Source organism: Carcharodon carcharias, chromosome 13 (genome assembly GCF_017639515.1).
Source record: "Carcharodon carcharias isolate sCarCar2 chromosome 13, sCarCar2.pri, whole genome shotgun sequence".
NCBI lineage: Eukaryota > Metazoa > Chordata > Chondrichthyes > Lamniformes > Lamnidae > Carcharodon > Carcharodon carcharias.
The window spans coordinates 26,919,870-26,991,958 of record NC_054479.1 but is presented as its reverse complement, the minus strand read 5'-3'; positions in this window follow the sequence as shown (position 1 = coordinate 26,991,958).

The following is a 72,089-nucleotide window of genomic DNA, read 5'->3' as shown; positions in this document are numbered from 1 at the left end:
CACCCCCTCCTCAGCACCCCTGCTCATTGATGCTGCGCTCAGCATTTCAGGTTTGGAAGGTCCTGGAAGAAATGAGGGGCAACAATTAAATGATGATTGCTGCTACCTAGAAGATCTGGGCCATGTTCCTGTTGTTCAAAGAAACCCTAGTTGGGAACAAGTGGGCCTATACTGGCTTGGTAACTGAATGTACAGAGAGATCTGTGGTAGGCACTCTTCAGTCAAATCCTGCATTATGAAATGATTCATGAGAATTACTAGCTAATCTGTTCTACTAAATGTTGTTTGTGGGATAAATATTGGTCAGGACACCAAGGAGAACTCCTGTTCGATTCTTCGATTAGTGCCATGGGACCTTTTATATTCACTGTAAAGCACAGGGAGCCTCAGATTAAAGTCACTGAAGCACAGAATTGTTATGGTGCAGGAGGAGGCCATTCAGCCCATTGTGCCTGCACCTGCTCTCCAAATGAACGTTATGACCTAGTGCCATTGCCCTGCCTTTTCCCCGTACACCTGCACATTGTTTCTATTCAAATAATCATCTAATGCCCTCTTGAATGCCTCAATTGAACCTGCCTCCACCACACTTCCAGGCTGTGCATTCCAAACCCAAACCATTCGCAGTGTGAGTAAGTTTTTTTCTCACACCGCATTTTCTTCTTTTGCAAATCAATTTAAATCTGTGCCCTTTCATTCTTGATCCTTTAACAATTGGGGACAGTTTCTCCCTATCTATGATAAAAGCAAAAAACTGCAGATGCTGGAAATCCAAACCTAAAACAAAATACCTGGAAAATCTCAGCTCTGTCCCATCTCGTCATGGTTTTGAATACCTCTATCAAATCTCCTCTTAGCCTTCTTCTCTCCAAGGAGAACAGTCCCAACTTCTTCAATCCATCTTCACAACTGAAATTTCTCATCCCTGGAACCATGTTTGTAAACATCTTCTGCATTCTCTCCAATGTGTTCACATCCTTCCTATAGTGTGGCACCCAGAACTGCACACAATACTCCAGCTGAGGTTTAACCAGTGTCCTATAAAAGTTCAGCATAACCTCCTTGCTCTTGTACTCTGTGCCCCTTTTAATTAAGCCTGGGATACTCTATACTTTATTAAAAACTCTTTCCACCTGTCCTGCCACTTTTAAAGAAATATGTACATATACACCCAAGTCCATCTGCTCCTGCATACCCTTTAAAGTTGTACCTCTTATTTTATATTGTCCCTCCGTGTACTTCCTACCAAAATGAATCATTTCACACTTCCATGTCTCATCTGACAGACTTCACCTCTGACAGTGCCGGAGCATCAGCCTGGTTTTTCTGCTTATCTCTGGAAAGGGGCATGAATCCACAACCTTTATAAAAGGATAACAAAGATAATTTCATACCCTAATCCTATACCCCTTAATCTTCTCTAATGATCTCCCAGGTGGCACCTCATCAAAAGCTTTCCTAAAGACCATCTGCACTACATCTACTACATTTCCCTATGCACATTGTCTGTGAACCCCTCAAAGAAATCTATGAGATTTGTCAACTATGATTGTTCGTTTTACAATGCATGCTAGCTATTTCTATTTTCTCTTTATCTAGAATGTCTGGTGATTTCACCCTTAATTAAAGGCTATAAAATTTTACCTACCACAGATGTTAAACTAAATGGTCTGCAATTACCCAGATTAGCTCCGTCGCCCTTTTTAAATATATTGGCCATTCTCCAGTCCTCCAGCACACCTCCTGATTCAATAGAGCCCTGAAATGCAATTTCTAGAGCACCGACAATTTCATCCCCTAGGATATATCCCATCAGGCCCTGGCTTTTTGTCTTCCTTTCACCTAACTAAATTATGTAAAATGTTCCTTTTTTCCATCATAATATCAATCTTCTTGCTCTCCACCACTTCAGGAATCACTTCATCTCCGATATCCTTTTTAGGAAAGGGCTGTGTAAAGTGGTTATTAAATACCTCTACCATTTTTAAATTATCTACAAATTGAGAATCCTTTCCCCATTGGAATCCTACATAATTTTTAACAGTTCTCCTTTTACTGAATACTTGGAAAAAACTCAAATATTCCTTTTGATGTTTTTGAATTTTCTTTCATACTTCCATCTTTTCTTATCTAGCTTTGAACCTTCTTTCCTAATTTCTCAAATTCTCCTATACTTTTCAAAATCACTGTTCCTATAGTCCTTATGGCACATTTCTTCAATTGTAATTGCTTTTCCAAACTCCTCACGTGTCCATGGCATCCTGAAGTCACTAATAGTTTATTTCTTTTTTAATGGAATATATTGATTCAGGGCACATTTCTTTAGGGATTCTCCTGCTTCACCTACTGTAACTTCAGCAGGATTTCAGTGGAAGCCCTATTACACTCATGAATGCAGCTTCCACCAAAATTCAGGAAATCCACCCCCATTCTGTGCCTTTGAAATATATTTTTAAAAACATTTCATGCTTAGGACACCATGGAAACTGAAGTCATGAGACCAGATAACAGTATTTGCAGTTCTTTTCAACTTGAGTTTGATGTTGTGTTAATTTAGGCAAATGGATTTGGAGCCATAGCTCTCTATGTCAAAATAAATTCCAACTCTTCATTAAAATTTGGACAAAAAGTCAGCATATTTTAAAATTAATTTTTTGGTCACTGATGTGTGACCCTTGTGAGAGTGACAATAAATCGATACCTCAATGTACGAGGTCTTAAAATTAAGTTGGATTTACCGTCTCTTCACAGTGCTGTCTCGTGTTTTGCATTCTTCCCAAATCAATTCTTTACAAAAACTCAACTCTCAAATTGCGCACAACTTTAGAGATTTACAGTCACTGACGTCAAAGCCACGTGTTAAAAGATTTGTGTCAATTATGTAACATCCATTTTATAACTTGCCCCTGTGGATATTTGCTTATTTCCAAAAAAATGTGTTTGCACTTAACTGATTATCATATCATTTGGACCTGTTCCTTCTATCAATGACATTCCATTCATGTTTCATTTATTTACACTTCCAGAATCTACTGTACAGGTATGGGCAGAATCCTTGCAAAAGGAATTAAGCAAAGAGAGAATGATGAACACTAATTGGGGTAGAATTGTTCCATTCTTGTTTATACCACATTCATTTTTTGGGACAGGACAATTGTATCTTTTGGTTTGCTATTAAGTTGCATCTTTGAACTGTCCTGGTTGCTGATTGTAAAGTCACTCGAAGTAACCAAAGGTTACAAACACGAAGCAGAAAAGACCAAGGCAGAAAATAATCAGTGTTAATTTAAATATACATATTATTACTGTTAACACAGAATGGCCTGAAATTCATTCATTTCCTTCAGTCTCATAATTCACTACAGCCATAAACTACCAAGTCTTCAAGAAGAATTATTGTGTATCTTAGTTGCCATTTCATGAAAATTACCTTGCATGATTTTTTTTAACTCTTAAATCAGCAAGCATAGCTGACTAGCTGTCGTGGTGTGTTTCATTTTAAACTTATTTTTGGAATAAGGGGATAACTGGAAATGTAATGACATCTCAACCCTGCTTACAGTGACGTTTTCAATTTTCAACTGAAATGATTGAAAATTAATCAAAATTAACTGAATATAGTTTGGAACCATGAGCTGCTGGGAGCTTATGTTATGTTGGGAAGGTGACTAACCTAAAGGACAGCACTGAGTAAGCACTTTGAAGATTTTTCAGACTCACCTTCCACAGAAGACTAAATAATTGGGTTGTATTCAACACAGAGAAGATGGTGCATGGTCTTTCAATGAAATCAGCTTGATGGATGAATAGTCTTTTCTCATTCCATGTTTCCTTCTGTTCTTCAGAGTGTGGTTTCTATAATCACAGCATTGTTTAATCAATTTAGCATGACCAATTCATCTATGTTTAATATGCTTGACTGGGCTTCTTCAGAAGCAGGAGCAGCTGAAACTAAAGGAAGCAGTTCCACATTAGACCAGCCATTGCTGGTGCGTTTTTAAAAATTTGTATTGATTTCCTGATGTACTGCAGCACCTTACTAAAGAATACCAATGCCAATTTGTGCTTACTAAGTGGCATAGAGTATGACAGTACATGCCTATTAAATAGCAGGGGAAACACCAATGAAACAAGATGGTGCTTTTTACTATTTCACTCTAGTGCCGCTCCACAAATCAACTCATGCTCTGAGAGCAGGATGCAAACCATCATCAGATTGATTGGATCCCCTCAACTATGAACTAACGATACTTATTGATAGTGTCTTCACCCAAATATTATTCTGTTGTAGACTTTCATGGTTGCTTGAATTCTAAATGTCAATAATTTATTCATCTGAAACATACATTGTAAGAAACAGTCCAAATCTAATTAAACCCTGGAGGATTTAAGGGCAGCTCATTGCAGGTGTTGTTTTCTTTGAATCTATGCTAATGACTAGCACTGTGCCTTAAAGACTTCTCTTTCGAGCTCTTTGAAAATGTCCCTCTTCCCATCATCTGTAAATCTGGCCAAGCATGGTTCCCTTCTATCCTGAGAGACACTTAGTCCTATGGGTGACTGACTAACAGATTGTCCTGTTTGTGGTGGAGCATTTCAGAGGTGTAAAGTAACAGAGCAGGATAGCTGAATGAAATTGCCCCACAATTGTCCCAATTAAGCACAGCCTAACTACAGGAAATCCACTGGGAGTTAATCAGTTGCTGGTTAAATCTCATTGCCAATATAACAATGTGGCCTCATGAACCATGCCCCTATTAGATGACATGAGATGTATCTAAATACTGAAAATAATTCAATGACAAGCATAATTGAACAGTGTTAAGAGGACTTCAAACTACATTCTAGCCAATTCAAATCTCACAATGGCAAACTATGAAACAATGTAACTTCATCTGAAACAGATGGAAATGGGTTTGTACTCAAAAGAGTTACATTCTAGCCAAAGCTTGGCCTAAATAGCCAAGTGGTTATGGTACTGGGTTTGTAACCCTAAGATTAAGAGATCAAGAGTTCAAATCTCACAATGGCAAACTATGAAACAATGTAACTTCATCTGAAACAGATGGAAACAGGTTTACTCAAAAGAGTATCAAGAGTTCAAATCTCACAATGGCAAACTATGAAACAATGTAACTTCATCTGAAACAGATGGAAATGGGTTTGTACTCAAAAGAGTTACATTCTAGCCAAAGCTTGGCCTAAATAGCCAAGTGGTTATGGTACTGGGTTTGTAACCCCAAGATCAAGAGTTCAAATCTCACAATGGCAAACTATGGAACAATGTGACTTCATCTGAAACAGATGGAAACAGGTTTGTACTCGAAAGAGTATCAAGAGTTCAAGTCTCACAATGGCAAACTATGAAACAATGTAACTTCATCTGAAACAGATGGAAATGGGTTTGTACTCAAAAGAGTTACATTCTAGCCAAAGCTTGGCCTAAATAGCCAAGTGGTTATGGTACTGGGTTTGTAACCCCAAGATCAAGAGTTCAAATCTCACAATGGCAAACTATGAAACAATGTAACTTCATCTGAAACAGATGGAAACAGGTTTACTCAAAAGAGTATCAAGAGTTCAAATCTCACAATGGCAAACTATGAAACAATGTAACTTCATCTGAAACAGATGGAAACAGGTTTACTCAAAAGAGTATCAAGAGTTCAAATCTCACAATGGGAAACAATGTAACTTCATCTGAAACAGATGGGAACAGGTTTGTACTCAAAAGAGTTACATTCTAGCCAAAGCTTGGCCTAAATAACCAAGTGGTTATGGTATTGGGTTTGTAACCCCAAGATCAAGAGTTCAAATCTCACAATGGCAAACTATGAAACAATGTAACTTCATCTGAAACAGATGGAAACGTGTTTGTACTTGAAAGAGTTACATTCTAGCCAAGAAAATAAGCTATTTCCATACCCCTTGGTCATTATTTAAGGCATATTTTGTGCAAAGCTGCAAGGATGTGTGACAGTTGAACAGAGAAAAAGCAGTGGAGAGAAAATCACTGCACATCTGAGACTACAATTGCCTCTCTATTCAGCTTTTGAATGGGCTGTGTAGGCAGTTTCTAATGTGCAAACTGGGCACCAGCAGGTGTGAATTTTAGAGACCTAGTGCCATTTTGCTGTTGCACACTGTACCACCAGCCGCTTCTAGCATAGCCTATGTGGTGCACACCCTGAAGCTTCCCTTGAAGTGAACCAACAGTGATCTTAATGACTGGGGGGAGCTGCTACCAATCGTTCAGAATGGTGACAACTTCTCTATTAGGCTGCATCATGCTTTGAGTCCCAATACCTTTGAAGTGGTTTTTCAATACCTGTGTGTTTTTGGACAAGATTAAGGGGGGGTTCAGTGCATTAATCATTTCTTCAAAGGGACTTTCACTGGCTGTGTTTGATTGACAGTTTTATGAGAATGTAAATGGAGTGTTGTACTTCAATGGGATTGTTGAATACTTGATGATTCCTTTTTTAAATTTCATAAGCATTTCAAAGACTTGCCAGTATTATTATATTATACAATATGTCATTGTGCCTGTATCCAGAGAATTGTGGGTGAGTGGGCATGAGGATGCATGGGAAATATGTGGTGATACATGGGAGATATGTGGTGGCTTGGAGGGGACATGGGAGATATGAGGGGGTATGGGGTGGCAGGGAAACCTTGGAAGGGTAAATGAGGGAGTGAGGATTGAGGGCTAAAGGGCCTAACAACCATGAACGGAATGGGGCTAATGTCCTAGTAAATGGCAGTGGACCTTCTAACCCTTGGCCTCGCCATCCTACTGCCTTCATTGTTGCCTCTGGCCTGCCGAGGGAGGCAATGGCCCTGACTCCAGTCCCCACCCAACTCCTGTAGACCAAAATAATGGGTAATTAGGCTGACCTTTAGAAGTCAAGAATACACCATTGGAAAATGGCCCAATTCAGGTTTTCCAAATGGAGGACAAGAATCCAACCCAGCTTTTCAGTTTGATAACTTTTTGAATTCTTCCAGACCTGCTTCCAGAACAGCATGTTCTGTTTTTATTTCATTTTTCCAGAATCCACGGTTTGGTTTGAATTAAAAGCATACCTGACTTTGACAAACTGAAATCTGATTGAGCATGTAGATCCCAATGGATCTGTGTGACTACATATGTGTGATTGAATGTTCTTGACTGTTTGTGTGTGACTGAGTGTGCATGACCGACTGTGTGTGTATAACTGGAGGGGTTCAAGAAGGCAGCTCACCTTCTCAAGGGCAATTAGGGATGGGCAATAAATGCTGGCCTAGCCATCGAAGCCCACATCCCATGAATGAATAAAAAAAAAGTGTGTGTCTGTATGTGTGTGTGTGTGTGTGTGTGTGATTGTGTGTGAACAAATGTGGATTTTTTCAGCACTGCAGAATCCAGATCCACTTTTGGGTTGGAAAGACTTCTTGAATCTGAATTTTCAATACTATAACCTGAAAATATGGAAGAACATGTTGTATGTTACTTATACTCACCATTTCAATTGGGAAATCAGAGAACCAAAGAAATGGGCAGAAGTCTGGTGCAAAATATCCCTGAGAAAGTTTCCCACCCCTGCTGGCCCCAGTTTCAGCAGAGAGAAGACCCCCTGCTAGGAAGGGCACTTGTTCAGGAGTACCATGTAGTGCCAGGAGCCTCGCAGGTGGCCAGATCATGATATATTCCCAACCTGCACTGTGCAGTCCACTCAAAGCACTTGCTTGTGATTCAAAGCTGGACATCAGTTCGGCTGCAGCATACATCCTCCACTAGTGTGGCAGGGAGGAGACATCTGGGATGACTTCTCTCTGAATGGGCTGTCCCTGAGTGCCTACTCAGGTTCTGGTTCCCTGAGGATGGCATCCCTTTCCCACCATTGCTCCACTACCCCAACTTCCCGTTCATCCTCTAGGCCAGAATCCTGCAATAAAAACCAACATCAAAATTCTGGCCATAATATTCTTTTCCAGCAATAATACAAGCAAAAATGAACTATTCACCCTTGGTGCATTCCATTATGTTGTGTACTGCACTGAGTAATACTAACACATACTCAACTACAGGCAGCCACTATTGAACAACTTTATGGGCAGGATTTTGCCCTTGGCAGGGGTTGGAGGGGGTGGTTGGGAAGCCGACAGCTTTCTGCACCACGATTTCACGTGGTGGCCTTAGCTGGCCTGCCCTGCGTGGATCGCGAGCGGCAGCGCTGAGTGCATCCTGTGCCGGCGAGGGGAGGAGGGAGAGCCAGGCCTAAAAAAGCGCAAGAAAGGGCGCTTCAATCTCCCTGAGGCACAGAGCTGTGTAAAAATGAATTAATAGAATAAAATTTAATAAAACATGTTCCCACATGAGCTGGGTAATGTCTTTAATTCAAAAATAAAGTTTTTAATCTAATGTTTTTTCACTTTAGGAAACCTCATCCCGCTCGTGCATGAAGTTTCCTAAAAAATGTAAAGGCCGCTTGACCTTTTCGCCTGCCCGCCAACCATAAGGTTGGGTAGGCAGCGTAAATTTGAATTTAATTAGATCGTTAATGGCCCTAATAGGCCTTTTAATTATCAGCCGCACGATGACATTGGGACACACGCCGGACGTCATTCTGTGTCATTTTATGCTCAGGTGGGTCGAGCATAATATTCTACCCTATACAACCCTCTCCAACAGAACAGAGGGCATTTGATAGGGCAGGTCTAAAATACAGTACACTCGCTCCCCACTTAAAAAAAATGTATACATCAAAATGTAAAACAGTACATGTATATTGTTTCCCAGGATACAAAATGACTAAACCAACCTGAATAATACCTGAAAATTTAACAGGTTGGATTACATACCTGTTTTTACTGTAATCACAGCCAAAACATGTTTAACCCATACAACCAGAGTAAAGTAGATGTGAAAAAAACCTTTTCCTTAACACCAGCATGTGAGTGACAAAAATATCATCCTTTGGCAAGAAATAATGAAAAGAACAGTTTCCTTCCTTCATATATTTAATTAATCCACCCTGGTTTCTTTCCCTTTCTGTCTGAGTTTCTTCTGCCATTTCCAAGAGATTGGGCTGAATTTTGCCCTTGACGGGTGGGCAGGCCTGACCGACTCGGCAGTGGGCGGGGAGCCGATCGCCACCGTCGAAATGGGCCCTGCCGCCATTTTAAGTGGGCAGACCAATTAAGGCCTGCCTAGCATGCTGCCTGGCGGGAAGCGCTATGCGCTTCCTGTGTGGGTGGGGGAGGGATTCCCCAAATGCAAGAGTGCGCTCTTTCACGCATGCGCACGATCGAGCGCACATCTCCCTGAGGCTAAGTGCTGCCTCAGGGAGATCGCTGAAAGGTTGTCAAAGCGTAAAAACAGAAAAATAAAAAAATCATTAACATGTCCCCCTCATGTGACAATGTCACACCAGATGGGACATGATAATAAATTTCACAAAAGCTTTATTTAACTTTTTAAAAACCTACATGAAACCTCATCCCACTGGTAGATGAGATTTCATGTTTTTTCATAAGCCCGCTGGGGGTCCTGGCCTGCCCAATAACCTTAATGTTGGACGGACAGGGCCTTTAATTGATTTAACTACCCTGTCAATGGCCTCAATTGGCCATTGACAGGTTGGCAGGTGGACAGCTGATCGCGCTGTCCCTCCACCTTCCTGAATATTTAAATAGGGCGGGATGACATCAAGGGTTCCGCCCAGTGTCATCCCACATCATTTTCGCATCGGCGAGCAGTCCCTGCCCCCAGCTCACCGACAGAAAAATTCAGCCCATTGTCTCTGCTCTCTCAGCATTTTTGACTGTGCCATACCTGAGCTTTGACTTTGACTTCCAACTCCACTTAATGATTGGGACTGTGACAATGAATGATTTGTCCTAATCAAAGACCCTGACTCACTTTGCTCCACTGGTGGATTCTGTGATCCCGGCAAACTTTCAATTTCTTTGTGACTTTCACTTTCTCTCTGACTTTCACTTTGGGCTTTACGAGGAATTTGGACTATAGGAGGTTTATCATGCTCTCCCTTTGTCAGATTTCCTCTTTCAAAAAATAATCTACATGGAGTCTCCCTCCAATCTTCACTAGATATGTGAATGCACCTAGTCTCATGCCTCTCCCTATTACCTCGGTGGTTTTTCGCCATGATCTTTAGACCAGGACTGAACTCTTTAAATTTCATTTGTTGTGTATCATCACTCATATTAACTCTGTCTTGCTTTTCTCTTACTTTATTATTGACAACAGGCTTAAGCAAACTAAACCTTATCCTGGGAGCATGTTTAGACACCAGCTCATAAGGTGCGCAGCCTGTTATGGACTATGGGGATATTCTGTAAGAGAACAGAAAATTGTCTAGCCTGTGGGAAAGAGAAATGTGGAAATTATTGCCTAGTTTGTCACTTAACAATACTTCTGCAAAGACCTCTTCACAATCTGTGCATTTCCTTCTGCAACATCATTCGATGCTGAGTGATATGGTGGTATTAGAGTGTGTTTGACTCCATTCTTATTCAGAAGTATTTCAAACTCATGGAATGTAAACTGTGGGCCATTTTCTGACACTGACACCTCTGACAACCCATAAATTGCAAAGCAACTTCTCAAAACCTCAATAGTTTTGGCATATTGGGTAGAGACTTAACATTTATCCACTTTCTACAGCTATTGACCAAAACAAGGTGCTCTTTCCCTTCCACTTCAAATAGATCTACATGCACTCATTCCCATGGTTTTCTTGTTTTTAACCATGGAATGAAAGGAGCCTTGCTCAGATCATTTCTCATTCTGACACACACTAGACAACGTTACATCAACTCTTCAACATCTGCCTCTGCCTTTGGATATGAAAATTAAGTTCTTACTATTGATTTCATATGGACTATCCCTTTGTGCTCCTGATGAAGTTCATCTAATAATCTCTCTCTCTCTAAACCTTGGCAGAATAATGACCACTTCAACTCCTCAGGAGACAGCCTTGATCTACACTCAGTTAATTTCTATGTTGAAAATATTCCTGCAATTTTTCATCATCACGTTCTCTAGGCCAGCCATTTGTTACAAAATTGAGCACTTTTCCTAGCTTCACATCCTTGCGAGTTTCTTCACTAATTTCTCAGCCGGTACTGACATGCCATTTGTGTATGTAAAGTAATTCACGGGCAACTTAGTGAATAAAAATGAATCAGTCATGGGAAATCTTAGAAGAACATCTGCATTTGGATGATCAGTTGACTTATGATATTTAACATCAGACTGATGGCTAATTTTATCCTTTGGTCCTCCTTGCTCAGAGACCACATTATGTTCTCTTAGCACTTTCTCAACGTTAGACGTGCTCTTAGTGTAAATAATTCAGCCTAGTTTAACCAGAAGACAATTCCTTCCCATCAGAGAGATTTTCTTCCCTTCTGCTATTATCAATGTCAAAAAAAAGGATGCATCATCCTATTCCACCCTAATACAAACATACATACGAACATACAAACATACGTACTACTAACTCCACCTAACACTGCAATACTGTGGAATAATTGGAATAACTAGTTACTTTCACACCAGTTTTGCATAAGGGAATGTAAATTAGGAATTTATTGTACTCTCCTTCTGGGATAACAGACATGGCTGCAGCTGGGTCAGTTATGAAAGTATGATGTGAAACTCTGACTTTCATTTCTACTGTGGGCACCTAAATTTTATCTTCAGCTCCATTACCCTCATCTTCCATGTGCTGTTTTTCTTGCTCTCTGACTGATTACATCTTTGATCTCTCTTCTCAATAACATCAACTTCAGCTTTCATATCTATCATTTGCATATTTGAAGGTTTTCAGACTCCTGAATTAGCTTTAGATCTACCACCACATTGACCTGGTGCATGGCTGTGACCTGGAGCTTTACCACGACCTAGAGCATCACTGTCTCCTCTACTCCTGCATGCCACCTGGATATGGCCAACCTTCCCACAGGTATAGCACTTTGACTGAAAATAGAGGTATTTAAATGGTTGGTGACTACCATGGCAACAGGGGCACTTAACTTTCTGACTCTGAGACTATGAACTTGGCAGCTGTGACCTGGATCCTGCTAAAATCTGGAGGACCTCTCCTTCCAGCTCAGGAAAAGAACTGCCTTGCAATTTTCAATTCTCTCTTCCTGCCATTTCCATGGGTGTGGCCTCATCTCAGGGCTCCCTCCACGTCAGCTAATTGCCTTTACTTATTGTTCTTTAGGCCTCCTGCAAAGATGTCTCTAAGCTTTATTTTTAAGTTTGGGCCATATCCACAGTGACAAAATAATTTATTTAATTTGAGAATGTAATCTGCAGCAGTCTCACTTGACAATTGCTTCGGTTCATGGAATGCAAATCTCAGTGCAAGCTTATTCTTGGTTGTGCCATAATGAGTCCAGAATCTCATTAATTTCAACATGTTCCATTGAGCTGGAGTCTCTTGGACAACATTGGTTAAAAACTATATCAAAAGCATTTAACCCCATTACAGTGAGGAATACATTTACTCATATCCTATTTTATTCACTTTCAGCCAAATGTGTAACCTTCATTTATAATCAGGCAAGTCTCATTGTTAGGGTTTAATTCTCCCATTGCCCCCCAAATATGTCTTCAGTGCCATTTTTTTTTTTTCGATTACGTACCACGCTGACTCACTGTATACCTGACTACCATGTGCTCACGGGACAACCTTTCAAATTGCTCAACAACCCTCAAAACCAGCTTTAGGGGCTCCAGATATGTCACAATGTTCTTCGGTCCTTAATTTCTCAAATGAAATGTGAAAGAAAATCCCATCTAACTCTCTTTTTCTGTTGTGTATTGCACTGAGTAAGACTAACATATGCTCAACTGCAGGCAGCCATTATTGACCAACTTTATTTACACCACCCCAACAGAATAGAGAGAGCAGCTCTACAATATACCACACTTCAGTTTCTGCCTTGCAGGTGCCCTTGATTGCGACAACGCTCTTAGACAGTGCTAACCCAGTGGCTGCAGCATGGCTAGCACAAACCTTTTGACTTTCATTAGAGAAGGCTGCAGATGGCCTTTCAGGATGTCTTTGAGCAACTTTGGAGCTTGAGGACCTGGCTTTGGGCTACACCACCTTGGTGGCAGCATGGATGGTAGCAGTCTGGGCTGGGTCACTGAGAACCAACAGCAATGGCACCATTGCAGTGGCAGTAGTCGGGAACACAAATGCTGTCACCCTGAAAAAGGACAGCACGATTGTGCAGCATGGAGCCACTAACACTCCCCCATAGTCGGGGCTCAACAGCCTGTTGGAAGACAGATTGTTGAACTGCTGTGAGAGCCTTCAAGACTGAGCGCTGAAACCTGCAGCAATGATGACATGGGGAGCAAATGTGGATTTTATGACCACCATCTGAGCTGCCACTGCAGCACTGAGACTTTCAGTGGATTCCAAAGGTGTTGAGACCACTGCTACACTCCAGGCTAAGGCCTCCAGCACTTTGCCCGTAAACATAGGAGACCCCTCTCTTTCCCGATCCTCCATCTGTGCATCTTGAGTGGACTTCCCCTTTAAGATGGGCAGGCTGCCTTTAAGAGGATCACATGCTTGGCCCTTTGATGAACACACAGGCAGCATGGCCCTTGCTTGGACCAATGCTACAATCATTCAATGCAGGAGGCAGCACTAAGTTTGCATGGTGCCTGCTTCAAAAAGAATAGGTTCGGGCAGATCACAAATTGCAGTGCCCTTGCGTGAAAATGGGTTTTCATGAATTTTTAGATCTTCTCTTCGATTCTGGACTGCTGTAACTTTAAATGGATTGTTTTTCATTTAGGCAGGCTGCCTATGAAATTTTCTGTAAATGCTGCATCCTGTCTTGTCCTGTGCGAGTTACAGTTTAATATCTGATCTGAAATGGTTGATGGATTGAACTGAGTGAAGAAGCAGGTTTATTACTTTGTGATGTGATCAGTCCCCCGCCCAATCACCCCCCCCACTCCCCCCGACATTCCACCCCCCCCGACCGCCCCCAACCCCCCCCTCCCCCCAAGCCCCCACCTCACAGGATAGTCTGTAATATAACAATCAGACTCTTTTATTTCAAAACCTAATAACATGCTGAAGCTATGCTGACAGGGCAACATACTGGATTTTTGATGTTTGTTACTCGTTCCCTCAGTACTGATCAGGAATAATCTGGTATGAAGAAAAACAGATATAATATCACTCATACTATTTCCCACTGCTTCTGTAAAGACACCAATCCAGATTTAGGGATGGTAATCAGGCAGGTAGAGAGTCAGGGACCCATGGTATCATACACTCATCTCAGTTTTCCTTCATCATTTCCACTGAATGGTGAAAGTGCCTGACTGTTTTTGGGCAGCTCCTGCAAATGGGGCAATTGGAAGGTGATCGCCATCTGGCTACCACCCTGGTTATGCCTAAAAACAGGGCAATCATTGGACCAAATTTGCATGAATGATTGAGTCACTGCCTTCCCGCTAGTTATCTGCCCTTTCCAGTTTTAGGCTGGACCTCGATCCAGATGACTAGAGCTAACACTGAAAGCAGGCAGAGTCTTCGGTAATAAACGCAAAGCAGGATTAAATGATGAATTTAAGACTCCCATGCTATTTTGTTCACTACCCTCATTAGTACCCAACCTGCACATAAGCCCTGAGACTGGTGTTTTCAGGCCCCATTGGCGTTGGGCATCATGGCGTGTGGTGGGGGACAATATGGTGAGAAGGCCAAAACATTACAGTTCTACACTGTCATGAAACCATGTCGGGAATGTCGTTTTAATATATTTGCATCTAATTATAAGCCCTGCTCGCCGGAATCACCACCCCCCCCACGTCAAATTTACCACCCACATTGGCGTGACTTCAAAGCGGCACACTTCACAACTGCCTTTTAAAGGTGATAACCTGAGCTTCGAAGGAAACTCAGAGGTGAGTGCACACAACCTTGCGCAGCGCTCACGAGAATCGCCCAGAGGACATCAAAGAAGAGGAACCATGCATTTGCCAGGGGCACAGGCAAATTGCTTTTTCTCACCTGGCTTTCAGTGCAGTGCCAGGGTGAGGGCTGTAGTGCGGGTCTGTCCAGGGCAGGGGGTGGAGTGTGCAATGTGGCACAGACTGAAGGAAGTATTTAAGCACGTGCTACAGGGGTGGAGGCCAGGCAGCACGGACTGAAATAAATACTCAAGCACATGCTGGGGGAGTGGGGCAGGGGAATGAGGGAAGCGGCCACTCACTTGGAAAAGTTTGTCAGAAGTGAGCATTCTTTCACAGCCGAGACTGTTCAGCTGCAGTTCCATTGACATGCTTGGAGTTGGACCTCTGAAGCCTTTCTAACCACTCGAGCAACGCAAAAGCATAGAAGTGCCACCAAATAATTCAGAGCTTTTCACCCCTCAGGTGCAGGCTGCAAATTAATGTGCATTTTAGGGGGCAGCAGAGCAATTGGCCGACTGGGCAAGTTGTAGAATCCCTTTGTGAAAGGTTACCATGGTGCAGCTCACAGCCCCTTACAATGTCTTTGTATTAAGGTTTGGATCAATATCCATTATGGTTCAAACTAACAGCTGGCTGGCAGTGTGGTTTAGGAGAATGTCTACACCTGAGCTGAGAACACAGCATGCAGTCCAGTGGCCGAAGCTGCTGCCAATCGGTCGGCTGGAGTGAGGCAGAGGTGGGTTGGTTTTTGGACAGCCAATGAGCACATTACACACTAGTCATCCAAGTGGTGGCCAGCACTCTCCTACATGCATGACGGGGTCTTCAGACTTAACCAAGAGAGGTTCTTAGTACACCCATGCTAACTCACCCAACTCTCTCTTTCATCCTGCAGGAGCAAAACATCAGGATCATGGAGCCTGGTGATTTAGCGTATGCCTCATAGCTTAAAGGGAGCAGAGAAGAAGAAGAAGAGAGTGGCAGAGGTACCTGGCTTGGCAAAAGGAGGAACCCCTCCCTCAAGATGAAGGGGCAGCAGAGCCTGCTGCACACACAGCTGAAGATTCACAGTGAGCCCTGCTTGTCGGCACCTCGCTAGACCCAGAGTCTATAGACAGCGCCCGGCATTCCTGCAGATGACCGAGAACCAGTACGGCCAAAGACTGTACATGTCTAGGGAGCAGGTCGGTAACATATGACACCTGGTGCAGGATTTGGTGCCATGGGGACATGGAGGGCATCCACTGTCAGTGGCTGTGAAAGTGACAGCGGCGCTCAATTTTTACACCAGTGGCTCCTTCCAGGGCTCCAGGATCTTGCAAGCTTCCACTCACAAGTGTATCCAGCTAGTCACGGACATCATCATCGAGAAAGCACAGAACTTTGTGCATTTTGCCTGGGATCAGGGAAGCCAGGAAGCAAGAGCGCTGGCATTTGCACAGATCTCTGGTTTTCCAGAGGTGCAGGGTGCCATTGACAGCAATCATGTGGCAGTTAGATCTCTGTGGCAACAAGCAGTCAAATATGTTGACTGCAAGGGCCTCCACTCGCTGAATGTTCAGCTGGTGTGCGACCACCACAAACACACCCTACAAGTCAGCACATGATTCCCAGGGAGTGTCCACGACTCCTACATCCTTAGCACAACTCAGATCCCTGACCACTTCCAGGATTCAGAGAGGCTGCAGGGTTGGCTCCTCAGAAACAAGGACCACCCACAGAGGAGGTGGCTGATGATGCCCGTGCAGTGGCCACAAGCTGCAGCAGAGTGATGGTATAACAAGGTTCATGCCATGACCCCGACGTTGGTGGAGCAAACAATAGGCATCTTTAAAATGTGGTTCTGGTGCCTTGAAAGGTCTAGGGGTGCACTGCAAAACTGTCCTCAGAGGGTGGTGCGCATCATCATCGCTTGCCTGTGCTCCACAGCCTGGCGCTGCAATGGGGGGAGGCCCTGGCTGAGGAGGACATGGAGGAGCTGCATGTCTCCTCCGATGAGGAGGACGCCGAAGGGGATGATGATGATGAAGTTCTCGAAAGCTAGAATGTCGACGATGAGGCCATCGCACTGGCCAGACGAGGCAGCTGCATTCGAGAGGTCCTCATTGCCACAAAATGCGAGGAGAATGATGATGAGATACAGTGAGGACAGTCCTGACATCCTCACCTTGCATCTGTGAACGTTTGCCTCCTGTGTGGCTGATGGCAGTGCTCAGTGCTCAGGCTCATGTCATGGAGATGCAGCACAGGCCCTAGATCACTAGATTCCAGGAGATGATGGTGACAAGTAGTAAGGACACTCCAAAGATCTTCACATAGTCTCTGAGAATGTCTGACTCTTGTCTGGCTGAGGGCAGCTCACTTGAGCTCTGTGATCAGGGTCATATCATGGAGATGCAGCCATGAAACATAAGATGCACCTAATCCTTTGTCAGCCTTCAGCACCTGCCCCCTTCAGGAGCACAGCATCACTGGTCACAGATGCTGAAGAGATGGGGGCCAGCCCCACCTCAAAGGTGCTGAGTGCACACAGAGAGAATGACAGACCTCTGTGATGCCTGCCCACGACATTCTGGCAGCAATGACAAGCACCATTGAGGTGCAGGCATCACTAATGTGTCCAGGGAGTGTGAAGCTGGACCATCACTTTGCTCTGAAGGTTACACACTGAACAGGAAAGAGGCCCTGGAGACTGAGACACCTACATTTATCATGCGCAGGAAACAAAGTTTCACATTTGAGTGACTAACACTGCTCATCATATCAAGCCATAGACAAGAAGACATTCTTGGGAATTTATTTACAATAGTGAACATTAATTACAAGTGATTAACACCCTTACCCAGACTGTGTAACTGCATCTACTTAACCTCCCAAACCCAGCCACTATGTCTTGGTGCTCCCTTGACATCCACAGCAGAGGTGGAGGCTGTGATGACCTTGGCGAATGCCCTCCGGAGGGTCGAGACCCGGAGGGCCCCCAGCCTGCTTTCAGGATCCTGCTGTGTGACAGTGGAACTGGAGCTCCTCGGCCTGTGGAGCTGGAGCTGCTACTGTCAGAGGAAGAGGGGATTTGGGTGGGCTGGGCACTTCCGGAACCTCCTGGCTGGATGGCCTGGGGTGTGCACCTGCTTATCCTCCACGGGGGCAGAATTTTGCCGTGGGCGAGCAGGGGGCGGGGCCCGCTCGCCGACACGAAAATGACGCAGGATGACATTGAGCGGAACCCCCGATGTCAGCCCGCCCCATTTAAATTTTCAGGAAGGCTGGGGGACAGCCAAATCAGCTCTGGGCCCGCCGACCTGTCAATGGCCACTTGAGGCCATTGACAGCATCATTTAAACAATTAAAGGACCTGTCTGTCCAATTAAAGGACCTGTCTGTCCAACCTTAAGGCTGGCGGGCAGGTCAGGAGCCCCAGAGGCAAATAGAAAAAATATGAAACCTCATCCAGCGGCGGGATGAGGTTTCGCGTAGGGTTTTAAAAAGTTTAATAAAGTTATAGTGTAAATTATGAGCATGTCCCATCCCGTGTGACATTGTCACATGAGGGGGACATGTAAGGGAGTTTTCTCTTCTCAATTTTTAATATTTTTAAAAGCGTCAGCGATCTCCCTGAGCAGCACTTAGCCTCAGGGAGATGTGAGCCCTATCGGGGGCATGCGTGAAAGTCCACTCTCGCTTTTGAGGAATCCCCCCCACTGCCCACACAGGGAGTGCATAGCGCTTCCCGCTGGACGTCACGCTGGGTGGGCCTTCATTGGCCTGCCCATGTAAAATGGCGGCGGGGCCCGCTTCTCCGGCGGGGATTGGTTCCCCGCCTACCGGAGATTGGGTCAGGCCCACCCACCCGACAGGCAGAAAATTCTGCCCCTTATGTGTGCCCGAGGGCTCCTGCCTGATTCATTGTGGAGAAGAAGAAGCTGGAGTGGGATTGAGCTGCCCCACACCCCTCTCATGTTGATACTGTTGGAGGCCAACTATGGCATCTGCAATGGAGTTGAGCCTGTGCAGCAGTGCAGGAGTGACGTCCTGTACCAAGGTCTCCATGGCGGCCGCCAACCTACCAGTGTTGGCCTTGATGCATTGGCATACCAGCGCTATCACCCCAGACTAAAGACGGACGGACTCCTCCTTCGTGCCTTGCAATCTGAGGAGTGCGGTGGACATCCCTTCCTGTTGTTCCCGAGTTTGCCTTTGCAGCTCCGGCAACTGAGGTATGATCAAGTCCAGAGGCTCCTCATCTGACTTGGTCTCAGCAGATTTCTGACCTCCAGCAGTCCTCTGAGTGCCAGAAACCTGGGAAGTCCCTGGTGCCACCTGCTGTGGATCAGAAAGTGCGATGTGCTCACCAGGTTATGATCCCGAGGCTACACCACTCCCATCGAGGTGTTTGTCTCTGCACTGGTGGAGAGTGTGGGTAAGCGCTGTGACAGGTCATCAATGAGGGTGTCATTAGATTCTTCTTCTGAGGTGTCTTCAGGGCCTGAGTCGAGGACTTGGATCGTGGACCCCCTCGACTGCTTCCGAGATGTTTCTGTGAAAGCAAGGAGAGATAATTAGTGCATGGCAGGGGACTGCGGAACAGGGGAACTCATTCACAGCATCATTACTGGATGGATGTTGCACTGCTGGATCCTCACTTGGTTGAGCATCACCATACTCACTGTCAGCACAGGAATGAGCCAGATCATGGCCAGTCAGCTGAATGACTCAGTTTTCAAAATCTGTGAGGACCTTAATGTTAGACATTTCTCCACCAGTTTGCGACCTCTCCCTTTTGTTGTGTGCCAGCTTGTCCTGCATGAATACAGTTGGAGAGAGTGTAAGTAAGATGCCTGCCAGACCGGATGAGAAGGCTGCCTGGCATGTGTGGTGGGTAAGCGGTGGCATGGACAGGATGAGGACATGAAGTGTGTGTGAGAGAGTGAATGGTGATGTCCCTTGAACCGGTAGTGAGTGAGATCGCTGTGGATGTGTGATGGGTTTGTGATGGTGTAAGTTGAGAGTCATGAGAAGAGTAATTTACCCTGGCAGAATGGAAGAGAACATTCATCCTCTTTTGGCATTGGGTGGTTGTCCTTTTTTGCAGGGTGTTAGCACTGACCATCACGGCCACTGCCTCCCATGCTGGATTGGTGACTTTGCTTGCTATTCTTCCATCGCTAAGTTTGGGGTCAGCATGGTTCTTCCCTTTGGCAGCCATGATTTTCCAGTAGCTTCCAATCCCTTATACAGTGCTAGCTCTGTGCAGGGGCACCCTTTCATTATGGCGCCCAGATTACTGACAGCCTGAGGTGACGGCAGAGTGGGTGGATCAGACGCCACCCCATTAGCGAATTGGCATATTTCCCAGGAATGCATTATTCATGAGGCAGGGCACGCCAGGAATGGGATGATACAGCACAAAAACCTGCCATTGCAGCCAGCAGGTAAAATGTCCTTTTTCCTACCCGCTACTGCATTTTTGTGCAAATCTGGGACATAACAGGCATTTGTACCAGGAACATGGCACCCCACCCCCCCGCTATTACAGCCCATGTGCCTGAGGCATATAGCAGGAGTTGGGGAACCAAATCAGCACAGCCTCCTCTCCCCATATCATGAGGCCAAAGGTTTCTTGGGATTGAACAAGAACGCCAAGACAAGCTTCAAGATATGGTATACACTGGAATGAAGATAATGCTTGTACTATGCTTTTACCAAGCTCTCATTGTAGCCAGAACAAGTGTATGGAGGAACACTGAGGCCATGGGCTTTTTTTTGTCCAAAATAGCAGAATACCACAGAGCTGGTAAGAGTGCATAGAATTCTACAGCGAATATTGCGACACAGACAGCTGCAACCAGAAGACAATAGTGTGACAACAGGGAAGGATAGCTGGGACAATTAAGTAGAGAAGTACTAACACAGCATCAGACATTCAAGGGCAATATAGCAGACTGAAGTCATCCCATCTAGGACTGGAGCTTGTAGAGTTGCTTTTACATGTGCTTCAATGTACAATCGATTGAAGTTAAATACCTGGGGATGTGTGAGCAAGAGAAATGACTGTAACCCTACACCATGCCATCTTATTGTTAATGGAGCATTCAGGATTGGTAACTGCTGACTGAGCGTAAATGAATATAATTTAATCTCACTGATCCAGATTTCCTTGTGTTTCTGTACAGTAACTTGTGCTCGCTATCCGGATGGGAGCATTTACTCCTGATCCAGCTCTGGTCCTTTGATCCCTGTATTACTAAGGACATTTCTCTCGTAAAGGAGATAAAATGTGAAAATCAGCTCCTCCTCCATCTTCTGATTTACCACAGTAATTCCTTTTATAGGGATGTTAGCAGCTGTAAATTTACTGGACTGACTATGGATATTGTTGCGTCCAGATTACAGCATTGTATCATGTTTACGGGGCTAATTACGAGGATGTCACATTCAGCATCCCTCACTGAATGCTGATTAGATCACAACTCAGAAAGAAACATTTTCCGTCATCTGCCCATCACAGGTTTAATGCTATTTACAGATTTTTGCTCTTTTTGTTCCTCTTTAGGTTGCCGAGTATTATCTTGCAGAATAATTTGGGCTTCTCTAGTGCCGTTATATAACCTTTGTCCATTATGAGGGAGAAGGATGAGTGTTTGAGGGACCTGAAGGATCCTAATGGCTTCTGCCAAGGACATTCCTCAAGGTTACTTTTACCAAGCTAGTGCTGGCATATCAAACGAGAAGTACTTATTTAGTTTGAATGAACATGGAAAGGACCTACATGATTGAAATTTGCAGGTTTAATCCAGTTCATAATAGGAACCACACATTTGCCCCTAATAGGCAACTTCACTTGGAAAAGCTGCATTAGTATTGGTTCAGAAAGTGGAAAAATATCATACCAGTGCACACTTTTTTTTTAGAAAGCTGAGGTACATTGGAATTGAATAGTGGGAGCTTCACTCCCTAAGTAACTTATGCTGTACCTGATCTAGGAGTGTTCGATGAGAAAATGCTTAAAAGACCTTTAGGTTACATCAACAAATTCAATATCTGTCATTGGAATGCTTGATGGAAAACTGTTGAGTGAGTCAAACCCTGCACCAAAGCCATGCTGTGCCTAACCTGGGATTGCTTAATGCTGACACTGAGTGCCTGAAATGTAAAGTGTTCTGCGCACCAGCATCCTTCCAGCTTGATGCACAAAAAAACACAATTAAAAAATGGCTTGGTAAAAATGACTGACTCTCTGCCATGATAAAATATTCTTAGAATACAAGCCACTATCACAATGTAATGCTTGTCAGCTAGCCAATAATATGGCAGAGTTTGAATAAACCATCTGCCGATGCTCTGCCTCGAAAAGCTGCTGTCTCTTTGAAGTAATTTCATTTCTCTTATTTTGACTTTAACATAATTCCATGGACTTGTACACATATTATCAACTTTTTCTCTGCAGCTTGGCTCCATTTAATACTTTGTTTCAATTGTAATCACAATTAGCCTTTCTTTGAAATTAGTTTGCATTGAAGCTTTTGAAAGGTTTTTTGACAGAGCCGCTGGATCCTTTTCGCAGCCACATTGTTGCTCGTCCTGTAATTTATGATGCAACCCAACGCCCCTGCAATTCATTAGATCGTTGTAAGGATGATATCATCTCCTCCATAAAATCTGAACAAAGACGCAAATGTTATCAATCAGGGTCAATCAGAGAGATGGTTCCACTTTATATTTCCGCATATATTCATGGGAAGCATGAAGTTGGGAAGCAGTTTGACTAAAGCTATTCTAAATCTTAAATCCAGAACAAACACAGATGTATGCAATGCTGAAATATTGTTTTAACCCACCCCCACCGCCCACCCATCCTTGCCCTTCCAAGGCTCAGCACTTGATATTATTCACATTCTCCACCCAAGGCACAATAACTTGGCTCTGGTGCAGCAAGCTCCTGCACCCCACATTGCCCACCATGGGAGGCAGTAGAGTAGTGGTATTACCACTGGGTTGGTATTCTAGAAACCCAGGTTAATGCTCTGGGGATCTGGGTTCAAATCCCACTGCAACAGATGGTTGAATTTGAGTTCAATAAATATCTGGAATTAGAAGTCAGTTTAATGATGACCATGAAACCATCTTGTTGTAAAAACCATCTGGCTTACAAATTTTGTTTAGAGAAGGAAATCTGCTGTCCTTACCTGGTCTGGCCTACATGTGACTCCAGGCCCAGGCCCACAGCAATGTAGTTGACTCTTAAAAATGCCCTCTGAGCAAGGGCAATTAGGAATGGGCAATAAATGCTAGCCAATGATGCCCACATCCCACAAGTGAATTAAAAAAAACACAAGTTCATTAATGTATTTCGAAGGTAAGTCTAGTGCTTGACAAGATTTGAGTTGTAGCAGTGGGTTATCTAGCAACAGTAGCTGCTAAGGGGTTGCTGGGTCTATAAGCCTTTTTTTGGGAGGGCCTCCATAGCCCATTACACAGACTATTAAATGTCATCAAGCAGGACGCCTTTTGGCAAGGTTGGGCTTTCACAAGAAGAGCAAGCAGATTTTGAATTATTTATTGTAGATCTCCCTGAAGTCTTTGAGTCAAACGGACACTGGAGCAGGCTCAGTCTCTCCAGCTCCAATAAGAAGCTTATCCAATATGAATAAATGTTGGTGAGCCATGAATACAGTGAATACACTGAATATCCGTAGACTTTAGCACTCATGTAAAGGGCGCTGAGCACAGTGCATGTTGCATATGTCTCAGCATCTGTTCACACAAGGTATCTGTTTAATGCAAGGCACTCACAACCAAAACATTGCAGTGTTTTAGGCCCTGTAAGGCTGTCCCAATATTTCATTGTTTTTCAAGTCCACTGACTTTGCAAACAACTAAGAGCTATAGCATGATTATATTTCCAATAGTTGATTTTCCCCTAACCATTCTACCATTATTTACACTCCAGGTTTTGTGCCTCTGCAAGTTAGCATATACACTGTTTAGTGTATCTGTATCAATTTTAATGTACATCACGGCTACATTTATATCATTGTCCAAACATAACAGAGTGTCTGTGCATTATATCTAGGCCAAGTTCAGGCTGAAATAAGAACAAAAAAAGCTGGAAAAACTCAGCAGGTCAGGCAGCGTCTATGGAGAGAAACAGAGTTAACAGGCGGATGATTCCGTGCCTGCTGACATTGGACGTGTTCAGCAGTGCGAGTGGACAATAAGGCGAGGAGGCCAAAAATCAGTTTCATGACGTCATGAAACCAGTTTGCAATCATCTGCTCTGCCCTTCAATGATGGGCCTCGTTTCCCACCGTCGAATGTCAGGAACCTCATTGTAATACATCTGCATATCATTATGAGTCCATCCCACCAGAATCATCCTCCCCCACACTGGATCATCCTCCCATGTCAGTGGCAAAACACACCAGTGCAGAGCACGTCTTGACAAGTGTGACATGCAGAAGTCGGGACTTATCGTCAGGACCTTACTCGCATCACAGACATCCAAGGAGTATAAGATCCTGGAGCCTGACACCAACGGCACACTGGAGGAATGTCCATGGCATGCTGTGTGGATTCTCATGGACATGACTCTGCTGCAAAGCAGCCCATATAAGGTGGAAAGTCATCATTGAGGGTCTGCTGTCAAGGTATGATCGTCGAGGGGGTGGAGAGGAAGGTCCATCTGTGTTTGGGAGAGGAAGATGCACCCGGGAGAGCGAGAGGAAGGTCTAGGATCAACTGAGAAAGGAAGAAGTGTCAGGATGGGGTGAGGTTGGGAGGGGGGGTGGAGAAAAGGTGTCGGTGGGGGAGGTTGGGAGGGGGGGACCTAAGGTATTGGTGGGGTGCAGTTGGGAAGGGGGAAGCAAAGATGTCGGGGGGGAAAAGGGGGTATCAGGGGAGAAGACAGGAACTGGGGAGCTAGGTGTAAGCGGGGAGGAAGATGTAAGGGAAGGAGTTCAGAGGGGGGAAGGAGCCCTGAGAGGGAAAGGAGTCTGGAGAGGGGAAAGAATAAGGTGGGGGAGGAGACGATGGAGGGGTGGGTGGAGTCCAGGGGAGGGAAGAATTCCAAGGTTGGTGGGAGTCGGGGGGGTGCGGGGTGGGGTTGTGGAGGAGCAGTTCCAAGAGGAGAAGGAGTTCCAAGAGTCTTGTGGTATGGGGGGTTGGTGGGGGATATCCAGATGAACATGCCAGGGAGGGCTCTGTTAAGCCCATGATTGCCTCCTGAGGAGTGAACTGAGGGTGGACATGGTGAGATGGAATGGTGAGAATGACCGAGGGCAGAGTGAGGCGGTAGGGTGGGAGGGTTAGGGCATGACGGAATCAGTAGAGGGATGGTGAGGATGGTTGGTGGTTCTCGGAGGCAGACACGGCCCCTGGGGTTGGCAAGGAGGTGGTCGGGGAGGTTAATGTGGATGGGGGTGAGATTTTTGGGAAGGAAGGGAACCTGCACATTCACCTGGAACCCTCGAAAGAAAAGATTTGTGGCTGGTGGGTCACGGTGGAGAGTTGGAAGTTGGTAAGGAGGGTCGACCATGATGGGGGAAAGGAAATGGATGACTGGGGGAGGGGAAAGGACAGGGGAGTGCAAGAAAAACTGTAGCACTACCATGCTTGCCAAATCGAAAGCCACATGAGAGTCGTGGTGGGTGGGAACAGCTGCTGCATGGGAGTGTGGTCCGTGGGTGGGCGGAGATGCAGGTCTGCTCAGATAGACAACTGAAAGTGGATATCTGCAGGCAGCATTGAAAATACTCAGGACATTGAAATAAGCGTGACACAGGAAAGATCCGTGTGTGTGGGAAAGTGCTTGCACGAGACTCCGAAAGGCCCTGTCACACACGTACTTCTCCCTCCAGAATCACTTATGGCCTGGGTGCATGCAGCTGAACTGCTATTGGAGCTGTGGGTAGGGGGTAGTGGGGAGGAGGGAATGCAGTGAGAAGTCTCACAAAACCTGTCAATGAAGCTGAAAGACACCATTATACATTATTCAGTAAAAGTGGATGTATTTTCAGATTGTAAAGTGACAAAATGTGTTCACCTGTGCAGCCAACTGTGATCAGAATTTTTAAACTTTTGAACGCTTTAGGCTTCTAGGTGCTTCCTTGACATCCACAGCAGGGGTGGAGACAGCCTGTGCAATGGCTGACCCTCTAACCTCTGATGACTTCAGGAGAGCCGAGACCTTGAGGGCCCCAGCTTGATTTGGCTACCCTCGTGTGGGCCAGCTGCTCCCTCTGCAGTGAGAGAGGACAAGGATGAGGGGGTCACAGCCAAAGGGGACTCAGAGAGAGGGAACAACCTCTGAGATTCCTGAATGGATGACCAAGGGGTGTCCAGCTGCCGCTCCTCCTTCCTTCGGGTACCTGAGGGCCCTGACCTGACTCCTTGAGGGGAAGGAACACTGAGGGGATGTCAAGGTGCCCTGTTGCCCTCTCTCTTTGCCACTGCAGGAACTCACACATGGCTACCACATTGGGGTGCAGGTCTGTGCACATCTCCACGTTCTGTTGGACCAGGGTCACCATGTCATCCGCCATCCTCCCCATGGAGACGTCCATATGTGCGCATGTGGGCACCACTTCATCAGAGAGCAGGCAGACATATTTTCCTGACTCGCATGCCACTCCGTTAAGGGCTTCCAACAGCTCTTCATGATGTTCCCCCACCTTCTGCTCAATCTCCATGATAAGTTGGAAGGCCAATTCCAGAGGCTCATTATCTGACTCAGACCTCACAGATGCCTCTTCCCCAACTCCCCAACAGTTCTCCGAGTGTCAGGGAGCTCGGCTGAACCTGCTGCAGACACATGTCTGTGCGGTGACCACCAGATTGTGAACCCAAGCCTGCTCCAGATCTAAGCCCCACCAAGGTGTGTGTCTCTGCATTGGTGGAGGGTGTGGGTAAGCACTGTGGTGGGTCTTCCAGGCAGCTTATTTCCAGCTCTTCAATGGACCAATCCTCTTGGCTGGGGATGAGGACATGGATGGAGCTGGGGGACTGGCTGGCTGAGGGTGTCAGTTGCTTGGCAGAGCTCCCTGTGAACCAAAATAGAGATAATTAGTGCATGGCTGCAGAGCCAAAAGCAGGAGAGAGAGCACTCACAGTTGCATTGAGAGAGGGATGATGTGGTGCAGGATCCTCATGAGGGTGTTCATTGCCGACCTCACTGTTGACATAGGCACAGTCCACATCCTCACCAGTCAGCACAATGGCACACTCCTCAAGATGAGTGAGGGACCTAATGTGGGCCACTCTATCCCTGGTCTGGGACCTCTCCCTGTTGTTGTGAGCCAGCTTCTCCTGCATGAAAACAGATGAAGAGAGCGTGAGCAGGACACATGGCACTGCGTGGAATGTTTGTGTGGTGAGCAGAGACATGGGCAGGATGAGGACATGAGCTCCAGTGATGTGAGAGTGTGTGTGAGAGTGAGTGGTTTTGTCCCTTGAGGTGTGAGATCCCTGTGGTTGTGTGATGCGTTTGTGAGTGTGTGAGTTTTGGAACGAATGAGACCATTCATCCTGTTTTGGCACTGGGTGTCCTCTTTTGCAGGGCACTAGCACTGACCACCACTGCCACCGCCTCCCATGCTGGATTGGTGAGCTTGCTTGCTGGTCTTCACCCAGAGCAGCAGTAGAGGGCATCATGGCAGGCATCCACTGTGTCCAAAAGGCACTCGAGGGATGAGTCGTTAAACTGGGGGGCTGCAGTATTCTCACCTTTCGGGGCCATGTCTTCTTTGCACTAGTTGTGGGCTAGCAGCACTGAGAGGAATGTAGCGGCTGCGCTTTAAATATGGCGCCCAGTGTGATGAAGCAGCAAGGTATGGCGTGGCAGGCGAATGACAGCCCATCCGCCTCCGAAACAATGTGTTTCCCGGGAATGAATAATTAATGAGGCAGGATTGGGTCGATATGGCGTGAAAACACACCATTGCAGCCGGCGGGTAAAACATCCTTTTTCCCGCCTGCTACCACGCTTAATCCAAATCTGGGATGATTCCGCCCAATGCTTCAGGCCGATGACCTTTCATCTGAACACATTTCAGGAAGTTCAGGTTGGACTGGTTAAAATTCTTGGAAATTTAACCAGAATTGGAGTCTGCTAAAAGTACCCAATTCCTTGGTCAGCTCATTTGCTGAATTATCCGCAGCAACCAATGCAGTTAACCGTCCTACAGGAAGCTAGAAATTCCGGTATTCCTATGCTTGAGTGAGTAAAGGGTGCAGGGGATGAATCCTGTGCCTGAATGTGTGTACCCAGGAAGAATGCCAGTGAAAGGAAGTTGAATATTGGACCAGGAAGCATGGGAGAGTGGGACATTGGGGTGGGGTGGGGGCGTGGTCTGGTAGGGAAGGAGGTCGATCGGGTTGGGATAAAGGGATAGGGAGGGGATAGGATTATAACAGTTGGTACAATGATAGATAGCAATGGCAACTGGAGCGGCTGTGGGGGCAGTGGTGGCCAAATCGAGGTCGGATTCAGGTGGAGGTGAAGGGAGAAATGGCCTTCAGCAGGATGCATGGTTTGAATAGGGAGCCAGGAAATACACTCCTTAGGCTGCATGTAGATTTGCTTTTCCTGAACTCAGCAGGCGTCATCCAGGACAACCCAACATTGCAAAGGGACCCTCAAACAAACATTCAGCTCTTTTAGTGAATATGCAATAGGCCTAACACCTGTTTCAGATATGGACCCTGAATGCCTTTTTCTGTCTATAGCAATATGTCAGGTAGTGCACTGCCTATGCCACGACAGCGGATCACAGCCCCAAATTACTTACAGACATATTGAAATTTTTAAGTTAGACGTGTTGTTTTAAGAAGACCTACAAGGAAAAGTTGGCTGAGAATGTAAATTAACCACTTTCTGGAAAATTCCTATGTGGATTATACTTGACCAACTAGTTCAGAGAGAATATGGAATGTTGCATCCAAAAAAGGTGTCAAGGCCTACTTCAGATGGAGACACTTGAAAGGGAGAGATGCAGAGACAATGGAGACTGATTACCACATCTCAGCAGAAACCATCTCCTGTTGAGTTATCTCTCAGAATGTGGAAATGGCCTGAGTCGAAAGAAAGCAGGTTCTGGGTGAAAGACATGTTTGTTTTTCCCTTCCAGGAATACAGAAGAAAAGTGGTTAAAAATCCGGCTGCAAACTTGATCTGTGTGTTCTAGTTCTGATGTGCTAGTGTGTGCTGTGAAGGTCACCGCTGAAGAACATCAACTAGGCATCCCTGCAGCTTGCAGGTAAAAGTCTATCTCTCTCTCTCTCCCTCTCTCTCTCACTCTCTGGCTGGAGAGAAGTCAGCAAAGCCACAGTCAAAAAGGAAACAGGTCAACTCCTTCAGCTAACCTGCAGAAAAAAAGTGTCTTCAAACCAACTGCTCAACTGTCAGTCAGCTCTACCAGAATTACCCAGTTTAACAGCCACAGCATTTCGCCATCTACTCCTCACAGACATGCCAAAGACTGATTTGTATATCTTTTTAACTTTTATTTTTGGACTCAAATTTTCAATTCTGATCACTGTGTTGCATTTTTATTATTTTTTCTCGGGTTTTTAGTAACTAATAAACTTACTTTTTCTTTGACTCAAGAAAGTCTGGTTAAATTGGCTCCTTCTAAAACATAAATACATTTGGACTGGGAAAAGGTATCTACAAGGGAAGGTGTCCCTTTTAAATTAATTTTGTTGTGACCAACTGAGGGGGTTGCATACAGAAGGGGAGCCAGCTCATTCCTCCTGTCTTGGGAGCATCACAAAATTGGGGTCCCATTTGGGAAGTTAACAATTTGGGGTATCTCATTCGGGATCATAACAAAAACACCTGTCATAACGGAGGCTTAGGTGGCCAGCCTGAGAACAGTCACTGCATGGTGGAATTTCTAGTCCCTAATCTAATGGATGTGGGTGGAGGCAAAGCAAAAAGAAAAATAAAGAGCAGACCATTGAGGAAATATACATATGAGAAATAAAGGTAGGTTTGCCATGAGTTATGCCCAATAAACTGACATAAAGGAGACATAGCCAATTATAAAATGGGATAGAGGTCCGTGATACCAGCTTGCTATTCAGTAAACTTTGGGGCAATTTTTTAAACATGGTGATTTATTCACATCGAGATTCCACCTTTGCTTGTACTTTCACAAAGAAGAAGAGGAGGGATACCAGGAGGTTTAGGCTGCATCAAAGATGTTCTGTATCCACCCACAGATAATCAGGCAGCTCTATTTATAGCCAAAGGTCTACATATCTCAGTTTGCCTAAGGAGCGGTGCCTTTGGAAGTTTCAATTCACAAGAGGGCTGTTAGAATTTTGTCTAATGCTGCAGAAGACTTGTCCATATCTGCATTGCTATCTGGCTGTCAAGGTCACAAGTACCTTAACTTTCATGTTTTGGGATCATTCCAGGCTGCCACTGGGGACATCATCAATCAGCTATGTGTATAGATGGACTAAATAAGTCACTTGCGTGTTGTTTGCCCAAACTAGCAAATTCATTCCCTTCCCCAAGTGCAACCACTGGAACAAAAAGAGGATGCTGCAATTTTAAGATTGCTAGGACTTCTGAAGGTCTGAGAGCAGGGGGCTATGTTTTGGACCCATACTGTGCTATATACTTAGCCACACTATGTGCCGCCTACATGAATTGGAAAGGTTTCCAATTATTAATGTGTTTCTCAAATGATACCATCAGTATTGAATTATCCTTTCCAAGCAGCTGTTTTGATCCTTTCACTTTAAGGCAAACCATCAGCACTCATCAGTATAGGGTAGTGATAGCTTGGCTCTTGAGTGATCAGTGCTACCCCCTCGAGACTTGACTTATGACACCTCTGTGACAAATGAGAAGACCAGCTTAAAATAGGCAGAATGAAGTCCATCTTTTCATGAGTCATCATACAGCATACCATGGCATGTAAAAGCAGTACTTCAGGTGCTTTGACAGATTAAGAGGTGTTCAATTTTGCCTTTCAGGGGTCAATCATCAAGGATGCCGGGGTGCCTTTAGGAGGAGGGCACCCAACACTTGAAGGGATTCAAATAGAGCTTAACACCCATGTTACAGACAGGGGGTGAGAAGCAAAACTGAACTCATTTATTTTCTCACCATCTGTCGTAAGCAGATGGGTTTTACCTTTTTGAAATAGGCTGTGGTGTGTTTCCACAAACCTTCTGTTTGTGAGGTCACTTTTTAATGTGACTCACAGCAAACTCTCTTTACAGTTAAATCGCATGTATAGTTTATTCACATATTCAAACCTGGGGAATGGTTGCAATTTGATACACACACACAAGCTTACAGTATGAAGATAGAAAAGAGGAGTTTTACAACTATGACTAACTTAAAGGAAAAACACTACAGATATAGATATCAGCTCACGTGATTGCCAGAGTCCAATAAGTCAGAGTCCAGTGGGAGTTCCTTCACAGACGAGCTACAGTTCAGGCGGGTTCATCTAGCAGAAGCAGGAGTTTGCAGAATGTCTTTAAAGTTAATGGTGATACAACAAGATGAGGTTGGTATACAGAGATTTAGCCTCCTCGGTAGGTGATGTCAGGAATCCTCCAGAGAAAATAGGCTCCAAGGAGGTAGACCTGATGCAGGCTATTGGTCAGCCGAGAGTCCTACTGTGGTGTTTGCAGGCTAGAGGTTAAACAGTCATAGACTGAGCTGCGAGTCTAGAAATGTAATATTAAAACTTTCCAATGGCCAGAACCTTAGATCATGTGATGTTGCTCATTAATGAGTCAGTTGCAGGCTAACAAGCAGTTTCTATGCTTCTGGTCAAAATCCATTGTTCATTTTAGGAGATTCCTTGTTTTGGATTAGAGGAACATGCAGTCTCAATAACCAGGAACAGCAGCAGATGGACTTGTTAAAAAACAGTAGATGATGGGGACTGTACATAAAAGGACGCACAAGGCCTACAGGCTAAAGCTGGCTTGCCTGAATGTGACTGATGAAGACCTGTACTGATCAATGCAGTCTCCTACAACAGGACCTAATGCCTGTCGGCCCAGTTGGATATGCTTTGCCAGTGGAAGCCATCACCACTGCCATTAACTGAGTTACCTCAGGCTACTTCCAGGTTAGCAGAGAGGACAGTGCCCACATATCCCAATTTCTGACTTCATCAAGCATGTCACTAATGTCAAATTTGCCTGGGTTAATAAATTAATCCTCTTTCCCCTGGACATTAGCACTCAAAATCAAAAAGCTCTGCAATTTTTAGCAGTGACTGGTTTCCCTCATTTCTGGGTCACCACTTTGACTAGTGCCTCCAGGAAGGCCTCAAAGAACATGAAGACTTGTTTCCGATTCATTTCTCCAAGCAGTAAATTGAACAGAATTGAATGCAACTTCTCTTTAAGAGGTAAGGTTCTGCCTTAAATAGGTCTTTACAGACCAACTGGAAATGGCAGGGGGAATGAGCGGCTTCCTGCTCCCAATGAGATTGGGTCAGAAACCCATCAATCTAATCTGGGGCAGCAATTGCGTTTGCCCTTGGCCTGCACCTCGACTGCCCGAAAACCTCTAGGAGCTAAAATCGATCCTACCTAGCAAGAGTCAAACATGATAATCTCGATCTTGACGAATTAAGTTGTGGCTCAACAGATATAGGTAGGTGGACAAAACAGCAACAGTTGGGAAGTCAAGGGTGGTGACAGAGTGTTGGGTATGATTGTTGCAGATACGGGGGACAAAATCAGGCTTCCAGATAGTGTTACCAAGGAACAACAATAAATAGGAGAGCCTGAGTATGCTGCACTTGGGCATACAGGAGGTGACTGCATTTATGGTGGTATACTGGTAGCAATTCAACAGGTAACAAAGCATATCGTGGACCTCTAGGTATACCATAAAGTAGAAGAGGGTAGAGTGATGGTCTATGTCAAAGGCTGCAGAGAGTTGAGGAGGATAAGGAAGGATAGTATGCAGAAGTTGCAGTTATAGTGGATATCATTTTGACTCTGACCAAGGATTAGAGGAGTGAGCATAGAGTTAAGGGGCACCGCTTGATTCCTTCGAGGGGAATGGTAGGGCAAAGGTGTCAGAAGTGGGACTAACAGCATTACAAAAAGTGAGTTGCCACATTTTCTCTCCCTTACTGAATTTATGAAGAGCATTCCAACCTCCCCTTCCCAAACGCAATAATTTTTTTTCCAATATCTTCTTCCTCATGGAGAGACAGTCCTGTGCAGTAAGATAGAACTTGGTGAAGCAGTGTGATGAAGGATTCAAGAAACACACTTAGTGAGGACAAACTGAAGCTGGTCTATGACTCCCTGGCTAGAACCTCAATGTCCTCTTCCCGAAGTTCCAACCTTGATAGAAATTCTGGTTATTTTCTTGCTAGAGCTGCCATTTGGGCTGGGGAGCTCCAGAATCTCTTGCTGTTCTTCCTTTGCGGGGTCTACTTGCAATATGCCAAGTTTGACTTTGCAATAAAAGCAGTTACTGGGGCACTACAACTGCTGTGGAAATTGAGTAAGGCACTCATAAGCAAACTCAGCTGAATTGGCAGTGGTCTTTCAATACAAATATGAGCACAGTGCAACTCAGAGAGCAGCATCTCACAAAGTGGACCACATTGGCTATGAGTGGATTAGCCCTGGGTGAACTGGAACAAAGAGATAAAGCTGCTTCAAACCTAACATACGGCAAAGGCACTTAAAACACATTCAGATATTAATATTCATGAGCTGCTGTGAAATTTCTGCAGTATTTTTAGAAGCAATAAAAAATTAATCAAAGAATATTGTTTTACTGTTATCTCGCAGTGTTTGGTACAAAGTAAACATTATCGAGAAGAGTGGCCTTATTGTGTCAGAGTGCAAAGGAGCTGTTAATTGTCAAAGTATTAACTGAACTCACCCACTATCTTATTACCATCTTTTTTTCATATTTGAGCTGTCTGCCCTTTGGTGTTGCTGGTAACATGTCAGTGCTATTCTAAGAACAGTGTGCCAAGGTAGAGATATGGGGTTAGGAGCAGCATTTTGAGAGAGATATGTTTTGAGACAATAAATACATGTTTTTTTAATTGGCTCCTGGAAAATAAATAGTGTTTCCTTTACCCATTGCAGGTAGATAAACAAATTACAGCTATTCAATAAGATCAATCGGTACAATAAAAAGGGAATTAGCCCAGAAAAAAATGGACAGAAAAGTTGCCGGATAAAATAGTGAATGAGATTTTAAGAAAGACATTAAGAGGCACAAATTGTTGAATTTATTTAATCAAGACCTTGTGAAAGATGTCATCTTTGGTTTTTTTTTTAAGACCTTACTTTGGATATGAAAATTTCAGTTGTTTAGGAAGCACATGGTGACTGATCTGTTTCCGCATAACAACAACAATGCAGCATCTTTAATGTAACAAAACATCCCAAGGCTCTTCACAGGAGTATTATGCAATCAGGTTTGACATTGAGCCACATAAGGATATATTAGGGCAGAAAACCAAAATTAGGTCAAAGAAATAGGTTTTAAGGAGAGTCTTATGTGGGAATTTTAAAATTGTGTCTTTACTTAACCGGGACCCAACGTAAGTCAGCAAGCACAGGGTGATGGGTGAATGAGATTTGGTGTGAGTAAGGACATGGGCAACAGAGTTTTGGATGACCCCAAGTATTCAAAAGACAGAATGTGGGAGGCTGACCAGGAGTGCATTAGAATAGTCAAATGTAGAGGTATCAAAGGCATGAGCTGAGATGGGGCAGAGATAGGCGATGTTATAATGCTGGAAATAGGTGGTCTTAGTGATGTTGCAGATATGTAGTTATCTTGAAGTCAAATTTAACACCAATGTTGCGGTCAGTTTTGTTCAGCCCCAGACAGTTGGCAGGGAGAGGGATGGAGTTGGCGGCTAAGGAATGAAATTGTGATGGGGACCGAAGACAGTGACGTTAGTTTTCCCAATATTTAGTTGAAGGAAATTTCTGCTGATCCAGTACTGGATGGCGAACAAGCAATCTGGCAATTTAGAGAGAAGTGGTGGTGAGGTAGAGCTGGGTGTTGTCAGCATAGGTTTGAAAACTGATGCCGTGTTTTCCAATGCCTTCGCTGAGGGGAAGCATGTAGAGAAGAAATAGGGGGAGCTAAGGATAGATCCTTGGGGACACCAGAGGTAATGATGCGGGAGCAGGAAGAGAAGAGATGATTCTATGGTCATGATTAGACAGATAAAGCATTTCAGGAGGTTAATGGGGAAATTATAACAGAATATCAAAGGGACCTATGACATGCAAATCAATAAATTAACATTGAAATTCCCGTTAAAGTGCCAGATCCACCATGATCTTGATGAATGGCAGAGCAGGCTCGAGGGGCCGAATGGCCTACTCCTGCGCCTGTGACTTATGTTCTTATGTTCTTATCTATGGGTGTCACAAGATAAAGGAACAGTCATTTTAACATCAAATCGCCATAGGACACATTTACAGTAGTTTTCAATGAAGCATGCAAATCATGTTCACATTTTAATATATTTTAGTTAAAGATTAATTGCATAACAATAGAATGCTGCTGGAGGCAACTATAACAAGGGATGATACCTCACACGGAATTAGTTTAGCCTATTCCAATTTTGTTGTAAATCATGAATATTACTCTAAAATGAGGAAGGATCAGATACCGTAAGCATAAATGAATTAAAACTAAATGTAAAACGGATACAAGAAAGACCATCTTCACACAAATGTTGATACAAGTCTGAAACAGTCTGCGACAGGCCGATTTGTGAATTTAGGTATATTCTGACATAGTTGGATGATAGGCTGGGATAGCTTGAACATAAAGGGAATGTCTTCTGTGGAACAATTGTTTTTTCCTTATCATTAACTTTTCTTCTGATCCTGGTGCTGGGAGCACAGAAAGATTGGATAGGTTTCCACTGGTGATCCATGAGCAACTAGTTAGCACATTACAAAGCAAACTCCAATTGCCCCGGTTCAGCAAGTTATGGGTGAACTGTGTTTGAGTTTCAGGCAGCAACACTGTCTGGAAGACAATTCCATGGGGAAAAGAAGCAGAACTTAAAACTTCACTGACAGTTTCTGGAGGCAAAGAGTTCCATTATTGGTATTTTGTGCAGACATTTTGAATGGACACGGACTGTGGGTAAAGTTCAACACCAGTGAGAGTGCAAAAGGGGAGGTAGCAGCTGGCACCCGAAGTACACATTGTTCAATTTTCCATTCCTTTTGTGCATCGTTTCCACATGGGTGGCCAATCCATTTCTGTCCATTTTGGGGCACTGCTGATGCTGAATTTCCCGTCCAGAATGTTGATGGCTTATTGAAACAATTCTTCTCCAGCAGTAGTTCCAATGCAGCTACCAAGTGCTCCATCCTCCACTCTGCCCAATAACTCTGGTGGGTGATGAATAGAGGTTAGAGGGAGAAGTGGGCTTCCTGAATTATCAAAGGAAATATGGTTTATCACTTGGATAATCATTGACAGTATTTCCAGCTTATAAAAGGTAATTATTAATAACATTTCTTTGATAACCCACAGAAGTCAGTAAGGAGATCTCTGGGAGATCACCCAGGGAATCATCAGCAGGATCTCTTGGGTATTGCTTGGGCAATCATTAACAGGATATATGAGATACTGTACAGACATCATTAACAGTATCTCTGGGCTACCACATGCGAAACATTATCAGGAGCATTGAGGCATCCTACAAGCTGCCTAAGATATCACTTGGGGAATTATTCACAGAATTGCCACAATAGGATATTGAAATCATTAACAGGGTCTCTGGGAAATCATAAAGGAATCACTAGAATGTTGTCTGGTCTCTCCTAATAATATAATCTATCCTGTAATATAAAAGCCTTCTTCCAGTCCTCCTTCACTCTTATTATTTGCTTTTCTGGGTTATATAATGCACCTCCCATTGGTATGAAGAAGGCAGTTGTTCCTAAAATGAGTTGATGTTTGCTACTGTTTAAATCTGGCTGATTCTCACCTACTTGAGGTACAAAATCTTCATATCTTCCTTGAACTACATCTCTGTGCAAACATTCTTTCCTACCAAAAGTTGGCTTCCTTTTGTCATGAAACCATAAATAAAACCTTGAAATAAACCACAAGTCTGGCAATATTGAAAAAGGAAGACAGGCAAACATTTTGGGTAAAGATTCCTCATCAGAACTGAATGTTCACCCCTTAAAATGATGAGCAATCATTTCTATCTTCAGCTATGAGACCTAAGGTTTATTTCCAGCATCTTCTGTTTTAATTTCAGATTCCAACGTTGTCCGTTACCTTTGTAGAGTGTTTTCTCTCACAGTAAAGACTCCAGCAAGACTGGAAGAGTAGAGAAAATAAAGAGAGCTTTGGGCTGATCTTGCAGTGAATGATGCCTCTGTGTCGGGGGTGGTGGGGGTGGTGGTGGTGGTGGGGGAGTAACTGATTGTGTTATAAGAGGCTTGTGCAAAAAATCTTAATATCAGACAATTTTACTCAGATGCAACAGAATCGCATGAATAGTTAATGCAGCTCAGCCATGTTGCAATATTTAGTTCATTACTGTCTAAACCTTCAGTAACTATTATTACTGCTTGGCATTGTTCAGCATTGGGGATAGGGCCCACGATTGAAGTCGTAAGTTCTTTCATCTGTGGTTATGATTTGTTATTTTAGACACGACAAAGAAAAATATTTAGTGGTGTTCAGACTTGTCAAGAAAGAAAGAATGTATCAGTCCTGCATGTTACATAACTCGCCAGAAACACACATACACTGCATAATTCATTGCAACTTCAAAGAGGGTGGGCTCAGGAAGCCAGCAGAGGAATAGGCATCCAATGAGCTCTGGACACTGCAGAATCTTGGAGATTTCCACTATCAAGTTTATAAATATTGTATTATACAAACAAATAGAGCAAATCTAAAATGCCAAACACAGTTTGATTATTATATGCACAATATTTGATCCAAAATCATTAACAAATAATTCCAGCATCAACTTGCATTTGTGTACTGCCCTTAACATTGTAAAATTTACAAAGGCGTTTCTAGTCATATTTCAACAAACAAATGCTAAAATTCAGCTATGGTGCACTACTGCCTGATATTTGTCTTCTCCAGCTGATTATGTATACATCGTTGCCTGGTGATTAGCCCCGCAGTGAGCAACTAAAATACTCCAATGTTCTCATAACTAACCTGTCAGGGACACGCCCCACCACCCACCCCACCCTCTGAAGCATTGTGCTGTCAGTAAAAAGGTTACATTTCCATCAGACGCAGACATTCACCACTTAGTTAGAGATTATATGTTCCCTAGCTCAATGATTAGTGCCTCAAGTAAGGAGGTTCCATTGGAATGTAAAAGCAAAATACTGCAGATGCTGGAAATTTGAAATAAAAACAGAAAATGCTGGAAAAACTCAGCAGGTCTGGCAGCATCTGTGGAGAGAGAAACAGATTTCGAGTCCGCATGACTTCTTCAGAGCTAAGGAAAAGTAGAAATATGATGGATTTTAAACAATTTAAGAGTGTGTGGAGCAGATGGAGCAAAGGAGAATGTCAGGGATAGGTGGGAGCTCAGGAGAGTGTTATGGCACAGTGGATGGTAAATGCTGAACTGCTCAAATCCCAGAGAGAAAATTGAAACAGCTGCCACAACTGTTTGCAATTTGTACTTTATTTCAAGATGCGTGCCTTGAATTCTGTAGTAATGAGCCAACAAGACCTAGAGGTTTTTTACAAAACTAAATTAAACATTTATTAATAGAAGAAAAAGATTTTTAAGCACATACATAGGTCTACAAATTATTACTATAATAACTCCTAAATATTCTATTTAATCTAACTCCCAGTTACACCTCCTTTAAGGCAACAGTAAAACCAGATAGATTTCAACAGACCCAGGCAAAGCACACAATACCCTGCACAGGGATATTCACAATCAGTTTTCTTAGCTTCAGTTCCTGTAGACAGCAGCTTGATACATAGAAGCTGAAGGCTCTTCACACTTGTTAGATCTTAGAATACCTTTCCCTTACGCATAACCTTATCTCCATTATACAGGGTTATCCCTTTTTCATGTAAATCCTATTGTTCCAACGTATCTTTGCAACTTTACTTTTTCCATAATGTAAATCTTCCATAGCACTCATATTATCAGTAATCTTTGGGAAAAATAAACACACTGTTTGGCTTAGCCCCTGTTGGCTAGTTGTAACACCTTAGCATCTCTTTGAAATTCATGACTTGATTTATCTACACAGGCAAATGTTCTTCACACCTCACATTCTAAAACTTCAGCCATGTTTACATATTTAGCATTTCAAACCTAGCTTCTCTTTTGATAACTCAAAAGCTCCAAACCAGCTGTCTGAAATTCAGTTAAAAGCCCCCCCCACACAGCCTCACACAGAGAAACTAATCCAAACCCCACTATTAACCTACCTTTACAATGAATCACAGTAATGTTATGAAAATTACTATCTTGTCATGACAAGAGATTGACAAAGATGTCATGGATGCAAGACAAAGGGAATGTTAATGGTAGAGTTAAAGACTAAATATTGGCATAAAGATACGATAGCAATGTGATAATAGCAGAACAAGGGTCAGCGCTCTGTGAAAGCACAACACAGAAACAGCTGACAAATGGCCATGTGGGGGAGGGTTGGAAGAAAAGGATAAAATAGATTAAAAATAAATAAAAGAAGTTGTTGGTCCAGAAGGCTGTAAAGTGCCTAATTGGTAGGTGAGGTGCTGTTCCTTTAGCTTGCATCGGGCTTCACTGGAACAATGCAGCAGGACAAGGACAGACATGTGGGCATGAGAGCAAGGTGGTGTGTTGAAATGGAAAGCGACAGGAAGCTCTGGTCAAGCTTGTGGACTGAGAGAAGGTATTCTGGGTGACCGCTTTGGAATATATGTAGGCCATTGAGCCCTTCAGGCTGTTCCACAATTCCATTAGAACATGGCTGATCTGTACCTCAACACTATTTTACCTGCCTTAGTTCCATATGCCTTGATGCACTTATTTAACCACAATCCCATCGATTATAGTCTTGAAAACTCCAATTATCCCAGCGTCCACAGTCTTTTGTGTGGGAGAATTACAGGTTTTTTACCATATTTTACGTGAAAATGTGCTTCCTGATTTCCCTCATAAACAGACTAACTCTAATTTTAAGATTATACTCCCTATGCTTGACTCCTCCAAGAGAAATTAGTTTCTCATTATCTATCTTATTGAATCATTTTTAACAGTGTAAGCACCATAATCATATTCCTATTCAATCTTGTGCACTCAAGGGAATAGGATCTAGGTGTTTTCAACCCATCATCATGGTAAAACCCTCTAATCTCCAATATCATTCTGATAATTCTAAACTGCATTTCCTCCAAATTAGCCAACTGCTTAGGAGTCAGCTGCTCAAAGAAGCTGGGGTGTGTGTGTGGGGTGGTGTGGATGGAGGAGAGTTACATACTCTCATTCAGTTGAGGTCACACCATCAATGAGAGGTGCCTCTCCCACCGCATTAGTGATCAGACCCCTCTGTGAAGAGATTACAAACCCCATCATCCTTGGAATTAGAAAATCGGTGAGAAGATGTTGTATTCCTCTTTTCTAGGGACCAGCTCTTCACTACTCTTGAAATTAGTCCCTCAGTAACTGGGTAGGATACATCAGATTCTTTAGCTGCTGTTTGTACCAGAGGAACATAGGGAGAGGAGTCCATTCAGCTCCTCAAGCCTGTTCAACCATTCAGTTAGATTATCACTCATCTGTATCAGCATCTCACTGTCTGTTGAATGTTGCAGATGAAAGTGTACCTGGTAGAGTGTACAACACAGTACTAATTTGAGAGACCAAGGTTGCTAATGACAGTGTTGTGTCTCTAATTATTGGGATTGTTCTAGCAAGAAGCAAAAATCAGTGAAAACTGGAGTGCTTCACCCTGAAATGTTGAACCCTAGGTCTGTCAGCATTATGGCTGGGGAGATTTTGTTCAGCATTTGCCAACATTTGGGATGGTATCACATCATAGGAACTATATCCGTCATTTACACTGTCAGATTTTCCTACCATATTTCATTTGATTGTAGGTGACCTTTAGGCAGGCAGGAGAGGAAAATTCAAGTGGTGAACTGTTGTGCCACCTCCCTGCTATTTAATGCCACTTCCACTATTTTCTCATTGAAAATTATGGGCAAAATGTAATTGTGGTGGTAATTGTGGTGATGTGGGTCTCGCCTGCAGACCTAGAAATGGATGGGAATGCCACATGAAGTGAAAGCGGATGGCCGAATGCAAATATACTGTAGTTGGCCAATTAAAGAACCAAAGGCGATGGACTTGTCCAGTCATTTGATGGGGCGGGAGCCAAGGTGACCTTCCTGGTGGCAGCTGATGGCTGCACAGGTTCTGGTGCTGTTCTGTTGTGTGAGGGGTTTAGATAGGGTTTGGGGATTGTCTGTTCTCCCAAAAGGATGCTGCCTGACTCCATATTCTTTTTAGCCAGATCTATTTATTTACAGCAAGTATTTATACATTTGGACCTCCACATGAGGTAGGAGCTTTTGCTCTCTTCGAGGTCTCTCTTACTACTTAGTCATGTGATCTGACATTTTTATTGACATCAGCATCATGTATGCTTCTGATGTTAACCCTCTACTCTACATTTTCCCCAAGTCTATCCCCATCATTATCAAGTTCTCCTGCATCTTCTCTCCAAAGTCTCAGACTTCACTGCGTTAGTCTCTGAGGGGCCTTGACCAACCTCCCTGTTCTTGTTCTGATCTCTTTTTGAGGTTGAGGATATTTCGTACTTTCCCTTCTGTCGGTGTGAGTGTTCTTCGCCTGGGTAACTGCAGAACTTGTTGTACGTTTTTCCTCTTCTTCAGTATCTGAGTAGTAAGCCCAAGTTTCTATAAGCTATCTTTTCAAGGATATTAAGGTGCTGCAGTTTCTCCTTCTGATACCTTGGCCTGTCTCAACCCTGTACAATCCTGGTTGTGGAGTTTTTTTAATGATTGTACCTTCTTTCTGTTGCTCTCGGACCCATACTCTCCCCCCAGGCTTCAACACTGGTAACTCGTGCTGTATGCCTGTGATTAAAATTCAGAGCTGTGTTGTTTCTCTGTTCTTCTTCACACTGTTTTACCTGCTCATGGTCTTTTGTGGTGAGATTCGGTTTAAATTTTTGTGTCAGAGATGGAAGCTGTGTTCTCAGTCTCCTACCCATTAGTAACTCTGATGGCGAGAAACCATTCTGTAGTGGCGAGGATCAATACCTCAGAAGTGCTAAATCATGATCTTCATTTTTCTTTAATAACTCCTTAATGGTTTGGAACCCTCTTTTGGCATCTCCATTTTCTTGAGGATAGCGAGGTGAACTGGCTACATAAACAAATTCGTTTGCCAAATTTTGGAATTTCTCAGATGCATGTTCCAGTCCATTGTCAGACACTACAATGCCCGGAATGCCAGGTGTTGAATTAATTCCCGAGGGATTGAATGATTGCTTTTGCTGTGACACTATGCGAGTGGTTTGCTTCAATTCACATTGGATAATAATCACTAATGATAGGGAATGTTTCCCCCTTAAAGTTAAATAAATCCATTCCCAGGCGGTCCCATGGCCTTGATGAAAAAGAAGAAGGTAATAGTGGTTCTTTTTGTTCCTGGCTATTTATGGCACATGTAACACAGTTAGAAATTATTTTTCCTATATAGCCAATAATACCTGACCACCAGATAGATTGCTGCACCCTAGCACGACACTTGTAATTCCTAAATGTCTTTGGTGTCTTTGAAGAATCTCAAACCGAAGGGCTCTCGGTATGATTAATCTCTCATTGAAGCCTAGTAAATTGTCAATGACAGGAGGTGGTTGAGCTGTTCAAAATACTAGCATAGTATCAGATTACAGGGGATATAGTCTGTCATCCTTCTAGGCAATATTCTCATATTTGAAGACATTCCTCATCCTGTTTCTGGGCTTGCTTTATTTCCTGCAACTTTCCTGCAGTAGCTAGTAAGTTTTTTTATTCATTCATAGGGTGTGGGTGTCGCTGGCTAGGCCAGCATTTATTGCCCTTAAGAAAATGGTAGTGAGCTACCTTCTTGAACTGCTGCAGCCCTTATGGTTTAGGTATACCCACAGTGCTGTTAGGAAGGGACCCGGTGACAGTAAAGAAATAGCAATATATTTCCAAGTCAGGATGGTGAGTGGCTTATAGGGGTACTTCCAGGTGGTGGTGTTCCCATGTGTCAGCTGCCCTTGTCCTTCTAGATTGGAGAGGCCATGGGTTTGGAAGGTGCTATTTAAGGTGTTGTCTAATGCCTGAGTGATGAAGGATGTATATGCTTCAACCTCCTCTATGACGTCTAAATCCTCTTGTTCAGTTCCTTCTGATAGAATGCCACAAATTCTGTCTGTTGTTGTTTGACATTTTCCTTGCCAAGATTTCAGAAGAGATTAAAAATTGTTTAATTCTTTTCAAAAGCATTTTGCTGGTCCACCCTGTTCCACTGTTGACCTGGTCTCAACAGCTGTCTCAAGGGCTGATTGATCTCTGCTAAATTCGGTAGGGACTTGTCTATTTGGTTGACCATCCCAAGGAATCGTTGAAGCTCAGTTATGTTCCCATAACTTTTGTTTTTTGCAAATCTACTGTGATTCCAGTGGCTTGTACGATGTGACCTAGAGACTTAATCGTGAGTTTGGTAAACTCACATTTTTCATTCAACGTCAGGCTCTCAGGACTGCTCTGACCCTGCGACCATAGTCCTCTCTCATGGATCTATGCAAGAGTATATCATCCATATGGCATATTACTCCTTCCATGTCTTCTAAAGTGTTGAACATAGTTCTCTGGAGGATTTCTAAAACGGATGCAATTCCAAAGGAATTGCAACAATAACAGCCGCAGGGAGTTATAAATGTGGTCAGCAATTTGGATTCTCTATCCAGAGGCAATTGCCAAAATCCACTGTTGGCATTCGATTTGGTAAATAAAGTGCTCTTGGCTAGTTTTGCTACATTCTTGTCCAATGAGGTGGTCGGGTGGATTTCGCATTCCAGTGGAACGTGGCATTGTACCTCACTTAATTGCATTCCGTTTTCCCACTGTTGGCTCTCCGATCCGAGACATCCCACATGATTAAGTGGCCCAGCCCACCATGTTTCCTGCTCTTGTGGGCTTCATTAATTTTTGTGTGTGGTCAGACATGCAACCCATCCGTCCAGCTGTGAATAGGCAAACAAAATAAGAGAAATATGTCATACAACACGTTTTCTGTTTTTCATTTCTTAACGCTGTTCTACACTAGGAACAGCATCTGTTCCTGACATGCAGCATTGCTATAACATGGGCTGAAGGATTAAATTTTAATGTCCCCAAGGGACAGAACTCAATACACTGCATTTGATTGAATTCTCTCACCACCACAATTCTTCAACATTTGGAAAAAATTAGAGGCTCCACATTAGCTGCACCAGAGGCAATCAGGGCAGTAACCTTTCTGCAGCAAATCTCTTCCTCCCCCCACCCCCACACCCCCTCCACATCCCCAGTCCCGCTACTCTATTTCTACGTAGGGGCAGGCATCTCACTGGGACCCCACCTGAATTACCTGAACAACCCTGTCCTCAGAACGGAACCATTGGGACAAGTGAGAGTTCCACCTCATCCCGCTTACATGGGGCTACCCCCATTTACCTAAGACGATCAGGAGGTCCTGGTGCTGGAGGTTTGGCAAGCTGATATGGCCCTCTTTGTTGTAGAAGGCCACACTCCTGTGAAAGGTAAGATCTAAGTGACTTTGTAGAAAAATAAATGGAGTTTACAATGAGGCAGCTTTGTAAAGGCAGGATTGCTGAGGTAAGTGGACACACCTTGGAGCACACAGTTTTACTTCTGGAGAATATTTTGCAAGGCCCACACAAGCATTGTGAGCTGCAAATTCACTAAGGAAAGAATGGAAAATATGGAGGCAATTTTTTTTTCCCTTTTCTATGCACTCTTATATTTACACAGGAGCTGCAGGGCATATAAGTAATTAATTTATAAATATTGAAAAGTGCACTGAGAACCAACACTGCCACTAACCAATATGAATGCACACTCACAAAGGAAGAATATTTACTGCGACGAGTGTAACTGTTTGGATGCCCTGCCATGTTTTACAGCTGGATGCCTTTCTGGTACTTCAAGGGGATGCTTACAATCACTATACACTAGATTCCAAAGAGCTGTCAAGCTTTGAAGACATGGCCCTAGGCATTTTCAATCCTGAGCCTCTTGAGGGAGTTGAAGAGGGTGAGTCAGGAGGTGTGCTGCTACTGTCCAGCAAGTGTTCTCCTCATATTACTGCCAGTGTTATCATTACTCATTCTCTCACTCAGCAAGATAAAATTAATAGGCCGGTGGTCCGTTCAAAATATCTAAGTTCTTGAGCCTCCCATTCAGCATACTGCCCAGTAGGTTACTAGTTACCTTGCAATACTGGTGTGGTGTACTTCAATTTGCAGATTTTGTGTATTCACAATAGATGAGCATTCAACATTTTACCAATAGAGCAATTAGGGACTTATTTCAACACTAATGATGCAGCAATGCACAAACAGAATGAACCTTTTACAAGAAAGCGTAGTGCTGAACAGCTTGTTCTGAATTTGTGCTACTGTTAACTTCCATATCAGATAATGATGTCTGTGCTGCAGATTACTACTGATCCTTATACATAATGGGCTGAGTGCCCTCCTTCTCCACTGTAATGATTCTGTGATTCTGTGGCAGGGGAGTGGGGCCAGGTAGAACACACTTTCAGAGAGCCAGTGCAGGCTCGATGGGCTGAACGGCCTCCTTCTGCACTGTAAAAATTCTGCGATTCCGTGATAGGAACACCATTGACCCTAAATCTAATCTCTGATGTATTAGATGAAATCTTTATTTGCATACAAGCTCAGGACCCTTTTATGGATAAAAAGAATCCCATATTTTTACCTGCTGATATTTAGTATTCAACTCTACTCGGCACTCATTTCTAACAGTTTTTGCAAATAACCAACACATACACATTTGTCCTTATTAAGATTCAGATTGACATTTCTAGTAATGCCAACTACATTTGCCTTTGGATGAATCCAACTTTTTTACATTATACATCAATATATTGACACCTTCAATGTGCACATAGATCATCCGGATGGCTTTGTGATCAAGTTCCCAAGCAGATGTGACAGTAAATGAAAGTCATGCAAATAAGTCCCTTCCAGAAAGTTCATTGAATGTACTTAACTTGGAATTTACTTCATTTGGTTTCTGTTGCCAGGAGCACGAGAATGCATCTATTTGGTAAAATATTGTGGCCCAGAACTTATGATCTCCAGGTTGGGCATCGTATCTGGGAGGTATCCCAGAGATGCGCTAATGCAAGAAATGTATGGCAATTGCCCGGGTAGTTTAAACTTCCTTTGGGCAATTACCTTGCGCCTGGAACCATCCAAACCTCTGATTTAAACTGGAGACTTCAGATAGCTCCAACTCTCTTAACAGAATAGTTACCCAGGAGAAGTTAAAAGGATTAAAACTACTTCTAACCCTTGGGTAACAAGAGTACTGAACACAACCCCTGACTTTCCATTGGAACCCCCTACTCCCGACCAATCCTGACTGCCCTCCACCACCCCCAAATACAACCGCACCTCCCCGATTATAGCCCATTCCTGACCACTCTCTCCAACTCCCGACATCCTGCACCCTGACTAATTCCCAACCCTTCGACTACCTCTCCAACCACCACCAAACCAACCAGCCCTCGACTGTCCCCCTGACACCCCCAACTATCCATCTTACCTCACAACTACCCTCCCAACCTCACAACTACCTTCCCACCCTCCAACTACCCCCCATAACCTGAATACCCCCCTCCTCCCAAATACACCCACACCCTCACTACCCCCAACTGCCCAACTAACCCCCAATGCCCAAATACACCCCCACACCCTGATTACAGCTCAGCCCTGACTAACCTCCCAACCTCTGATAACCCCAAAACCCCCACATTAACTCTCAATCCCTCGACTACCCCAACCCCCCCCAGACCACCCAATCCTCAACTACTCCACACCCCTGACTAGCCCCCACCCCTCAACCATTTGGCCCCCTCCTCCCCTCCACATCTCTAACTATCCAACCCACCCAATGACTACCCTCCTGACCACTCAACTACCTGACCACTCCCTGATTACCCCCAATCCCTCAACTACAGCTCACCCCTGACTATTCTCCAAAACATCAACAACCCCGCACCACTGACTAATTCCCAATCCATCAACTTCCCCCAATCCCCAAACCACCTGCTCCCCACTTGCTGGCTACTACCATAGTCCGCTACCTCACCCCCTCCCCCCCCACCCCCCCCCAACTATCACCCACCCCACCAATCACCACCCTGACTACCTCCCAACTGAACTCCCCACCCTTGGCAGCTATCCTGTCCACCCAAACACCTGCCACCCACCCAACCACCCCCCCTCCAACTAAACCCTCACCCCCCAACTATGCCCCCCTGACTAAACCCCATCTCCTGACCACCCTACTGACCCCACAACTACCTTCACGGCCCTCTGACTACCCCCACCCTCTGACTACCCCACCCACAGCCACGATTTGCCCCCAACCCTCCACCCCTCCATCCCCTGACTGCCTTCCCAACCTTCTATGAGCACCTTGCATCACTATTTACCAAAAAAGGTGACTTTGCCAAGGCTGTGGTAAACTGTGGCTCCTCTAATTCTAGCCATTGGTGGCCATGTCTTCAGTTGCCTAGGCCATAAGCTCTGAAATACCTTCCCTACACCTCTCTGTTTCTCTACCTCATTTTTCTCCTTTGAAACACGCCTTAAAACCTAACTCTGACCAAGTTTTTGGTCATCTGACTTAATATCTCCTTACATGGCTCAGTTTTATAATGCTCCTGTAAAGCATCTTGGGATATTTCATTGTGTTAAAGGTGCAGTACAAATATAAGCAGTTGGTGTAAGCAAGGAGTTTGCTGGGATACTGGATGAGATGGAAATCAATAACGAGGATAAAGATGAGGTACTAGAAAGGCTGGTGGTTTTCAAATTGGATAAATCACCCAGTCCGAATGGAACGCATCCTGGGTTGACGAGTGAAGCATAGTGTCGAGATTGCAGAGTGCTGGCCGCAATCTTCCAATCTCCCTTGGTTATAGGAGCTTTAAAGAAGTATTATAAAATAAAATCTGACATCGGGTCACATAAGGAGGTTTGTCAGATGACCAAAATCTTGGTCAAAAAGGCAGGCTTAAAGGATAAGTGTCATAAAGGAGCAAAATGCAGTAGAGAAGCAGATTGATGTAGGCAGAGACTTCCAGAGCTTAGAGCCTCGGTGATAACAGGCCATGTAATTGGCCACGCATAGGGCAGCCACTGCATTTTTTAAAATTATTTGTTCATGGGATGTGGGCATCACTGGCTAGACTAGCATTTATTGCCCATCCTTAATTACCCTTGTTCAGGTGACATTTAAGAGTCAACCACATTGCTGTGGGTCTGGAGTTACATGTAGGCCAGACCAGCAGATTTCCTTCTTTAAAGAATGTTTCCATCTGTTTCAGATGAAGTTACATTGTTTCATAGTTTGCCATTGTGAGATTTGAACTCTTGATACTCTTTTGAGTAAACCTGTTTCCATCTGTTTCAGATGAAGTTACATTGTTTCATAGTTTGCCATTGTGAGATTTGAACTCTTGATCTTGGGGTTATAAACCCAGTTCCATAACCACTTGGCTATTTAGGCCAAGCTCTTTAAAGAATGTTAGTGAACCAAATGGGTTTTTATGACAATCAGCAATGGTTTCATGGTCATCTTCAGACTTTTAATTCCAGATTTTTTACTGATTCAAACTTCACCATCTGCTATGGTGGGAATTGAACTCAGGTCCCTGGAACACTAGTCCAGTGACAATACCACGATTCCACCACCACCTCCCCCCCACCCTGTAATATCTCATCGCAATGAGAAAACCTCGGGCTCCCTGCTGATACCTTCTGCCACCACTTAATGAGGCCTCTCACCTCTCAGACCGTTCCTGAGGGCTAGGAAATAACAAGACAGGATTGTGTTGAAATACCCTTCACTTGTTGGGATGTGTGCAGCTCCAAGCACACTCAAGAATCTCGACATCATCCAGCAACCTGCTTGGCTAACACCCGATCTACTACCATAGAGATTCACCCCCACCACCAACACAATATATCTGCAATGTGTATTGTCTATAAGATGTCCTGCAGCAACTCGCCAAGAGACTTTTGACAGCACCTTCCAAACCCATGACCTCTACCACCTAAAAGGACAAGGGCAGCAGGCACATGAGAGCACTGTTAGGAAATCGAGGCAGTTAAGTAAGTTATATTCATACTTGTTGGTGTTAGGAATGTGTTTTAGCTTTAAAGTTTAAGTTTGATTTGTATTTCTGTATCTGTGTGTTAAGAAAGTTAAAATTGAGTTTTAGTTTCACTTTTAAAAGGTGCCTGCATTTCTAATGAAAGTTTTACAACTTAAGTTAAGGTAAACAAACAAGGGTAGAAGAATTGGACTGTTGCCTAGCAACAATGGCCCAGACAGGCAGGTCCCTCCCACAGAGACACACAGGAAAACAAAAGAAACAGCAGTTTTAAGTTCAGTTTGAAGCCAGGACCCCACACAGACAGGACACTGGGAGAGGAAACTGCAGATTTCCTAAAAGAATCAAAAGGTCCCAAGACCAAACGAGTGAGACAGAAACAAGAGAAAGTCCCAAGCAGATCTTCTAGTCAAAGGAAGGATCGGAATCTGGAAAGGGTCCTGTTAATGAATGTAAGAATGTCCTGTAAGAGTGAGAGAAAGATTTAAAGAGACAGAAGCTACAGAAAGCAGATTCAAGGTGAGAAAACTTGCAAGAGGCAAGAAGGTTCAAAGTGACAACTGAAGACCTGCAACTCTTTGCTATGGGCACTTGAAGCAATGCTACTGTTTTCGGCTGAGTTGGTGAGAGAATGCATGGAAGACAGCTTGAATGCATGTGGTGACAGTTTAAAGCCCTGGAGGTGAACCCTTGCAGAAGGTATCTGAAAGAAAGCATCAGTTTGGGAGAAGTTTCCAAAGTGAGTTCTTGGAGAGTGGGGATTGGAAACACCCATGTGAAAGACAGAATGCAACGAGACCGGTTAGCTCACGGTGTGACAAGCATCTGGGGGGAGTTGATGAGAGATCAATAGCATCTGGTTGAGGTGGCATCTGTCACCTGGCTTCAGAGTGTGGTGTGTCTGACCACAGGGTGCCATAGAGTTACATGAACTGTGTATTTACTGTGAACATTAGAGTATAAAATAACTTTTGTAATTTGTTTAATTCTTGCAAATCTGTATATATCTATAAAGACATAGTTGAGGGTGAAGGAGAATTGTAATATGCTTTATCCTTTCTTGCTTAGTAAATGTATTATTCTTTAGTTAAAAGTTCATCAGCTGATTCCTGTGACTCTGTTCAGCAGCTACTCTCCAAATATTTAAACAAGCAAATAAAAGTTAGAATCTACCAAGCTGGATTTCACTCTGGGATCAGGCTTGTCCAGGGGTAACCTCAGCTGGGATCATAACAGCAAAGCAGCCTGCAAATTCTGTTCCAAGCCATTTGCCATCCTGACCTGGAACTATATTGCCATTCCTTCACTGTCACTGGGTTAAAAACCTGGAACTCCCTTCCTCACATCACTCTGGGTGCATCCACACCATCAGGACTGCAGGGTTCAAGAAGGCAGTTTACCACCACCTTCTCAAATGCAATCGGGGATGGGCAATAAATTCTGGGCCTGTCAGTGATGCTCAAATCCCCTGAAGGAATTAAAAAAAACAGTAATCATTAAAGGGACCACACAAAAAAACTAAGACAGCTGAAACATGGGGAACATGGGGAAGAATTTTCCTGTCAGCAAGCGGGGGGCAGTGCCCACTCACCAATGCATAAAATAATGTGCGGTGACATTGGGCGGGAATCCTGTTAAGGCCATTAACAAAGTAATTAAAAGTTGTTAAGAAAGCTTTCCTTCCAACCTTAAGGTTGGTGGGCAGGGCATGTCCCAGCTCATGTGATAATTTCATTAAAATGTCCTTAAATTTTTTTTTTCATCTTTATTAAATATTACAGAACTTAAACTGATCTCCCTGAGGCACAAAAACGCAGGTCCCGACTCAAGGAATCCACCCCCCTGCCCATATAGGGAGCGCACAGTGCTTTCGGGCATGCGTCACGCTGTAGAATGGTGGCACGCACCCGATCAGGCAAGCCGATCGGGTTCGCACCTGCCCCTGCACAACCCCCCTAATGGAGGGAAAATTTTTCCCATGGAAACAACCATCTGCAAGTTCTCCAGGTCACCCACCATTCTGACTGGGAAGTGTATCACCATTCCTTTATCGGTGCTGTGCCAGCATGGTGGATGTACCCTACACAAAACAAACTTCAGCGGTTTAAAAAGGCAACTCATCACCACTTTCTCAGGGCAATTAGGGATGGGCAATAATGCTGGACTTGCCAGCAATACCCACCAATGAGTTAAAAAAAAATGCTTCCTGATGAGCTGAATACTTGCAGCATTTTCTGCTGTTATTTTAGTTTTCCAGCATCCCCAGTATTTTGTTTTGGTATTACAGAGATAATGGTGTCATTCACCTGAGAATTGTAGCAATTAGTCTCTTCCCCTTTACCGGTTCTTGACTTGCAGCTATTACATCTGCAAAAAATTCCTCAGAATTTTCAACTTCCTAGCATGTACTTAAATTTGCCTATTGTACAATTGCAACACCTTGGACAGAGACTGTTTTTGTCAGTTTGCACACGTGGTTTCCCAAGGGTAGCTTTTGACTGAATGCGGCATTCCACACCATCCACACAATTCACCCTTTTCTTTCATGTTTCTCATTCCTCAGCTTATTTTTAAATCTCTGTTGACTACTGTCTGAAAGCTTTCATTTTTGGCACTGCATAGATTGTTGGCCTAACTGAATTTTGGTTTCTGTTGACCTACATACATGTATTTGTATGTTTAAAGCACGATTTTGTTCTTCCAATAAGTGCTCTCTAGGATGTTTATCTAACCTTCCACAAATCATTCTGTCTTTACTTAGTGACTGCATGAGTTCCCCAAATTTGCATTTTGTTTACTGTAAGCTCCTAATTTAGTTATGCTAGTGTCTCTATTTTCCTCACATATAAAGCATTATAAATGTTATATCTATTTCTCCAATAACATTCAGGAAATTGGATGTATTGATTTTTCATTGTTTTCAATCTATTCCAATAGTGTTTACAGAAAATTCAAACTGTTCTAACATAAAAAAATAGGATCAAGAGCCACACATATGGCTCCTTGAATATGTCCCACTATTCAATAAGATTATGTTTGACCTTCTACTTCAACCCTACATTCCTGCCCTACCCACCTATCCCTTTGATTCCCTTTGTGGTCACAAATATTCCCCGGAGCTGAACCTTCTAAACTACTGCAAGATTTCCAGTCACTAGATATCTTGCTGGAGATTGCATTTCTCAATTATCCTATTTTCATAAAATTTTATTACAGAGTACTTTTTCTTTTATGTGACATAATTCTTTCCTTTTTCCAAAGCTCTTCTGTTGTAACAGTCATTTTGACAAGCAGTCAACAACAACAACTTGCATTTATATGGCTCCTTTAAAGTATTAAAACATCCTAAGGTGCTTTGCAGGCACATTATCAAACAAAAGTCTGAGATGAGTCATAGGGAAATATTTGGACAGATGACAAAAAGATGTAAAGGCTGTCCTAAAGGAGGAGCGAGAGGCAGAGTAGCAGAGAGAGGTTTAGGGAATGAATGCCGGAGCTTAGGGCCTTGGCAGTCGAAGGCAAGCCTACCAATGATGAAATGGTTAAAATAAGGGGCAGGAATTTTCACTCGGTGGGCGGGTGCGCGCCTGACCCGCTCAAGCATGAAATGACGCCCATTGACAATGGCCAAGCGTGCCGATGTCAACGTGCAGTCGCGTGATAGCTCGGTCAGTGGGCGTGTGTCAGAGCTGGCAGCGCGCCCACAAACAATTAACAGGCCTGTTAAGGCCGTTAAGAAATCAATTAAATTAAATTTTTCACTGCCCGTCCAATCTAACGGATGGTGGGCAGGCGAAAAGGCCAATTTTTTTGGAGACCTTGCCAACGGGCGTGATGAGGTTTCCAAAAGGAAATAAAATAAAATGAAAACTTAAATTTTTCATTAGTAGCATATCCCTGCTCATGGGCAGAATTTTGCCCTTGGTTGGTGGGCGGGCAGCCGAACTCCACCGCCGAAATGGGGACAGCCGCCATTTTGAGTGGGGGGGCCAATTAAGGCCCACCCAGTGGGCTGCCCAATGGGAAGCGCTATGCACTTCCTGTGCAGAGGAGGGGAGAGGAATTCCTCATCTGTCAAAGTGCGCACGTCTCCCTGAGACTAAGTGCTGTCTCAAGGAGATTACTGGTGTTCTAAAAAACTTTAAAAATAGAAAAATATAAAAATTATTAACATGCCCCCCTCATGTGACAACGTTACACGAAATCGGATATGTTAATAAGAAGCACATTAACTTAATTAATGTTTTTAAGAACGGACATGAAACTTCATCCGGCCAGTGGATGAGGTTTCATGTATTATCAGAAGCCCGCTGGGGCTCCTGGCCTGCCCACCAGCCTTAAGGTTGGACGGGCAGGGCATTTAACTACCTTAATTATCCTGTCAACTGCCTTAATTGGCCATTGACAGGTTGGCGATCGGACAGCTGATTTCGCTGTCTGCCCGCCTTCTTAAAAATTTAAATGGGGTTCCTCCCAACATCATTCCGCATCATTTTTCCGTTGGCGAGCAGGCCCCACCCCCAAATTGCCGACGGGAAAATTCAGGCCCATGTGACAGAGTTACATGAGGGGACATGTTTCATTACGTTTTAAAATTTTTTTTTTTTCAAATCCCTTTATTCCCCTGAGGCAGCTCTGTGCCTCAGGGAGATTATGCAGCACTCACTCATGCGCATGCGCAAAGTTCACGCCCAGCCCACTCCCCCTCCCCCTCCCCCGCACAGGTAATGCTCAGCACTGCCACTCGTGTTTCACACTGGCTGGGCCTTCATTGGCCCGCCAGCATGAAATCGCGGTGCAGTGCCGATCGCGGACGGCGGTCAGCTTCCCAACCGCCCGCACCCACACCCGCCAAGCAGCCCCGCCGAGGGCAAAATTCTGCCCAGGGGTTGTGCAAGAGGCCAGAACTGGAGGAGTACAGAGATCTCGAAAGGTTGTAGGGCTGGAAGAGGTTAGATAGGGAGGGGTGAGGAGCGATTGAAAACAGCAATGCGAATTTTGGAACTAAAGCATTGCCAAGACCAGCAGGAATCTACGCCAGCGAGTTCAGGGATGATGGCAAATGGGAATGTTTGCATTGATGAGGGTCTCAGTACAAGATAAGTTGAGGTGAAGCAGTGGTGGAGTTGGACAATGTTATGGAGGCAGAAGTAGATGTTCTTGGTGATGGAGCAGATATGTGGTCTGACGCTCAACTTGGGGTAGAACATGACACCAAACAATTTTAACCCATCCCACAATGTGGAAATTGAGGATGTGGAAAAAGTACTTCCCTGCTCAGATTTCACCCATTTGTGAGCTTAATCTGTATGTGACTAAGGCACCTGGCTCAAGTAACATCTATAGGGCTAGGTGCAGATGTTGCTGGGGCCTGAAATGAAGTGTTGCTTTCACACTAGGCCGAAGTAAGGACTGCAGAATGCTTGAAGACAGTAAAGGTCCTTTTTGTAAGTCTAAAATCTTTCTTTGTGGAGCTTGGGGAGCAAAGAAAATCCTATCTCGCCGGTCCCAGGCACCCACCAACCCCCAAAGAGTCTCCTCTGAAACCCTCTGCGCACCATATCCTGAAGATGCCATGCAACCAGGGCCTGATCCAGAGCCAGATTTTCACCTACCGACAGGTGGTCTTTGCTCTCTTCCCGCCAGATAAAATTCTCACAGCTCACTATTTCCTTTGACAAGACAGCAATTAACTTGCCAGAACAGTTTCCCTCCAGAAACCCATCCGACTTAATATCTGCACTCAATTAGTGATGTTATTTTGAACTTAGCTAACTAAAAATAGCAATAACTTTGTCAAGATGCTACATAACATTATAAACAGCAGTTCATCTGTTGCACCTTCAATATTATGACCAGAGCAGCCTGACTCAAAGCGGTTCTCTCACAGATACCTTACCAGTATCCACTTGTTAAGGGTCTACCTCTAAAATATTAAAGCTAATATCAAACATTGACACTTACAAAATAAAAATGAACTGCTTGATATATCCATATAATTGCACCTTCCAGTGGTCCTCCCGGTAACAATTAAATGGCTCTTTGGAAAACATTGGCTATCACAATGTCAGCATCTTCCCAATATTTATGACTTGTGTTCAGTGCATGGTTATGCTTTTCGCTACATTGCACACAAGGTATAGTATGTACAAGGAATGGGATGTGTGAATTGAACTAATAAACAAGGGAAAGTTTGTCATTTATCCCCAGACTCAGGAGGCTTCTTACTACAGAACTGTTAATCTAATATCAGAATTAAGCACAATGATAGAACATGGCTCTCATACCATGTTGACTGACAGTAATACTCTGTGTATACTTTTAATTGGGGATTCAGTGCAAATTCTGACACAATGTACATTGCAATGGAAAGGAGAATTGGGAAGGGGGTTTGGTGGGTAGCAGATCTGTTAATACCCATTTTGTACACCTCGCTGAAATTAAGAGTTCTGCCAAATATCTCCGATGCCATTTTATGCACAACCTATATAAACCTAAAGCAATTTTCATTCATTGTTAAGTAAATTGGAGATAAATTCTAATAATCAGTTAGATTCACTCTGACTCGGGCTGTCGGTAAATGCTCCCAAACATCTCGTTCAAGCCCTTTTCCTTTTCTATCCTTGCTCATGACTAGAGTTTAAACTTGTTGTCCAGGTGTTAAGCCAGCATGGCAGTTCAGATGCAGAATCCACCTGTCTTTTATTTCAACCGCAATCAACTGAATCAACCTACCTCAATGATTCTTGTTCTAACGTATGGTCTAACATCACCGCGCGTCATTTCAATCTTCTCTATTGGGCCTAGTGCTGGAAATTGGGATTAGAATAGTCAGGTACTTGTTTGGCCTGCGCAGACTCGATGGGCCGAAGGGCCTTTTTCTGTGCTGTAGACTTCTATCACCCTATGACCCTATGACGCTATGGGGAGAATTTTCCCCCCATTGGGGGGGTTGTGTCGGGGAGGGTGGGAGCAGGCGCGAACCCAATCAGCGCCTCCGATCGGGTCCATGCTACCATTTAACGTGGGTGAACCAATTAAGGCCCACCCAGCGTGACGTGCACTCGGAAGCGCTGAGCGTCCCTGTGCGGGCGGGTGGGTGGGAGGTTCCCTGAGTTGGGGCCTGAGGTCGAGGCGCAGAGCCACCTCAGGGAGATTAGTTTAAGGTTTAAAAATTTAAATAAAGAAAAACAATATTTTGAGACGTGTCCCCTCCTGTGACAGCGTCACATGAGTTGGGACATGTCAGGGAACATTAGCGAAAAAGATTTATTTAATCTATAAACCCTTCATGAAACCTCATCCCGCCTGTGGACGAGGTTCCATGAAAAATGTGAGGGCCGCCCAGGGTCTTCGCCTGCTGGCCAACCTTAAGGTTGGACGGGCAGCTCAGTTTATTACTTTAATTGATAGTTAAATGGCCTTCATAGGTCTTTGAGAGTTCGGCTGCACGTCCGCCAAACTGAAAATCTAAATGGTGACGTCGGGACTGACACCTGACATCACCCTGCATCATTTTACGCCTTGGCAAGCGGGCCTCAACCCCCACTCACCGAGCCGAAAATCCTGGCCTATGACTCAGTTTGGCGGTCATGTGCCGGAGTCGGCTGTGCGCCCGCCGGACTGTCAAAGGCCTGTTAAAAACCAATTGAAATCATTAACAGGGCTGCCCGTCCAACCCACGGGTGGGATGAGGTTTCATGAAGGCTTCATAAATTAAATTAAAAATTTTATTGAAATACACAAACATGTCCCAGCTCATGTGACCTGTCTGAATATTTAAAAAAAATGTTTTTTTTTCATTTTTCATAAGGAAATTAATTTCCCTGAGGGCAGATCCGCGCCTCAGGGAGATTTCTGCGCTCTTTTGCCTGCATGCGTGTGAAAGAGCGCAGGCCCTGACTCTCCCTCCTCGCCCCCCCCTCACCCGCACAGGGAGCGCACGGCGATTCCGGGCGCGCGTCCCGCTGGGTGGGCCTTAATTGGCTCGCCCACCTAAAATGGCGGCAGGCAGCCGATCGCGGGTGGCCATCGGCTGCGTGCCCACCAGCGCCCGCTCCCGCCCAGCCCGCACGATGGGGTGAAAATTGTCCCCCATGTGTATGTACTCCGATGTTTAAAGTAACATAGGGGAGAGTTTTCTCTCTGTTGTGTGGGCTGGGTGGGAGCGGACTCTGGCGGGCCCGCAGCCACCATTTTATGTGCGTGACGCACCCCCGGAAGTGCTCAGCGCTCCCTGTGCGGGCAGGGGAAGGAGGGAAAGTTGGGGCCTGCGCTCTTTCACACGGAGCTGCCTCAGGGAGATTCATTTCATTATGAAAACTGGAAAAAAAAAATTTTTTAATTATTCAGACATGTCCCCTCATGTGACAGCGTCACATGAGCTGGGACATGTTTACGTATTTCAATAAGGATTTCTGTTTAATTTATAAAGCCTTCATGAAACCTCATCCCGCCCGTGGATGAGGTTCCATGAGAAATGTGAAGGCCGCCTGGGCTCTTCACCTGCCCGCCAACCTTAAGGTTGGACCGGCAGCCCTGTTAATGATTTCAACTGGTTTTTAAATGGCCTTAACAGGCCTTTGACAGGTCGGCGGGTGTGCAGCCGACTCTGGTGCGCACCCGCCGAACTGAGGATCGGAATGACGTGTGGTGATGTCGGGGCGCACGCCCGATGTCACCATGTGTCATTTTATGTGTCAGCGAGCGGAGGTGGGCTCCCGGACACTGACAAGAAGATTCAGGCCATAATGAATTAAAGCAAGGAGGCAGTCCACACCTTCTTCCACATTATGAATAATGTGGGGATCTGTAATAGATCCTTTGGAACTCTACTTGTCACAGGCCCCAGGTAGAATTTTTAAATTCAGTATCTTCACATTGTCAATCAGTTTTCAATCCAACTGATTCATTCAATTCTATAATCCTCCCCCCGCTGACTCAGTTGACTCATGATAGATCGTGAAGATCCCAAGTTCAATCCTTCTTCTGCACTGACTTGGTAACAAAGTTGTAGCAGCCATGCTAACTTTGGCCTCAGTGCCCCTAAGATGGGGAAGGGTATCATTCAGGCTCCCACTTCTTGATCGCTTCTCAGCCATACATCTGTAAATGTGAGGTAGGGACAGAAATGATTGTCATAATGGCACCAAATGGCAGAACCTGTCTGAACTCATAACCAAAGTTCACATATGAATAATTGTTGCTCAGCAATGTGCTGTGGAACCATAGTCACATAGACTCATGGAAAAGCAAGAGGAAGAAAACATTCTGCAAAAAGAAATGAATAGATTTCAAGTTCAATTACCTCATTAAAAGCTTCACATTGGAAACATTATCCAATGTCTTCTGAAAATAAAGGGTGATTGATGCTACTAGATTGCCTTCATATACCAGGCACAAAGGCTGCAAAGTGCTTTGGCTCCTTGAGGGGTTAACATGGCTCGATGGCTAGTCCCTACTATTGATCGGCAGCCTGGCAGATGGTAAGAAGATCTCTGAGAGAAAGGACTAATACGGATAAGGAATTTTGTTGCAATGTTCCTCCATCAGGTCCTGGCAGCTTAACACCGGAGTCATAAAGCTGGACAGCTGGTAGGGTGCTGTCTGATCTGCAGTACTGTGAATCACAGCTTATCCGCTGCCTGTGTCAGCTCATTAGTGTCTCGATAAAGCCATGGACCAGCTCCCTGAGGAGTTCTACCCTGTGAATTGGTGAACAAATCTTCCTGCTTGTTTAATTTATTCTGAACAGCTGCAAGCATAAATACCTCGTCTTTATGACCTGATTACAAGATTGTGGCTTCCCTGTAAACTGGCTCTCTATATCTCCCAAAACACACACAGAGACATATACACACAGAAATGTGTACATGCATAGAGACACAGATAGACTCAAACACTCACACACAAACACAAATAGGCTCATCTGCACTGAAATCTCCTAGTTGCCCTATAGTCCAGGGGGATTGTTAAATCATGTATTATTCCTTTATGCAGTGATGAAATTTATTTCTGGCATGCAAAATATTCCACAGTGTCTGTTTTTCTTTTGCAGAAAATTTGGGAATATCTCTTGAAGCACCAGACAAGTCCTTGTAGAGAGTGGTGGTCTCCAGGGTTCAGATGAAGTGAGCTCAGTAATGAAACACTCTATACATCTCTGTTGTTCTATTTTGTTTAGATTGCTTTCCTACTGATTAAAACCAAACATTTTACTCCTACAAACTATTATCCAATGCCATAACCTTGCTTCCATCACCTCCCACTATCAGAGCATCACCACCTGACACTACCCACCACCCACAGCACATTCTTCTTCCTCTGGCATGGGCTGCATGGTCACAACTGTGGGAGTGCTATCAATGTTCAAGCACAACTGTTGAAACAGAGTTGCTATTACTCTTCCCTGTACGCTGAATGCAACATTTATCTGTATTAATTCAAAGCATCGATTCTTCAGTAAGATCTGGTGATAGGAGTTAAATTAGAATGATTATTGAGAATACTGTGACTCCTCATGCTGCTGTGAGACAGAATTAACCTGTGTTCCCTTACAATTTTGGGAGGCGTTTGCAATAGTGCTATTGTCAGATAGTTTTGTGTCTCTGATCAAAATTTTATAAACTGAAATGCAGGATCCCATTGCTCCATCCATTATTGTTGGCCTCACTGCTCCAGGGAAAGTTGCAGGCTCCGTTATAACATGCCTTTCAGGGATATCAACATGACATCATTAGAAGGGAAATGTGTCATATGATCCAGTCTTAGTTTCACTTTTGCTTTGAGCAGAGCACACAGACAGCTTTGATGCTTTCAAGCTTTATATCTATGTATACATTTTCTCATATGATTGTCTTAATAAATGAGTCCACAACATGTTTAATCAATCCTCTGTGAGTGATTAGTGCCTTGTGTCTTGTACAGTAAATAAGCCCAAAGTATTATATCATTATAATAACATGACAGGCTCTATTGCTCCATGAACAGTTGCAGGCTCCATTGCTCTATGCATTGTTATAGATATGCTGCATTCTTTGTCCTTAACTAAACACATTTCCCTTCTAGTTATTATTCGTTGTTATTATTTCCATTACTCCATTCATTGCTGCTATACCTTGTTCTTCATTGTTGCTCAATCCATTGGTGCTGGGGTACTGCTCCATTTATTTTTCTTGCTGCTCCCTCTCTTCATCACCACTGTTTCCATTCATTGTAGCCAGCCCCATTGTTCCATCCATTGTTACGAGACTCCAATGCTCAATCATTATTGGAGGGAATCTCTCACTGTCCTTTTCTTTGTTGCTGGCCTGACTACTTCATTCACTGTTGAAGTTCAACCCAGGGTACTGGAGGTTGGAATGGCAAATGATAACAGTCTGTAGTTAAAAATAGAGGCACAATGCATTGCTGTGGATTGAATAATGTTGCTCATAGGGATAATCTACCCTTTCTTCTTTTCATTTAGAATTCCTATGTCAAGACAAAAGTCACAGATGACTGTCCAATGTAGACTAGTGGAATGAATGATATAGCAAGCATTAAGTGTGATATGAATAAAGGAAATGTTAATAACAGCAGGTTAGGATGGTCACAAGGATCAAACTAGTTGTGCATCTTTGGGCAGAAGGAATACTCTTTGGGAAATTGTGGCCATAATCCATATATTCCCTACTTTAACACATAGCTAAATTTAAACAGAAGCAAAATACTGATTATTCTGGATAGTGTAACAAAAATAGAAAAAAACAGAAAATACTCAATAAACCAGGCAGCATCTGCAGAGAGGGAAACTAAGTTAACATTTCTGTTCAATGACTTTTCATCAGAACTGACAAATGTCAGAGATGTAACAAATATGAAAGTGGTTCAGAGGCAGAAAACACCATTTTAATTCTTGTTTCCCACTCCCACTCTGAACTTTCATGTCCTCGGCCCTTTACACTATTCCAATGAAGCTCAATATAAATTCAGAGACAGCATCTCATCTTTCAATTAGTCACTTCCCAAACTCTCAGACTCAGCCCTGTGTTCAACAATTTCAGCTCATTACCATTTTGTCAAAGAACAGTTGGTAATGATTTGCAATTCCCATTTCCCTCCGGACCCATCTTTCTTTCTTGACTTGGCCCATTACCATCCCTTCTGCCTTGTACCATCATCTCTTTTATTATATAATTAATTTTCCTCCTTTCCACCATAGACTTTCCTTTTTGCTCTTTCCTTTTCTCTCCCCTTTCCTGACCTTGGAAATTGCTTCAAGCATGTTAAATCTTTAAATTTTTCCAGATCTAACGTTTCATTGACCTGCAACATTAATTCTGCTTGTGCCTTCATAGATGCTGCTCGACCTGCCGAGTATTCCCAGCATTTTCTGCTTTTGTTCTTAATTTTGGTAGCTGGTCTCTTGCATGGTATCATATTAAACACTCAGCTATACACATTGTCATTTTCCCAAAATGAATTTAGTCAAGAATGATCTGCCTTCTATAAACCTATATTGACTGCCTCTAATCAGCCAGTGTCTTTGTAAGTATTCACACTTTCATCCTATTTTGTAGAATCTGAAAGGATAATTTCACAAGGTTGCATGCCATCACAGTACCATGTTAGACTGAAGGTCAGTGATACAACTAAAACACTGTAACCCAACTTTGCAACTCACAGGCACTGTGCATAATGTTCTATATTGGCAGCAGGACCTCATAACCATACTACATAGAAATATACTTGCAACAAAGTTTGGATTAACAGCTGTCCATCATTTCCTGCTGTATCCTATTCTTGAACAGAGTTGTGACATTTATCATCCTCCAATTTGTTTACCACAATTCTAATTTTCAAAGATTTTGAAAGTTGTGATTTGCGCCTATATTATCTCCACCTTAACTTCCTTCTGTATTTTGGGTATTTTCTTCTAAGCCCTGTTAATGTTCAACTTCTAGTTGCGTTTCAGACATCGATCTCCAAAAGTGGCTCTTCCATATTATTCTCAGCTACTTCTCCAGGCCCACTTTCAGCCTCCCGTATAACATGAAAACAGAATTCTTAATTAGTATCTTTACTATTAGCACCTTTTTAGTAATCAGTAGCTTTACTGTTCCTTCACTCTCCATTACAAATTGCGTATTCATCTATGAATGCTCCCATTCACTCTTTAACTATCCTCTCTTATGGTGTGTTTATAAAAATCCTTGCTATTTCTTTTACGGCCAGTTTTCAGCCATACTTCTTAGTCATTACTAAGCTCCCTTTTTGCTTATTTCTATAGTTTTTCTTACATTTACCAAATTTTTCTCCTATATTTTCATATTTAGCATATGCCTCTTTTTAAAACATCACTTTTGCTGTAATCGCATTATTGCTTCATGGAACCTCTAGCTTTGATACACTCCCTACTCGAGGTCGGATTATAACTGGCTATATTTTTAAGATATGCAGCAAAAGTTTTCCATTGACAATCATTTTTAATTATGTGCGATCCTAAATCATTCGTGGGGTGAAAGTTATCCTGGAGCACAGTGCATTAAGTTGAACTTTTAATGCATTTTTTAATATACTGTCAGGAACACACTTCTGTTCAATACACTTTCTGGAAACTCAGTTGCGGTGGATTACATTAAAATAAGGTGTAACTGGTCAGCCTGTGTAAATGCAGCTTTAAGAATCTTGCTCTACAAGCACAATAGTCAGGTCACTGGTATAATAACCAATCCATCCATAGAGTTTACAATTTCTGGGAGAAATGGAGATGTACACAGGCAACATGTACACCGATGTCACAAAGACAGCAAAAATTCCACTTTACAAAAATGCAGACATACAAAGACGCCTATACATTTACTAAAATCATATTACATTCCTAGCAAGAGCTTTATGCAACTGTGCTGTTTGCTTTTGTAATTCTTCCAGGTTGTCTGTTTGTTGTGAATATCTGGGAACGTTTCATAGAACATCCAGGCAATCCCTCCTGTCACAACCTCTAAAATACCCAAGGGTTTGGATGTGCTGGATGTAGTAATGAGGCTTTTTGCACATGGCCATCATTCTACTGCTTAATATTTTTCGCTGATTAATTCCATACAGTTTGCTAATGTTACCCATTAAAGGATTTTACACGGAAGACATAGGGGGTGGTGTTATCCCTACTCACCTGGCATAAACCAGGTGGGAGGGTGATTAAAATTAGCTGGACACTTACCGGTTGACATCCTGCTCACTCCCATTGTCTGAACTTGTTCTCAAATGCATGGAAGGGACAGGGGTGGTGACTGAAGAAGGGCCAATTGCTATTGAGCAGATGCACCTTATACCACCTTGGCCCTCACTGAAATTTGTGATCCCAACCTCAAAGGATAGCTGTGAAATGGAGGAAATAAATGTGCAGCCAATAACTTATAGGGGGAGATTGTGGTGTAGTGGTACATTGGACTAGTGATACAGAGGCTCAGGCTAATTCTTAGGGGACATGGGTTCAAATCCCACCATGGCAGTTGGTGGAATTTAAATTTAATTAATGAAATCTGGAGTTGAAAGCTAACATCATTAATGGTGACCATGAAACTATAATCAATTATCATGAACACTCATCTGGTTTAACAATGTCTTTAAGGAAGGAAATTTGCCAATCTTACCCACATGTGATTCCAGAGCCACAATTTGGTTGACTCTTAATTGCCCTCTAAGTCACTCTGTTGCCAGCAAGATCAACAAGCCATCAAAGAATAAAAAAAACTTGTCTCCTTGCAGACCAAACTGGGTTAATCCTAACTGAAATGTTTACTGGATGCTTGGGCTTTGTTGTATAGGACTCGTCTTCTGCCATTGAATAGCATATAATATCAATAGATGAGGTAAAACATTCCATATTGTTAGATGCACGAAAAAAATCTTGCAATTTTCCCATCATTTTTCCAGTGAAAATCCTTAGTCTATGCTTTCTTGTTACTTATCTGCCAAGCAGCAGACACAACCTTTCACCGTTAAGCCTCTCAAAATCTTTCATAATTTTGAGTATTTCTATTAAGACCCTTTTAACTTTCCCTACTCCAGTGAAGAAGCCCAACATTTTCCGAACCAGAGGGCAGAATCTTCCGCTCGTCGGGTGGGCACATGCCCGAACCAAACGAGCGTAAAATGACACAGGATGATGTCGGGTGAGCGCCCCGATGTCATTGCACACTCGCGCAATATTTCAGTCGGTGGGCGAGCGTGGAAGTCGGCAGCGCACCCGTCCGCAATTAAGAGGCCTATTAAGGCCATTAAAGTGCCAGTTGAATTCAATTTTTTACTGGCAAAAAGCCGGCCTTTGGATTTTTTAGGAAACCTCCTCCACGGGTAGGATGAGGCTTCCAACAGCAACTGCTGAGGCATTTAGGTTCATGCTCCATGGCTTCACATTGGGTGGTTTCAGCATGTCTGTTGATAGAACCCGCAGAACCCTGAGTGAGGAATTCCAAGAATATGTAGCAGGGCAATGGCCTGAGCTTCAATAGAGCAGAGAACTCAGCTTCTAGCAGAACAGAAGTGTGCTCTCCAGTGGTCCCATTCCTGTTTTGGGAAAGTGACAAGATAAATTTACAAAAACAAACATGCTGTGGGGAGAATTCCTGAACCCTCCCTGGATTACATGTCCCTGATGTGTGGCTGTTCAATTCCCCCCTTTTAGTCCTTAACAACTAGAATTACAAGGTGAGACGTCAGCACCAGAATTTGGACGCAAACCCATTTTCAATGTTTTTTACTGAGTAAAACTACAATATACAAAGATTACTGACAGTGCTCAGGTATGCTCACTATCGCTCACCCAGTCGATCTTCCATCAGTGAAGTGGGTTCTGTGGAGCTGGTGACCAGTCAAACTCTTATTCCTGTATCTGTCTGCAGATCAGCTGTCTTCTTCCTTCTTCCTTTCTTCTCCCGTCATCTCTCTCTCTCTCCTGTCTTTCTCCTTCACTGGCTTAAAGCTGACAAGTTTTTATACCCTTCTTTGCTGCTGGGTTCCTTTCTTCATGTAGGCAGAATTTCGAGTGGCCACAGAGATCTAATCAGTTGTGGGTGACTTTGTCCACTGCAGCCACAATTTACTGTAATCTAATTACGTTAGCAACTTATACCCTTGGCTTTGTTGATTATTTATTCCAATAGGGCACCATAATGGACAATACAAATCTCAGTGTTTGATAATGCTAAATGGTTTAGCAATGCCCTTTTGTTCCAGGGTCAAAGTTCCTTCTGCAGTTTGCTGAGGTCAACTAAATTGTTCCCAGGTCAATGGCCTCTTACGGTCCTAATATATTTTCTCTCATAGAGAGGGAGATATTATCATCAGTCTCTTCATCTGTCCTTCTGCGGATCGTTTTGAATGATTAGTGATCATGCCTTTACACCTACAGTTAAACAAAATTTACCTTCAGTTCTGTTGAAGGGTCATTCGGACTCGAAACATTAGCTGTGCTCCTATCCGCAGATGCTGCCAGACCTGCTGAGTTTTTCCAGGTATTTTTGTTTTTGTTTTACTTTTACCCCATCTCTTTGCAAAGCTTTTACTTGTTGCTCAGTTAAATCAATATTGTAATATTCATACATATTAACTAACTGATGACCAATGTATGTGAAATTATCCTGATCCATGGTGGAACTTCAATGTTTAAGCCAATATCCCACCATGGATGTACATAAATGTCATCAATTCCCTTTACCGATCCCAAGATTTCTGTTTCAACTTATAATAATGCCATTATGATGTTATAAAACTGCCCATCAATTCAGGTATAATAAAGGTATGTTGCAGCCAAATCATGGTACAAAACTCCGCAGTCCTGATTCTGAGATCGGACCATTTACAGTAATATTAACAGTTCTATGGTAATGTCATGAAGTGATGACCATAGGCCCAATTGCACACTATTTTGGGGATACATACAGAAGGTTGGGATGTTAATGGCACAAATGGTTTTCACATTGTACTTAAACTCCGTCTCCTGAGTAGTTAAATAATAAGTGCCATTTTCAAGATATGATGTCTGTGGCCTCAAATGGTTATCTGGAATAACTTCCAATGAGCAATTAATAGGTACTATACCATTAAACCCACACGGCCCTGTGGTGTTTGGATCAAGGTGGAACAGACACATTATCATACTTTCTCCTGCCTGATGACACCCCTCTATACTGGTAGCCATAATTTCCCCCTTTATCTCCACTGCATAATTTTCATAAAATACCCGTTATAGTTTCCAATTTTTAAAAATTCATTTACAGGTTGTGGGTGTCGCTGGCCAGGCCTGCTTTTATTGCCCATCCATAATTGCCCATGAGAAGGTGCTGGTGGGTTGCCTTCTTGAACTGCTGCAGCCTATGTGGTGTAGATACACCCACAGTGTTATTTGGAAGGGAGTTCCAGGCTTTTGACCCAGCAGCATTGAGGGAACGGCAACATAGTTTCATGTAAGGTTGGTGAGTGGCTTGGAAAGGAACTTCCAGATGATGGTGTTCCCATTTTTCTGCTGCCCTTGTCCTTCTAGATGGTAGTGGTCATGGATTTGAAAGGTGCTGTGTAAGGAGCCTTGGTGAGTTTAGGCAGTGCATCTTGTAGATGGTATACACTGCTGCCACTGTTCGTCGTTGGTGGAGGAGGTAAATGTTTGTGGATGGGGCGCGAATCAAGTGGGCTGCTTTGTTCTGAATGGTGTCAAGCTTCTTGAGTGTTGGTGGAACTGCACTTACCCATGCAAGTGGACGGTATTCCATCACACCCCTGACTTGTGCCTTGTAGATAGTGGACAGGCTTTGGGGAGGCAGGAGGTGAGTTATTTGCCACAGTATTCCTAGCCTTTGACTTGTTCTTGTCGACATAGTACTTATATGGCTAGTCCAGTTCAGTTTTGGGTCAAAGTAACCCCCAGGAAGTTGATGTGATGGCAATGCTATTGAATGTCAAGGGGCGATGGTAAGATTCTCTCTTGTTGGAGATGATCATTGTGTGGTGTGAATGTTACTTGCCACTTGTCAGTCCAAGTCTGGAAATTGTCCAGGTCTTGCTGCATTTGGACATGGACTGCTTCAGTGTCTGAGGATTCACGAATGATGCTGAACATTGTGTAATATTCAGCGAACATCCTCACTCTGACCTTACGATGGAAGGAAGGTCATTGATGAAGCAGCTGAAGATGGTTGGCCCTAGGACACTACCCTGAGGAATTCCTGCAGTGATGTCCTGGAGCTGAGATGATTAACCTCTAAGTTAGAGGTTAACTAACTCTAACTAGTTAAAGTTAGACTTTACCACAACCATATTTCTTTGTGTCAGGTATGAGTTCAACCAGCGGAGAGTTTTCCTCCCAATTCCCATTGACACCCATTTTGTTAGGGCTCCTTGATTCTGCCTTGATGTCAAGGGCAGTCATGCTCACCTCACCTCGGGGGTTCAGATCTTTTGTCCATGTTTGAATCAAGGCTGTAATGAGGACAGGAGCTGAGTGGCCCTGGCGGAACCCAAATTGTGCATCAGTGAGCAAGTTATTGCTAAGCAAGTGCCACTTGATAGCACTCTTGTTAATCCCTCCCATCACTTTACTGATGATCAAGAGTAGACTGATGGGGCAGTAATTGCCCGAGTTGGATTTGTCCTGCTTTTTGTGTTTAGGACATACCTGGGCAATTTTCCACCAGTGTTGTAGCTGCACTGGAAAAGCTTGGCTAGAGGCACGGCACATTCTGGAACACAAGTCTTCAGTACTATTGCCAGAATATTGTCAGGCCCCACAGCCTTTGCAGTATCCAGTGCCTTCAGCCATTTCTTGATATCATGTGGGTGAACCAATTTGGCTGAAGACTGGCATCTATGATGCTGGGAACCTCCAGAGTAGGCCAGAAGTGGCTGTGTAATTACTGCATAGTCTTTGATAAACTCCCTACAATACCTTGTCAATCCCAGAATCTCATATTCTGGCACTGGTAAATTCTGCATGGCCTTGTGCTTAGCTTTATCTATCCCTCGTCCTCCTGGTGACAAGGTCAATCCTAAAAAATTGAACTTTGGAACATCTTACCTGTGCTTTTCTTGGGGTCACTTTTAACTCCGCTTCTTTAAGGTTCTCTAGCAGTTCCCCCAATTGCTGTTCATTGTGCTTTTCCTCCCCTGTGTACAACAGGGATCAAGCTATAGGGTTCATTGTTTCTAGACAGTGTATAGTGTCAGTGAACATGGAAAGACTATTCTTGGCATAGGGGCATGAGGAGCAATCGGGGGTGGGTGGAAGGGAATAGCTTGGCATGGGAGCATGAGAGTCCATCAAAGAGTGGGTGGAGGGGAATAGCTGGGTATAGGGGGCATGAGGGTCCATGGGATGTGGGTGGAGAAGCATAGCTTGGCTTAGGGGCATAAGAGGCCATGGGTAGGTGGCTGGAGAGGCATATTGTTAGGCATCGGGGGCATGAATGCCAAGGGCTGTGGTTGGAGTGAGTATAGCTTGGCATAGGTGGCATGTGGGGCCATGGGGGATGGCTGGGGTGCATAGCTTGGCATGGGGCATGAGGAGGACATGTTGAACTCACCTTTTAAAAGGTCCCCTCATGTAGACTAGTATTCACAACTCCTCCGAGATGCCATGAACCACGAGTCTTTAAAAACCTGGCCTGACTCCATGAAAATTGTGGAGGACTAGGACATACCTATCCCCACTATGGAGCCAGCTAGGTTGGGAGTGTTGGGTGCAAGGCTTTTGATAGGAACTAACCCACATCCGTTAAAGGCATTTCCGAAAATCAGACAGCCCAGGAATGGGGCTGGGAATCCTGGAATCTTGACCTGCCTGCCATTGGTGAAAATCCAGCCCCTTGAGAGGCAAAAACTCAAGGTGTCATTGCCTTGGACTGAGGAGGAAGCCCATGTATTATCCCTCTCAAGATATGAACATCAGAGGGACTATTTGAAAACTTGTTTTCACACAAATAATTCAGTGGTTGTGGTCATAAACTATTTGGAAATTCATTGAGTGGTATCTTTTGTCTGTTGAATTCCATGTGGTATTCTGCAGATGGTTGAACAGCCATATGGATTCAGTCAATGATCCTCTGTATCCATCAAACAGCACAACTTTCATAAAACCTTATCAATCTCTCATGCTGCTGTTTCCAAGTGATGATTTTGAAGTATTCACCAGTGTGTTGCAACAGTCCATCTGTGACCTTGGTAATGTAGTACTGAATTGCAAACAGACCGATCATTGCCAAGGAGGAGCCTACGTCAAAGTGGTTGCGTGATATCACTTTGAGTGATATAGGCAGAACACTGCTGATGTTGCCCCTTAGTTTCATGTCTGATTCCAAGAGTTCCATAATTAAATTGTCGTCCTTTCTAAGATGTAACCTCGTCATGCGATGCTTGTGGGTGAGGTTTTGGTATCTCAGTCACCTGTTATAAATGTGTTGCATGTCAAAACTTGCTGTTCCTCCTCTTATGGCTTCAGATTCCACTCCCTGCCCCCACCACCCACCCACCCCCCCTCCCACCCCATCCCATTCCACACACACACACACACATCCCTGGATTCTTCTTCCTTGTTTTACAATGTGTTCCTCTGGTAGTTCCAGGAATCTGTGATGTCCAAATGTACCCATGTGGCAACTAGAGCAGTTGATTCATTCCTTGAAGTGTTTCCTGTTTTACTTTGTTTGGACCTGTGCCAAGCATCTGCAATGATCTGTTGGCATCTTTATAGCTACCATTACCGCATGTGCACTGTAAGGCAAGATGAGTAATTTTGCACATCTCACCATTAATTGGTACCTAATAAGTCCTTAATGAACCAAACAAAAAATACTCCTGAGCCTGAGAGTTAATCCAATTTCCCAGGGGAAATTTTCAGAGCTTGGGCAAAAATATGCTAATGTTCAATTAATGCCAACACTCAACATTACAGCCTTAACACATACAGTAACACTCAATATCTCCACACAGATTGCGCCAGCAAGTCACCTGATTGTGCCAACAGTAGGCCCAATATATTTTGAGGGCTGGGCCTCATTAAGATAGGGTCAGGAGACTATGGATGGAAAATGGGAGCCTCAGTTCAGCCTAATATTGGCTGGTTTGATTGTTTTGCAGGCTGAGAAATATATAGTTTGTGGTGATGGGGGCAGTAGGCAAGGGTTATGGAATGGTTTATTCACACAAGGGGGAGGGCTTTGGTGCCCAAGCAGCCTAGGCTATTTTTGTGGAACTGGAAGAGCACTCATACTCCTCTGAAACATATAAAAATAGAATGACTAACCTTCGGGCTCTTCTTCAGCTGAATCTGGCTGCAGCATGCAAATCACCATGTAGCCCATTTAAATCCTAAAGTGGTTTTGGGACCCAATTGGTACCATAGGCCCCAATTTAAACATCTAAATAAGCTTTGCATTTGCTTTAAGCAGTCACCTATTGCAAGGGCCCCAGCAGTGTGGCGATGGCAGAAATAGGCAGGTGAGGGGTCGTGGTTAACTCTCTCCTCCATCGATTTTTGGGGTGCTGCTTTACACCAAGCAGGAGGGGTTAAAATCTGTGCTAACTATGGTGTTATTTAATGTGTAGTATACCTTTAAGAAAATGTTATAAAGGAAGTTCACATGGTTTTGTGTTACCAATAGTGGAGTAGCATAGGCTAACTCAATAGTTAGTTGGAAGTCAGTAGTCTGCAAGTGAGCAACAGAAATATGTAGATAGAGTTTGGTGTAGAAACACCCATGTGTAACTGCTGAGTACCTTGTAAATAAACAGAATGTGTTCCACCTAAGAGGTGTCTGCAGAACTCTCTATCTAAAGTAACAACTTGGTTATCCCGTAACAAGCGTGCAAGTGTGACTCACAAGTCACAACAAACTGACGACGAGGATAAAACAAGGAAAAAGTGAGGATAAAACTCAGATAAAGCAGGACCCAACAAACTTGTGACGAGAACACTACAAACCGGCAACAAGGAAAAAGTAAGGAAAGAACTAGCGTGGAGAGTAAAATCACTTCTTGGAAGAAATTGAGAGAAGCAAAATTGGGCTGTACCTCTGACGGTAATTGTAAGTAGAATTTCCAAATCGTCGAAGTAATCCACTCACAGAACGGCACAATTCGTAAGAATTGATCCTTTTGATCCAGCCACGGACGTTTGGTCTCATTATATTAAACATCCCACGTTCTATTTCCAAGCGAACGACATTATGGAGGAAGAGAAGAGACAGGCGATCCTCTTATTTACATGTGGGAATAAAGCCGACAATTTAATGTGAAGTTTGACGGTACCCAGTGCCCCAGATTCAAAAAGTTTTGATGAATTGGTGGACCTCGTGAAGGGTCATTATCAGCCAAAGCCCTCGGTAATGATGCAACAGTTCAAGTTTAACTCAAGAAATAGAGCTCCGGGGGAAACAATTGCTTGTTATGTGGCAAGTTTGAAACAGTTGACAGAACATTGCGAGTTTGGTACATCTTTAAACAACTTGCTCAGGGATTGTTTAGTGTGCAGTGTGAATGTGGACACGATTCAGAAGAGATTACGGTCCGAAACAAATTTGGATTTTAAGAAGGCGCGAGAGATAGCACTGGCCATGGAAAGTGCAGTAAGGGGTTCAAAAATCATTCAAGGAGGCCAAAATGGTATCATCCTCCACTTTGGGCAGGAAGCCTCAGCCAAAAAGGGCGCGAAGTTGCAAAACTCTGCCGAG